Consider the following 66,124-nt stretch of genomic DNA (forward strand, 5'->3'; position numbering starts at 1 on the left):
AATTGTTATGATGGTTGTCATTAGAAATATTTTGCATCTCCATGTGCTACATTTTAAAAGTGGCTTGGAGAACCTAGAGTGGTACAAATTAGTTCTGCACAGACGTTTTCTGCATGAGTAGCGGATTAAAAATGTGAGCAAGCTGAACCAAAAGGCCAGTAAATTCTTTACAATTGCACAGATCATCCCACCTTAACTTTCACTATTCAGATGATATTTGTTTGGTCAAACATAAGGATGTCACAGCAGGAAACGTGGAGAACTCAAGACATTCATGGACGTCTTTATTCAAGATGGCCAGGTGTTGTCTCTGTTTACCTTCAGGGATGCGATAGAAATTAGACTTTTCTTTTAATCACGTCTGTCCTGTCCAAATGAAGCCTTAACAAAGTCAGCCTTCATTATCCAATTTTATCAATTTTTCAATCACATTAAAATGTTGTTTAGGTGGAGGGCAAAGTCATCTTTTCCATTATGTTTTCGGCACAATTTTGCTCAGAATGCATGAATCGAATTTAGCTAATTAGCCCATTATGAAAGACCTTGAAATTGCATTCATTCACTCACTTTCCCCACTTGAAGATCCCCCCCCCCAACCCTTATTATCCCTGTGTGCAGCACAAAAATCCCGATGACCTTCATCTTGCCTGCTTCAATCCACATTCAGATAAAGGGATCATACCTGGCACGTCAAACTAATGCCTTCACCCCTCAGCATCTCTCTGATTGGCCGCTGAATAAAACTGCAGCTGCTGTGAAATAGCTGTGACATAACTTGATCCCCGTAGTGACAGCGCACACCACCGCTTGCTCCCTGTAATATATCAGTGCCAGGAAACAGTGGACACGGAGACACGCTGATTGAATCAGGGCCCGCTAAGACCCTGGGGAGGGTTAGTCTACACAGAACCGGCAGCAAACACACAAGAATCCCACTAACTGTATCTGCTGTAACAATGTTTAAGGACTTCGAGGTCATTTGTTCAACTTCTTTCCTGAGAAAATATAAAGTCATTTTATTGTCTTACATTGCTGAATGCCTTCCGAACCAAACTGAGAAGTTGCACAAAGGGAACCACGGTGAAAGATTTTATTTGTTGGCAGCGTTTAACTTGCAGTTTAACTTTGTGCACATAATGTTCAGTGGTATGCGTAGCTTAAAGGAAGCACGTATGGGCTGGTTTGATCAACAAAAGAATTACTTCTCACCTCCGTGGTTTTAAAAGCATTTGATTTGCAAAAAGTGAGCGTGCAATTTATTGCCTGTTACCATAAACAATTCACTATTTACGACCACCACCTCACGCTCCAGTCTTTATGTTCTGATGACTCACAGACGGTTATACATTTCACCGTACTTAGACATATTATGATCCTCCAGGGATAAATGACCAATAACTTTGACAAAACATAGTAAAACTGTCTCTCAGAGAGTGATAATAGAAATCAGATTTTCAGATTTAAGTGGCTGTAACACGGAGTTCAGCAACTGTAATATTATGACAATTACATTATTGTCCAATAAAGGAGAGTGGTCGTGAGGTTGACAAGTACCTAGCTGTTTTGGAAGCAGTAAAACTGTTTAAGACTTAACTATGACAATAAAAGCGGAATATGATTATGCTCAGATGTGCTTGAACTGTGTAGGATGTGTGGATTTCCTGTTTCTGTTTTCACTGTTTAAGTATATAGGTCGTCACATGTTTTCAATGCTGTGGTGGTTGTTGATTGGTTACAGCAATCTGGACATTCATTTCAGCAAATAAGTGTTTGCCCCCAACAGCTTTCTTCTTTTTATGTTTTTTTTTTTGTTTTGTTTTGTTTGTTTTGTTGTTTTTTAATACTTATAGGTTTTATATAATCAAGCATTTTTTTTTTTTTATCTGACAAAGATACCCTGAGCAGATCCCCAAAAAAATGTTTTTGGATCATAAAATTAACCATGCTTTTCAGATCAACTTTACTGCCAAACCTGTAAATGACTTAAACAGAACCTGTTGGTCAGTATGAAGAAGTCTAAAAGAATTTTAAAAGCAACAGAAGAAGAAGAAAAAAAGAGTCAGTGACATCTGTCAGTCTGGCAAGAGGTATCGCCGTGTTTTTTTATGGCTTTGGGACTACACTGAACCACAGTAAGATTCATTATCCACAGGTACAGAAACAAAACATGGAACAGTGGTGAACCTTCCAAAATGAAGTGGCCTAGTCAAAATCTGATTGAGATGCTGTGCCATGACCTTAAACAGGCCATTTATGCTCAAATTGCTCCAGTGTGGCTTAATTAAAACAATTTTGCAAAGAGGAGTGGGCTAATATTTCTTCACAGTGATGTAAAAGACTCAATTGGCTTTTTACCTATTAATTAATTAAAACGTAATTTGAATAATTGCATTTTGTGTTTGCTTCATATGTTTTTACTGGTTTGAAATATTTAAGCAAAAAGAAATCTGTAAAAAGCAAAATACTTTTGTCACCACACCATACTTGCATGTCTGCACACAGACAGCTAAAGATTGAGTCTGACTTGCAAAAGAATATGCATTTATGTGTGTATGCGTATGTGTAATATCTGTTAAAGGAACAATAAGTAATAATGACAGTTGTTAAATTCAGAACAACACACACACACAACGCCGTTCAGGGAGACCCGCCATTTACTCAACGGTCCATTGTTGCACTGACTTTTTACTTACACAGGATAGAGCTATGATGTTGCATTCTGTTCTATTTCTCTTACTGGCTTCTATGTTAACAGGCTGTTGCTTTTTACCAAAATAAAATACCAAATGCTGCGCTCTGCTTTGGGAACTTTCATATGGTTGGCTAAGGAACCAGGGAGTAAACACGAGCTACGCTCTGAACCGAAGTAGTTCTGGACCGTACCTCTAGGTTTGAAAGGAGAGAAAAAAACGTAATAATAAACAACAAGGAAATGCTTAAAACTCAAACACAAAAGAAAACCAAAAGTCAAACACAAGGAGATCATAACACGTTCACTTGAGATTAAAATATGTGTGTTAAGATTTGGATGGTGTTTCTTAGAAAAGGAACTTTGTCAATGTTTTTGAAATATTCTGCTGTAAATATCTGGTAAATCAGCAGGTCACTTTTGCCCTAACATCTGTTAACCTGTCCTTATTATTGATGTGGCAAAGGTGAGGAAAGTGTGGATTAATCATAATCAATATCCTTATTGCAAATATATGAAATTAATGTTTTACTGATATTGTACAGCCCTAATACATACTAAAGAAAAGTGGACCAAGCATAGAGACTTGAGAGATACCAGCTGATAAACACAGGAAGTTAATTTACAGTTTGAAACTTTGACAGCTTGGGAACAAGACCAATATATGATTTCATGAAAATTACAACAAACTACAGAAAAAGTCAGGTCATTTGTCCAAAATCATGGTTATCTTTGTTCCTAGACTCACAGAAACCATTTGACAAAGTCACAACAATCTCACCGTTATCCACTGAATTTATGTTTGGCTAATCCCTGATGGTATTTCTGAAATGTTAACATGTATGTTTTTTGTATTTTGATAGGAAAATTAGCACCTAAAAATGTAACTGAATGGAAAGAAAAGAGGCTTCTCAATGCAGCCCTTTCATCCAGTCAAGCACATGAACTATGCAAAGGAGCAAACTAATGAGAAAAAAATGCTTTATTACTAAGAAATAGGCTGAATATTGAAATCATAAGTGCGGTGCAGGTAACCATGAGCATGGGAAGTCTTGTTATTCTGATTAAATGTGCTGTGATTTGTGGAGCTCCTCTTTGAGAAATATTATTGCATGACATGTTACCACATGCATTTTCTACATTTGATTTTGAGTGATGCTGTTATTGAAATAATTTTTTGCTGTAGTACTTCTGCTATAATTTATTGCAAAGCTGAACTGTACATGCCCGGCACATCTCTGTGAAAATACGATGGTTATTAAACATTTCACTGGTCTGCTAATTCATTAATTAAACTGTCTCCTCTTTAGATGAAATAGTAAAACAAACTGATTTAAAAGAGATCTTCCCATTGCACATCAGTCATGTTCACATGTGTTTTCTACGTGATCAACGACAAGTGACTTATTTTCCTTACAAGTGTTCAAACTCGCCCCTCGCTAAAAGAAAGTCGGCCCATCCCATCTCCTGCACCGCTGTGACCCCGATCCTCCCTGGAGTTGCACCGCCCAGTAGTGCTCTGCGTTGCCATAGTTACCTCCTCCTGGCTACTTTGTAAGGTCACCGGCTCTGGTGAGCTCTTCCCTCAGCGAAAAAGGCATAACTAATGTCCTGCGGGTCCAGGCTTGATGTAAATAGTCTCAGCTGACAGGCCACTGTACAAATACTCAATTACCTCTGCTTAAAGGAAATGATTTGTTGTAACAGCGAGCACTCAAGTTGTGCAACATCAGTGTTGCCAGGGAAATGGTGGCTGATTGCACAGGCTGGAATTAGGTATTGATCAGAGAAGGGGGGCCCAGGCGCCAGTAAGGGACTGGGAGGGATCCGGTGCAAAGATTTACAGAGGACGGGGGGCTGGGAGGGGGGCAAACCTGCACATTTCGCCCAGGCTCAAAGAGCTGAAAACCCCTCAGGAACCAATTTACACACAGCTACAGCGCAATATCTGAGGCAGTCAATAATGGAAATCTGATGCCCCCTCTGCCATCAATGTGACCGCGCCTCTCCCTCTCGTTAGAGCACCTTGAAAGTTCTAGGCCAATCCATAGACACAAAAGATTTCCAATTGTGTATAGGGGCATTCTGACTGGGGCATTCTCCGTTTAATTACACCTCTGAGTCTGCTTGTAGTTCCAAAAACTCTCCCCTTTTGTCATTGACTTAAAATAGAACACTTATTTAATTTAATTTAATTATTGCATCATCCAATTCAGGTTTGTTGTTTTACTAATTTATAAGCCAGTGGCTGGTTGTTATCTCTTTAAGAATGGTTCACAAGTATCACATTTGCTTATTAAAAATTAGTTTGTGAGTGTATGCACCTCACATTATTTTTTTTAAAGCTGTACAGTTTGTGTTGTCCTTTGTGTAAAGATCACTTAGAAATTGTTTTAGACTCTGTCAATCCTAGTTACATTGCAGTGCATTTTATATTTAAAAATGTTTTTGTCTAAATACGGTATATTTATAATTCCAACTGGAGTGAAAAAGATATTTTATCAAGGTGTGAACAACCATTTGGCAGCAATTTTCCCTTCTTAACATCAAGCAAAGAACAAACCTAACCTACAGCGGCTTGCATTCACACCCTTGAACTTTTTCATGTTTTGCCATGTTACAATCTCCAACCTAAATGTATTATATTATGATTTTACATCATGGACCAATTCAAAAGAGTGTAGAGTTGTGAAGCAAAAGGAATATCATACTCAGGGTTTTTTCCCCGACAAATAAAAAACACAAATAAAACAGGTCTGGACTTTGACTAGGCCATTCAAACACATGAATATGCTTAGATATAAACCAATTTATTTTTGCTCTGACTGTGTGGTTTCAATTGTTGTGCTGCAGGAAGGTAAACCTACTTCTGTCCCGGGTCTTTTGCAACCTCTAATGGGTTTTCTTTCAAAATTGCCCTGTATTTAGCTCAGTCCATCTTCCCTCTTATTGGCTTAGCTGTTTCTTGTACACAATGCATATTTTGCATATTTCTCAAATAAATGTATATAACATGAACTATGGAAGTGCCTTTTATTAACAATTTGCTTTATAATCCTTCCTTGCTCTTTTATGTGATGCTAGGAATGGTTGCTGCAATTAATCTAAAAGAATGTTATCGGTTCTACAGAAAACACCAAACCCTACGTTCAGCCAATATGCAAAAGTTTGTGTCTTAGCAGAAATGTGTCTGCTGGCCAAATAGCTGGACTAAATGCTAAATAAATGCTGATATAAATGATTAATGGGAAACAAATCAAATTCCTTCATGTTTAAGCTACATTAGGGAGAAAAATCCTCCTTTTCTAACAATAAAAACATCTCTTGCACGGTACAGCCTTGTAATGCAGCATCCAAAGCGAGGTAACACAGCTGGACATCTGAGAAAAGTTAAACCATCAAAGTTCATTGCAACCAACATCTAAAAGGAGACTTCTGTGCAACAAAAGTTAAGACCTCTCTGCTGTACATAAGCCAGACCCGGGGCATGTCATTCACTTCTCAAGTAACAGGAATCGACTATAGAAGACATTTGGCAACACTTGATAGATTCATATTAATGGAAGCCGCAAAGGAAACAGAGAGGGAGGCTTTAATAAAATCCAGCTATCACTGGGAATAAATTCCTGATCTTTGTTGTACTGGAAAAAACGATGTCAGACTCATTCAAAACTCTTGCATCAAATCTGAAACACTGATTGCTGCTGTTGTTTTAACAAACTGCACTTGTTGTCAAACGGGAGATGTGGGAAGTCGGTAGCTAAATCCAGGGGTAAAAAAATACAAAAAAATAAAATAAAATAAAAATATGACATTTTCATCAACAAATAAATAGAAGCTTTTTAAACTGTGGTTTACCCAAAAGGGATTTTATTTAATCTGACAAAAAAAACAAAAAAACTGAACCATCATAAAAGGGTTCAGTTTTTTCTGTTAGATGACAAAACCCATAAGTCAACAGTGATATATCTCCGACGTGATAGGGGATGGCACAGATTACAATTCATACCTCATGACTGTGTGTCCAGTCTTGGAGAATCTAATCTCTAAGGCAGCATGAAACCAAAAGTCTTTCATGTATTTGCATTAGTGACCATCGTCATCTAAGCGCCAAAGCAGCGATTAATTTTCTCCTGTTTACATTGTATTATTACACATTTGCTGTGGCTGCCAGTTTAATATGTTGCGCATCTTTTTTTTGGTCTCATCCCTTATTGTAGATTCAATGTCATCCCTTTGTTGTCTCAAAATGCAATCAATGAAGGTCCTCCCACCCCATCCACTGAAAGTCAAAGCCAACCTATCTGGGGCCACGCTGAGCTGTTCTGTCAAATCTGAGAATCAAGCCCATATTTCTTGGAGTCATGTTGTGCAAGTCCTCACTCCAGGTTGTGTGTGCTCCCGCACCTAATATACAAAGTATCTATTGAAATATGCATGAGAGCCATGATGGCTGCACTAAAAATACACTCAAGCTGGGAATACATTGACAGCTCTGTTATTGAGCTCTCCTTGAGCTTCTTCTGTCACGACAGCCACAGATCGCTCTCAAGGCTCATGTATTATCAAAAACATGCAACACCTCTTACGCGTTGTTCTTCTGACACAGTTCCCCGCTCACACCGACAACCACTCTTATTTTGCCTATCTCTGTCTCTCTCAAACTAAAGCACGTGTTGTTGTTGTTTTTTATCCAGCCTGCGTGTTCTTGAATTACAAAAAAACAGCTTTAAGTTGAAATAAATCCATTGCTTTACCTTGAAAACAATACACGGATGGGTTAAAACAGCTAAATAGAGCTATATCATTGACCCATTCCTGGGTCAAATACGAGCCGACCTGACTTGAGTTAACTTATCACACCAGGGTTGGGTTTCAGGTTTTAACCCGCATTCTGGATTTTTTTCAACCCAAGCACAAGTCAAAGTAACATATAATTTGTATCACAGTTCTACGTTTCAGATAATCACTGAACAAAGGACAAAGTGTAGAAATATAGCCGTTGTCCCTTTAAATCCCAAATGACCTTTGATTAACCAGGTTTTGTATTCCTCTTTAACTAGTTAAGCCCAGGCCAAGTTGTTGCTTTACATTGAGAAATTGTTTAAATAGACCATCTAAAAACCCTATCAGGTTGTCATGTTCATAGCTATTGCTATGACTCTGTTCCTGCTGCTGACATCACCCTCTGCTCTCTGGCAAGTTCCCCTGATTGCATGCACCTGTTTCTGTCTGGTTACTGTTTTTATATCGCCTGTGTGTGACACTATTTAAGCCTTGCTCCTTGTTATGGTGCCAGATTCTTGAAAACCTTTAAATGAGTCGACCACCCAGCGTCCCTAGCCTGCCTACCTGTGAGTGACCCTGTTCATGATTTTGGATTTCTGCCTGTTTGCTTCTCCCTTCTCGGACTCTCCAGTCTGTTTTCGGTATCTGGACAAGACCTTTGCCTGTCGCCTGACTCTGCTTCGCCCTTCTGTACTTCTGCCTGTCAGATTGTTTTGGATTACTGACCTCGGACTGGATTCTGGACTCCGCCTGTTGGATTGCCCCCACTGGTGCCTCTGCCTTTCTCTGTCAGCATGTGTATGACCTTGGACTGTCACAGGATTGCCACTCCACTGACTAACCGCTTCTGGGGTGAACTTCTGAATCTGCATCAAGCTCACACATTGGAGTCTCTGTCCATTACGGAGCCTATTAAGGTTAGTGGCTATCTGGATTCTCTACATTTCCTCCTGAGAAAATTATCAGCCACTAATCTGTCTCTCTCCTCTGCAGAGCTGCCAGTACCAGTTCCTGTACTTTCCTGCACCAGCTACGTATATTTAAATAAAATTGTTAAACGTGCTTTGGTGTTGTCTGAGTTCTTAACACACCTAAAATTGTCATTTGTTTTTGTTGTTTTTTGGACTTTTCAAATCAGCTGAGTCCACTCCTCAACCACCACCCAATCAGCTCAATCATCTTCCAGCCACCACTGTGCAGCTGATCAGATCCACCTGCTGCAGTTAATTAGAGTCAACTCTACTCACCTGTTCCCCCGGCTACATTTACCTGCCTCAGCCAAAGCTTCCTGGCCAGAACATCTCATCTTGCTTCATGTGCTCTGCTGCAGTTTCTGTGTGTCCAACTAGCTGGACTTTTCTGTTTTATTTGTGTGCAGCCCTCTCTGTTGTATGCTGCGAGTGTCTGCACTGCCTGTTCTGGTCAGCTTCTGCCTTCATCTCTGGTTTAAGTCTGTCATTGCCTGCTACACCTGTTGAAGTCTGGTTCTCCCAGTCACCCCACTTGCATCCTCTGGTCTCCTGCCCATTATTGCCTGCCTGCTTCTTCATCCACTATTCCTTATTACAATAAACTTTTTAGAACTAAACTGTCTGGCTGATACTGGGTTCTCCAGCTCTATTCTTTACAAAAATAGCCATAAAGTATGCCCCAATCTAAAAAAAATAAAAATAAAAAATCAAGAGCAGATGGTAAACATGGGTTGACCCCTATCGTTCTGCAGTAGTTTACAAAGCCACTTCTGGGACTCCAGTGAACCACAGTAAGGAAAAAAAAATTGTCAAAAATGAAGAAGGCAATTGTGGTGATCATTCTCAGGATTTACCAGCCTACCAAAACTACTCCAAGAACATATCAACTACATCCAGGAGGTCACAAAACCAGAAACAGCATCTAACGCACTGCAGACATCAGATGCTGCAGTCGTGTTAGTGTTAATGATTCAGCAATGAGAACGAGGCAGAGTGATCACCAATAGGGAATTTCCAAGGCTTAAGCCACAAGTGACCCAAAATAAATAAATAGAAACTTTGGGGGAAATCAGCCATTACGTCTGCTGTATTAAAAAAAACAGATTTTAAGAAAAAAGAATACCATACTAACGTTTAAACATAGTGGTGGTAGTGTAATTATCTTTGGATTATCTTCTTTTTCAGGACTGGGACGACTTGCTGTGATTCATGAAACCATAAATTCTCTACAAGAACTATATCCACAACTAAAATGTTTAGCTATCCAGTTGGGTCATTCACTCCAGGAAGCCCACTTCTGAATGGCTGAAAACAAAAATGAGGGGTTTTGGACTGGCCTAGTCAAACTCTAGACTTCATTCCACTTGAGATGCTGTGAAGTACCTAAAACAGACTGTTTGTGCTGGAAAATCCTACCTGTGAGGCTCGTTGGAGAATTCAGCTGGTTGTCACAATCGGAGCAGGTCTTATAAGCTGAATACGTCTTCAAGTCTGATCCCTGCACAGAAATATGAAAGAAATATGCTGAAAAAAATTACATTGATTAGCAGATAAGTTTTCTTTGGGCACTCCTACACATATGTGCACAGGCCTGGATGTACACATTGATATGGATGCATGTGAGCATTATGTTGGTGGGGGATGCAGAATTCTTGTCAGGGCAAGATCAAGCAAAAAAAAATTAGAAACTCCGCACTGGTGTTTTGAATGAACTTCTTGTAGACTTGTCTATAATCTTATATCTATGTATAACAAGGAAGACAGGCATGTCCATATGTTCTAGGTGGGTGATCAGAAATTTCCAAAGCACTTTTAACATTTTATCAGTCATATTATGTAGTGGGCATAAATTAAGGGCAAACTGAATGATTGCACAAATTGCTTTGTGGACTTTCTCGTGTATTTGTAGCCAGCGGTGATGCTAAGTAAAGGGCAGTTTAAGCAGCCTTCTTCATAGCACTCCCCTGAATTCTCCTTTAAAGTGTGCAAGACGTCACTTTTACTGCCTCAGAAGTTGTAGAGAGGAGGGCTTTATGCCACATTAGCTGTTGTTCTACCATAAAGGGCATTAAGAGGATAAACACGATCTGCATGAAAAGGTCACCTTGTGTTTCAGATAAACTCACTTATAAAACAGGACTCTTGGTTTTCAGATGCTCTTGTAATATTGGTTCTGTTAAGGGCTTCTTCAGCGGTGTCAAAGCGCTCTTGACTGCTCCATTTTAGTGGAAAAAAAAAAAGTTTTTCTCTTTCAGAGTTTGGACTACATTGGAAAACATTGGCAGCGGCTGCATACCTGTAATTGGTCAGAATCTAGAAAGGTGCTATGAAACAGATTCCTGTAACTTTAATAAGAGTCCATGGGTCCTGGTTGCTGCTCCCAAGGTGCTGCTCCGCGTTAGCCAACATTTATCACATAAACATCTAACACCACTCCTGCTAAAGCAGACAAATGCCTTCCTGCTCTGCAACCCCTTCCCCAGCCATCGGAATCAGGCCAACAAATCCAGCTTTAATAGTTATCTATGGACTCTCTCGCATGTAATGAACACCCACATTTATTTCTCTGCTTCCTCCCGATGAGGGTAAGTGGATCAATTAGTGAAGACTACAAGTTCAGCATCTTTACACATAGTATCAATTGTTAAGCTGAGCAACAGCAGGTCCCAGGATTATCTCAGATCTGTACCTCCCCTCACTCCCCAACCCTCCTCTGTTCTCCTCCAGATTTAAAGCTAGCCTCATTACAAATGATCCACTGATACACACAACCTTGGCACACACCTTCGCGCTAATGGCCCACAGATTGATTTTTAATTAGTATCACTTCTGGATGGAGGCCAATTCAGCTGGACTTTTATGAAAAACTGATCACTTTTTAACTTTAAGTGTTAAAAGGTGGAAATTGAATTTTTAAAGGTTAAACGAAGCTCAAAAGCAGGGAAGCAAATATCCCCGAAGCTTAAATTAATTTGAGTTATTGCATTTGAAGTGTTTTACTTGAATCAAAAACACATTTATCACCGCAAAGAGGATGTTAAAGAGTTTCTAAAGTTCTGCGCAGCGAAGGGTGGCTGTGCAATAGATAAAAAATGGGTCAGGTCAGATACTGTCTCAGGGTTGCTGAAAGTTTAGGGCCAACTAAATGTCAGTCCACATTAACCGCATTCTGAATCAGATGGGCTGAAAAGTGTGTACCCTTTGAATTCAGCTGGCTCTAGTTCATTTTTAAAGTGCGCCCAGCTTGCTTAAACTGGGTCAGTATTTATGATGGCAAAAAGAGAAATGAACAGCATCTGTAACGTTTTATATCCAGATGGGCTCAGTGGGGAAAGCTGTATGACTCGTACTGCACTTAAAATTCAGAAACAACCCGTTTACGTTGGATTCATCGAAGCTTCACGTTATGAATTTGGATCATTAAAATAATAAATGTAAACTCAGGGGGAATAAAAGGTTAAGTGCCCAGAAAGAAGGGTCTGATTTGGATCTAATTTGGTGCAAACGGACAGAAGCGATGGGTATGTTAGTTTTTGAATTTGCACAAAGCTGGCACCAGGTCGAACATGTGACGCCATCACAAGTGGAATAATATTCATCAGGTAGTTGCTGGACCACCCAACAGTCAGTCAAAAGACAGGGCATGCTTTGTAAATGCATTAGGCTGCCCATCGAGTGACGTCTATACAACGCACATGTATTGCAAACAAACAATTAAAAAAAACATGTGCATCTGTTATCTTGATATTGGACTCTTTACAACATTCTGTCTTATCCTAAACCATCCATCCATTGTCTATACTGTGCAGGGTTGCGGGAGGTTGGTGCCTATCTCCAGGAGTTATTCAGGGAAGAGGAAGGATACACCCTGGACAGGTCAGCAATCCATCACATGACTTTACTAAACCATACACCAACCATCCTGCAAACCTAGAGAAGGTGCTTTTATCAGATGAGACCGAAACATTTTGGCATGCATGCAAAACATTATGTGCAACAGAAAACTAACTGCACATCGCCCTGAAAACCCCATATTGGTGGCCGCATCATAGTGTGGGAGTGCTTTTCTTAAGAAGGACAGGGAAGCTGGTCAGAGTTGATAGGAAGATGGATACAGTTTAAAACTGGACACGGCTGGAAGAAAAACCATTGGTGGTTACGTCAGCATTAGACCGGGTCAAAGGTTCTGCTTCCAGTAGGACACCAACCCTGAACATTCAGCGCTACAATGAAATCGGTTAATTTAAATTGTACATTGTAAGAATGATAATACACTAATGGAACAGTTCAATTTTATGTTGCTTTTTCACATATATGTATTTATTCCAAATGTTTTTATGGTATTAAGTTCAATTAGAAAAAACACATGGTATTGGCCTCATCAGGCTCATTTTGGCCCGGTCAAAGCCAAAACCTAAATCCTTTTTTAATCAATGATAAGACTTGAAAATCAACGTTCACAGATGCACACAAGAACTGGTAGAAATTTTTGTCTTTAAATGTGTGACTTACATACAACACTTGCAACTGTAACTACAGGAGGATCTACGAATCCATGGGTCTGAATGCATATTCATGGTACACCTTTCACATTTTCACTTGTAAAACACTTTACAAGCAGGCGCTACTTTGGGTTCATCTAGCATCTAAAGGTACAAATAGTACATTTGAGGTTGTAGCATGAGTAAAGTGTGAGAAGATTTAAGGGGTGTGAATATTTTTCGGTGTTTGGGGCTGTAAATTATATAAAATAGGATGCTCACAACGAAAAAAAAGGTTTGGATCAGCATTGGATAAAACACTGGCGTGATTCCATCAAAGGCAGCAGGATCGCTGAAAGAGGAGCGAAAAATCTGTTTTCAGCTGTTTCCTCATGCTAACCCTGTCCACTAACATCAGCTGAGGTCAAGGCCTCCGAGCGCTGGTCTCACTGCTGTCCATGATCCAGCCGTTCAAAACATTCTTAGTTTGTGAACTAATTTCTATTCTTTAGTATAATGCTATCCAGTCATGTGAACATTTTGTGCACACATTAATAATAATGTGGACAAAGCTATAAGCTACTTAGTACTTTTTTCTTTCAAGCTAATAAATCTCTTAAAACTTTGTTTCTGCTTGTGTTGTTTTTATTAGTTGTTTTTTTTGTTTTGTTTTTTACATCTTGTATAAGGCTTTCAATGTTCATGGAGCTTTATATGTACCTAGCTTATATGTTTTATTGAATGTTGTTGTCAATGTTTTCACAGGGCAAATTTGTGCTACCTGTCCAGGGAAACTATATATATATATATATATATATATATATATATATATATATATATATATATATATATATACATACACAAGTGTGTGTGTGTGTGCGTGTGTGTGTGTGAAATCAAACTGTTCACTGAAGAAGCAACACTGATTTACAATCAGTTTCACCTGCTGTTGTGCAAATGGAAGAGACAACAGGTGAAAACTAGAGGCAATTAGCAAGACCCCCCAATAAAGGAGTGGTTGTGCAGGTGGTGACCACAGACCACTTCTCAGTTCTTGTGCTTTCTGGCTGATGTTTTGGTCACTTTGAACGCTGGCGGTGCTTTCACTCTAGTGGTAGCATGAGACGGCGTCTACAACCCACACAAGTGGCTCAGGTAGTGCAGCTCATCCAGGATGGCACATCAATGTGAGCCAAAAGGCTTGCTGTGTCTGTCAGAGTAGTGGCCATAGCATGGAGGCGCTGCCAGTACATGAGGAGACGTGAAGGAGACCAACCCTGCAGCAGGACCGCCACCTCCTCCTTTGTGCAAGGAGCGCTGCCAGTCCCCTGCAGAATGACCTCCAGCAGGCCACAAATGTGCTCGTGTCTGCTCAAAGGATCAGAAACAGACTGCATGAGGGTGGTATGAGGGCCCGATGTTCACAGGTGGGGGTTATGCTTGCAGCTCAACACCATGCAGGACGTTTGCCATTTGCCAGAAAACACCAAGATTGGCAAATTCACCACTGGCTCCTTGTGCTCTTCACAGATGAAAGCAGGTTCACAATGAGCACATGTGACAGACGTGACACAGTCTGTAGACGTGGAGGACGTTCTGCTGCTGCAACATCCTCCAGCATGAATTCTTTAGCAGTGGGTCAGTCATGGTGTGAGGTGGCATTTCTTTGGGGGGGCTGCACAACCTTCCATATTCTCACCAGAGGTAGTCTGACTGCCATTAGGTACAGAGATGAGATGCTCAGACCCATTGTGAGACCATATGCTGGTGTGATTGGCCCTGGGTTCCTCCTAATGGCTGGAGTGTGTCAGCGGTTCCTGCAAGATGAAGGCATTGATGCTATGGACCGGACCGCCCATTCCCCAGACCTGAATCCAGTTGAGCACATCTGGGACATCATGTCTCGCTCCATCCACCAACGCCACGTTGTACCACAGGCTGTCCAGGAGTTGTTGGCTGCGTTAGTCCAGGTCTGAGAGGATATCCTTCAGTGGACCATCCACCACCTCATCAGGAGCATGCCCAGGGGTTGTAGAGAGGTCATACAGACACATGGAGGCCACACACGCTACTGTACTTCATTTTGACTTGCTTTAAGGATATTACATCAAAGTTGGAGCTGACTGTAGTGTTTTTTTTTTTTTTCACTTTAATATTGAGTGTGGTTCCAAATCCAGACCTCCATGGATTAATAAAGTTGATTTCCATTGATAATATTTGTGTGATTTTTGTTGTCAGCAAATTCCACTATGTAAAGAACAAAGCGTTTAATAAGAATATTTAATTCATTCAGATCTAGGATGTTTCATTTTAGTGTCTCTATGGTTCACTAAACAGAGGGAATCAATTACTGAAGGGATTTCTTTCAAATATTTGTTGTCTGTATTTTGTCCTCCCCTAGCCCTACTCAGGCTTCCTAATGTTGATGAAGAGCTAGTTTTGCACAGGAAAATCATATGACTTAAGTTTTATTCATAACATCTTAAAAGGAGTCCCTCAGGGATATACTTTGGGCACAATTATATTTTCCCTTTTCATTGATTTAGAAAAAGGGGAAGACCGTTATTATCAGTTAATTTTCTGAACAATAGCTGCAGGTACAAAATAGCTTTTGTACCTGCTGGATTCTCTACAATTTTATATTTATATAGTTTGGTTTCTTGTTCCCCATGACGCCTAAGGAGACTGGTACAGGTTTATGTGCACAGCACCTCCAAACACTTACCAAAAGTTATTATTGAGAAAACTTCTCAGTTTAATGCCCTGTGCAATTTCTGTTCTTCAGAGGGACCTGTTTTTTGTTTACTCTGACATGTTTTATTTAATGTATTTGCATTTTAATGTCAAATTTTAGACTTTTGTTGCCAGGTCTACATACAGTAGAAATGTGGTTAATCTTCCAGGTTAAATAAAGGTTAAATAAATATATATATATATATAATTAATAATTGAGAGCACCACTCCTTATCTACAAATTCCATGTGATCTATGCAGTATTCTTGCATTTTCTTCCTTTGTTTGCCAACATGGGTTTAACCTGCTGGGGGGTAGTTTAAAATTGAATGTTCAGGGCAACCACACATTTGCTGTGCCTTATACACACACCAATGCATCCGACCTAACAATTCACTCAACAGTAATTTATGGGTGTGATCCATCATTATCATGTTTTATTATGGCCACCGCCCGAGATATAATTCACAAATAGGCACACGTTTGTAGAGATGAAAGCAGGGGAGTAGAATGTCCTTTACGTTCGTCCTCTGCAAGGAGCCTTCAGGAGTCTCTGAGGCCCGGCCTGCAATAGAGCCGGGCTTTGAATGAGCAGGGTAGCCTGGGATCTGGGGAGCAGGAGCCTGGCCTGTTAGCCTACTACATTTTGGGCCAGCAGGACTCCCATTAAGTGCCAGTGAGGGCAAGAAAAAGAAAGACAGATAGAGCACAACACAGCAGCGGCGTAGCTGTGTCGGTGCCATGTCACATGACCACCTTTTGTATTCGGTAGCCATAACTCACGGCTGGTACACAGGAATTGATCCCAGGCTGGACACTCCCAGGAGGAGCCTTGGCACTCAGCGGACTTTGATTTGTCAGATTAATTCAATAGGGATTCCAGGCCTTTGTCTCCGGCCAAACACTTAACATCCCTCGAATTTGTATCCAGCAAAGGTTGGGTCCCATGTTTATTTGGGTAATGAATTGCTGTAATTAATGCACCTATTGATTCCTCCTCAGTGTCTCCTACAAAGGCCAGTCCGATTTCTAATTTAACGGGAGTAGGAGCGTTAGCGAGAGGATAAGGGAAGGGGAGGAGGGCCCTGTATAGGCAAAACAATTGCACTATGTGCTCGTGGATTTGGAGTGTAATTGTTCAATGAATCACATTTGAATACTTTCAATTAGATACATTAAATTGTGGGTTTGATCTCAGTCAGCATGTCTTTGTTCCCCCTATCTTGTTGTAATAAAAATGTAAATCCTTGGAGGGCACCTGAGCGGTGAGGACATTTGCCAGATAGCGCCTCGGAGCTCTCGTGTCAGACTAATAACCACAATGCAATTTTCTCACACAAACAGGCAGCAGTACATTAGCATATAATCCCCTGGAATTATGACTGTACTAATGTGCATCATTGTGCCCTTTTGGATGACCGCACAAAAACTGGAATGTTTTGAGAGCATCAAGGACTCCCAACATTTTCCAGTTTGAAAAAGTAACACCCATTTATACTCATAAAAATATATTTTTTTTCTAGTTAACCCTTTAATGCAACACATAGCATTTATGAAATAGTTGGCATTATATTATTGAGGCTTGGTTTTAAGACCTCTGAATTTGTCAAGAAAGTTAGTGCTTACCTCAAAAGTGCTTCATGAGGCCCTGACTTGTCTTCTGCCCCCTGGTGGAGGAGATTCTGTTCCAGCTCTTTTTATTGGCGAAGGAAAGGGCAACATCTCTGGGACATTAGAAAACATTTATTCTGGAGTCCAGTTGGTACTTTTCCTTTTATTATAAGAAGGGCAGCCATATAGAAAATATTTTTGTTAATATATTGGCAATATATTTTAAGAAAGAAACAAAAAGCATTTTATTTTCGTTTTTTCCCAGGGAAGAGGTTGCATAATCATTTAACAACTTGGGACAACATGGGAAATACAATTACTGCTGTGACAGAAATAATGCATTTCTATGGAAAACTAAAACATCTTTAAATTTGTTTTCAGAAGTTACGTTTACGTATCAATACCCAACATGGCTGCCACACCTACAATATGTTGTGAAATTTTCAAGTATAAACTATTCATTAGCACTGTTGAACGTTTGTAGCGGTGGCATACGTTGGGTTGGCCAGTCTCCTTTATCGAAATTGTTTTCTCATTGTCTGAATGCACAAAATTAAGAGAAATTCATTGTTATTTGTTGTTGTTTTTTTGCCACAACTTTTTATTTATTTTCCGACCTGCAACTAGAGCAAGCTCAATTGTAGTGTGACGCTATTCTTAGCTCAAACTGAAAGCAATATATGACAAAGAAATTGGCTTTTAGATTGTAGAAAGGATAGCACAGATCTTTTATTTTGTGTTCTAGTCATTTCAATCATTTGCCAAATTGTTCCTTCATTTTCATTCCTTTGCATTATTATTGTGTCTCTTCCTATTTATCTACATGTGAAACCAGTTAGTACCAATAAATGTAACGTTGTTCGCTGGGGTTACACATTTTTGTGAATTATGAAGACAAACGTTCATAAAAAATTTAATCTTTTTATTTTAGCTTTTAAAACTTTGTATGTAACAGTATCCCCCATTCCTTTTGGTCGTGAATCCTGTCTGGGCTACTTCAAACCTATAAAACATGACAGATGCCCTGATCAAGACAAAATTCCATGCCACACTGACAAAAACATTGACCAAAGTATAGTTTACTGAGCGAAGCATAAAAGATACAGAAAAGACCTTTTAGAAAATGGAGTTACAAAATGAAAGCACATAAAATCAATAGAAAATAAAATTAGATGGAACGGAAAACTAAGTGACCTCCTGATGGTAGATATTCTATATCAGAATCACATACCTACATTTCGCAGCAATAAACTTTAATTTTACAAAAAAAATTAAATTCTGAGTTGTTCAAGCGAGTACAAAAAGTCATAAGTTGTATATGAAACTAATAAAATCACCAAGGTACAAAATGGAAAAAGGCCGAAATGACGGTGTGTTTTCCATGTAGAGTAAACATGTTCCTTAATAAAGTAAAAATGTTTGTGTAAAAATGCAAAAAAAAATGATAAATGCTGCTTCAATGTGCCATATGCTTCTTTCATGCAATATATAGCTACTATATCATCTTGAGAAAATGTTTAATACAAGCATGTCTAAAAAACACCTAATGCATCAATTATCAGAGAAAGGAATATTATGCAGCATATGTGGCTCTGTCTTTTCTTAGATCAGAGACCTTAACGTGGCTCGTTTAAAAGCTGTGCATGTGCTTCCCATTGCCGTGAGGCTGTGTGGCTGTGCCCTGCGTAAACACCTGGTCACTGCCACTGTGCAACATCTGACCAAAGAACAATGGACAGCCAGCTGGTCCATCTATTATTGTTTGTTGAGGTTTCACCTAACTGCCCCCCCCCCACCCCACCTAGTGAGTAATTACATAAAAACGAGCCTTTGACCTTTGATTGCACATCGGAAAAAACTTTAAGGGTAATATTGTCAACGTGTGTGTGTATTGATCAGAACCGTAATTACAGCTAAATACCTTGACAATCGAGTGGTGGGTGGCTTTCCTGTGTGCAAGAGGTCAGCTGTGGAGTAATAAATTAAAACATGGTACAAAAAGATAAGATTACTCTCGTCGTGAAGTAGATTCATTCTGGCCCGCCATTGTGCGGGGTATTTAAATTAGTTTGATATTTCAAGACACGACCGCTTCCGTGAAGACCAACAATGAAACAGATTTGCCTGTTCAACTCATTAATAATATGCTTTAACTAAATCATAGCCAGCAGTTGAGTCTATTGCTTGGTTTTCACCATTCCAACATCAGTGATAATGAGTAATGATTCATCCCAACACCCTAGATTTTCTCAGTGCCTATAGCATGCTTTATTAAAGACAAAATAGGTAGAAAACTAATTAAGCTGACCAAATAGAAATGACGGCATGCCCAAGTGCCAGAGCCAAGTAAGGGCTTGAAAAATGGCTCCTCTGCAATTTCAATTAATCAGTTGTATTTTGCTTAATTTTGTTTGACGTTGGCAGAGGAAACGTCCTCCGGGAGTATCTGTCCTTTGACCGCTAATGCTTTTGTAATTCCTCCATCAGTAGAATCCATGATTGAAACAATTCAAGTGTGTGCATGCCCGAGAGTGTGTCTGTGTGAATCTTTCTTTTCTTTGCATGGAGGTTTTATCCTGCAGACTGTGACGACTATGGAGGTTGATTGCAAAGCCCACACAACTGAGTGTGGAAGCTGATTAACCTTACCGTGACTCCAGAAACATGCGACTGCCGCCGTTTCCTCTCCTCTCCAACCTATAGCCCGGGAAAGAGATGTTGCACCTAACCTCTGCAGCAGTGATGAATTAACAATTGAACAATTCAATGCCTCAGTAATTACAAAACACTTTGGACAAGGCAACATTTTTCAGCTCTGCCACACAGGTTTCATCGGCATTGGTGGCTTTCACCGGGAATGCCGGGGCTCTTTGCTCTCCCTAACTTTGTTTGCTCTGACGCAGATTAGATCTGCCACCCCATTACAGATTCATTTTCCTAATTTTTCATGTCTGCGCCGCACCCCATCTGCACAGGGCTGATAATTGTGGGGACCAGCCCTGGTGATTAACATCAGCAGAATTAATTACGCCCGCCATTAAGGCTCCAGGTTGCACACAATGATCAAGAGAAATTAACTTTCTCCCAGGCCCCTAAATCATCTCACCTTCAAGTGGAGTGATGGCAAAGAGACAGGCCGAGAGTCCCGGACCCCGAACAGCACCTTCTTAACCAAACACGAGGTACGCATCCTGTCTCTAACCAAAGAGATTATAGCTGCAGCTGATGGGTATCAATTACGCCACCTTATGTGATGGGATGAGCGAGGGGTGTCCAGAGTCTGGTGACTAATGAGCCTGGGTTACAGCCACCCTGCAGCTGGAGACCAACGAGCGGACGGTTTCTTTGGCCCAGGAGTACCCACCAGATGCTAAAAGCCTTGGATTACTGACCAGATACACAGGTATTCTGCATCTGCACAAGACTTTGTTCATTTAGTATGGTTGCTCTACAGTCTTGCATGCAAAAAAAAAAAAAAAACTGCTGGATTTTTTTTTTATGTTACCCCAGTCCTAGGTTAATGATGGGTATTTTTTAAACCACTATTTGGGCAAAAATCTTGATCTAGGTTGTTGGGTTGGATAAGAGAAAAATGATCTCCTCAAACAGAGTTAGGATTAGAGACAAACCAGAAAAAGACCTCATCATTCTTCTCACATCAAAATTTTTAATTGCACAATGATCTGAACCCACCTCACACAACTTGTTCCACAAGATAAAATAAGAATTATAAGATCGTAAAAATGATTACACATACTGTATTTTTCAGACTTTAAATCGCTCTGGAATATAAATCGCATCAGTCAAAAAAATCGTCATAAAGAGCAAAAAACATGTAATTCACACCGGACTATAAGTCACATTTATTTATAAATTTATAATTTTTTTTAAATCCAAGACTAGAAACTGACATTTATAGCAACTTATTCAATTATACAATTGCATCCACAACAAGCTGAATAACATGGAATATACCTGAGGTTGAATTGGGTCAATTAGCATAAGAAGCCAGCAACTCCAACTAGCAAGGATCTTGCCAGCGCATTTTAGCACATTGGCCCATTACGCTGAAAGTTGCCAAAATTATGCTGAAATTAAGCAGTGACCGTAACAGTGCTACGTGCTAAGATAGCAACATAGAAAAGTCAGCAACTTTCTTGAACGTGCATCAGCAAAGTTGTAAACCTCTCTGGAAGCAGAAGTTAATGTTAGCTTCACAGACAGCCCAATGAGGGGGTTCTGTCACGGTCTGTGCCCTTCTAGCTACACCCCACAATGCTCCGCTGCATGAATGATAATGAAGCAGCAGAACAAAATACAAAAATGTGTTCAGACTTTGTTGTCAATAAGTTAATGTTTCAATAAATTTGTAAGGGGTACAGGGGCAGTGTATAGTTTTTCACAAACCTAGAGGGCTCTCTTGCAGCTATAGACGGTAAAGTTTACTCATTGGTTCATGTTGGTCAGTATAATCTACCATTTCAAAACGTTATGTACGTTGCACCTGAGTATAAATCGCAGGATCAGCTAAACGTTTTTAAAAAAGTGTGACTTATAGTCCTTAAATGCAGTAATTATTTTTATGTCAGTAAGTTGTGGTGATGACTGTTGTTTGCTCAAGATAACATTAGCTTTTATCTGCTAAGTAATGCAACCATGTCAGCATTAAAACTTTGGCCAAAGGATTGCTTATAAAGTCAGAATGGACAGGAAATATTTTATACTGTTTCATATACTGAGTATGAATATTAGAGGTATATCAAAATGCTGTACCTTCATGCCCTTTCATAATAAAGCAGCATGAATATCTGGAAAAAATTGGAGTCCCTTTTGTAGTAATCTTAAATTCCTGCATCAGTTTAAGCAATTCTTAAGCCCCAGATATGAAGGCAAAGGCTTAAAACTTGACACCACTTGATGTCAAGTAAACAAATTACGTGTTTAAATTTGCCCTCTTAGGTTGATGGAGTCGATTATTAAAGATTTCTATCAGGTAAGCTGACAACACTTGATTAGATAAGCAAGTTGTTTATGTGGCAGCATTTTGGGTACGTGACAGAAAAGAAGAAACATTGACAGACTAAAGGGCCGTTTCAGTTTTTCATCAGACTGGATTGCATTTGATTACTGGCTGTTTAAAATCTAAAATACACCAATTAAACCTGAACTGGGTTACTCTACACTGAATGAAACCTCTTTTAAGGGCTGTTTGCGAAACATCTGTTCTTTATGTAAAAAGGAGCCTTTTCTGTGTACTTTTTTTTCTTTTTTTTTTGGACGTCATTTAGACCAACATGTATTGAGACAAGCTAAAAGAAATAGTTGGTGATTTGTGAACTATTCACCCTAATTGTGAAAATGAAAAATTTGGGCTTCTTTGGTTCTCTAAAGATATTAAGATCTTGTTTCGAATGCTGGAGTGAATTAAAGCTAAACGTTATTAAAGTCTTGATGGTTGTTGCTGCTGTTCCCTCACAGAAGCAGACGAAGGACTTTTCTTTATGATATGTATATTTTCTTTTCATATGCACACAGGTTTTCTCAGGGTACTACGACTATTTCCCATCATCCAGGTAAATTGCACATCTGACACATTCACTGCTGGAGATTACAACCAAAGCCACCCCATTATCCTGCAAGGATAAAGTAGAGACAGAAAATGGGTGGACTGTTAAAAAGTATTGCTTTAACACAGGGGTGTCAAACTCATTTTGGTTTAGGGGCCACATACAGCTTAATCTGATCTCAAGAGGGCCACACAAGTAAACTCATTGCAAGATTAAATAGAACTAATAAAAGTGGATTTGTTGTTTTCTATATTAAATTAATTTCACTTTTACACAATATACTATGAATAACCTCAGCGTATTTAAGAAAAGTATGTGCAATTTCAACAATACTTTTACTCAGTTTAACATTTACTTGTGCATCATGCATAGGAACTGATCACAGTGATTGTACAATGTTGAAAAACATTTATTCACATTTTTTGGAACTTAAAAACGCTGTCCTGCATGACAAAATTCATCAAACAGATAAAAATTAAGAAATTATTTAAAATCAAATTTCCACATCTGAAGCTCAGTGCTACCATCTGTTGATTAAAACACAGCGCCCCTCGTGGACAATATAGAAACTGCAGATGTTCAATTAAACGAAGTACATAAGTAAGTAGTAATTGTTTTATCATTCGCTTCCTTTTATCTCCTCTTTCTTTCACCTTTTCGTTTTTCTTCTTGTTCTTCCTTTCCTCTCCTACTTTCCCATTGTGGTGTCCATATCATTTGAGATATTCCCAGCATGAATTATACTAAAACTATTCACATTCATAAATCAAGCGGAGCACTATGGCAAAAGCAGTACTGGAAGCGGCCCGCGGGCCGTATGTTTGACACCCCTGCTTTAACACAGTAATCCGGGTTTTTGTTTATTCCTTTCAAACATTTTTTATAGATGAGAGGGGAAAGCACATAGGCGAATCACCGTCCGTCGTATGGAAGTTGGCACATTTCACACATTGGTCCAGCTGTGCTGAAGTGCACCAAGACAGAGCTGATTATTGGACTTCAGCCATGGGTATTTTGATCAAAATCATCAATGCTTCTCAACAGAGGAGTTTTGAATTGTTTAATATAAAATGATATATTAATATTTTAATATATTTTCTATGTAAGTCTTATAAGTCTAACCAAAAGCTATAGGAGGAAAAAAGAACTGTTTTTCCTCACAAGAAACCCAATTAAATGGCATAACGTTTTTATTTAGCCGTGGGGTCATAGAGCTGCTGTACATGCTGTATGTGTGTCTCGGTAACAGAAAGCAATGTGTTGGTAAACTATGCTAATGGCGAAGACCTCATGTCCCCCGCAGCAGGGAGAACAGTGGTAATGTTAGGAGGAGATAAACAAATTGCATCCGTGTCATATTGGGTTGTCAAGGTTAATCAGCATGAGTAGGAGGACGGTATAAGAGGTGAAAACTCTGCAGCACTCTGCGCCATTAGTTCTTTAAAGTCGGAGAAGCAGACATAAAAGGGTGTGGGGGTGAGGGGGGGCTGGTGAGCATGAACTGGAACAAGAAAAGATAGAAAGGTGGCTCTGCTTTGACAGAACCACAGCTCTGTGCTCTATACCGAGTCCTGTCGTGATGGCAATCACGAAGAGCAGACACACGTTTGTTTAGGGAGGGTTCGGCTCTCTGCTCTCGTTTAGACTGATTTGATTTAGCTCCACATGATCTAATTAAGATCCAGCCCAAAGCTCTTCAGAGTTGCAGCAGTCATATTGTGAACGTCAGATTTTGAAAAATGGCCACGAGCGATTAAACCTGTTAATGTGTGTTTTGTTTTTGTTTTTTGTTTTTTATGAACAGGCATCACAATCATAGAATGATAGCTGTCAATAGACATGTGGCAGTAAAACTGACAATTGTCAGGCAGGAGGGTCATATAAATTCAAATGATAGGAAAGTGCAAAGGAGGGCTGTAAAAATAAAAACAGAAACGGTAGCAATAAAGACTCTGCCAAGTTAACTTGGACAAAAGTGCAAAAAGAAAAAAAAAAAATCTGCGTGTGCACAGCCCGAGGTTCATCCCATGGTGATTGTCACAGTGCCTCCTTTTCCCTCTAATTAGCTGTTGCAGCTTTACTCGAATTTGGTGTATAATCCCCTGGATGAGGTGCAGTCAGCATCTTTTCCTTTTCCTAAAAGCATGAGAGGTGCAGTATCATCAACTCTATCTTCTCTCCAACACCGCCTCTGGATGATTTAATAAGGTTAAAAGACTAGTCAGCAATTACCCCCTGCTCAGTGGAGGAAAACCCTGAACGCACAATTGCATTACAGCTGTAGATAAATGCCAGACACCGCATCCACAAAGAAAGTGGCTATCTCCGCTTTTAAATAGCTTTTTTTTTTAAGTTGCAGGGAACCTGATGGGCTATAGGACTTCTGTTAACAAGTTTTATTATTCTTCATTCCCTGAGTGTGTTGGTGTCTCCGCGTCCGAACCTGGTAATGGTCCGAGTGAGACAGTCCAGAGAGTGTCATGGAGTGACATTTATTGCCTCTGCTGTGTGGAAACAGGTAAGCAGAGCACACCATCTACAAAGTAGTCCCCTTTGACACTGGCACTCTACAAATCAGGGCTGAAGGGGGGGGGGGGGTTGCAGGCCGGAATGGGGGCACTGACACAGAGGTCTTTACCGTGACCCAGGAATGTAGCGGAGCTAAGGCAGAACAAGCAGACATCTGGGAGTTGTCCGGCACTGCGTATGATTTCGCTAACTACAACTACAGAGAGAAGAGATGTGTCCAGTCGTTGCCTGTCCCACAAAAACGTACACCACACTTACTTAAAAGTACTAAAAGTTTTCAACTGGGTTATCCTCTGAACCGCAAGAAAGGCCGCAGATCAGCGTGGTGGGGGGTATCGGCTCCATTGAAATTAGCCCTCCTTGTTGCTCCCATTAGATAATACTTCCTGTATTAGTGGGGCAGCAGTGATAGCAGTCAGATTTACAGCTCTCTGCGGCGGGCAGGCTCACTCCAACATGGGGCCGTGCTCATTAAACAGAGGATGTCATCACTCCACGCCACCGCTGCATGTTACATGTCACACACATCCTCCGAAAAGGCCAGCCTTGTGTCCATCTCCGTCCACAACATCCTCTAAATCTGTCACTGCCACCTGCACAAGGGACGTGTCGCCGCAGCAACCCTTCTCCGGCTTTGTAGCGTGGACATCGAGGGAGATTCGCAGGTGGAAGCCCAAAACAGCCAGCCTGCTTTACGTGCGGACGGATGTGTGGCGACGGGTGCCAGCCCATCCACATGGGGCGAGGTGTGGGCGTGACGCTTACTGCAGACCCAACTCTGTTCAGGGGCCAGATAAGGAGTACAAGACGAGATAAGGGAGCACGGCTGAATACAGCAAAGCTCTGCAGATACTCCGATGCTGCCGCCAGATCAAGCGGTTTACATACCCCCGCCTAAACGTTTATGCCACTGTTCAGCTATGAGAATGAGAGTTTTTTCGAGCTACTTGCTGGAGAGCTTTTTACAGCAGAACGTTGCTCAAATTTTGCACATTCCAAATGTTTTAGTCCCAAAGCCTTTGCTCCAATAAACCCAAGAAACTAAAGGATAACTTTAGTTAAAGGAGTAATAGTTAAGTAATAGTTAAGGATTCTTGCACAGTTAATATTTTACCTGCAGTAAATAACTTCTGGCATCTTCATTTGGTATAAACCCAGATTAGGGTATTCAAGTATGAAGCTAACTGCTAATCCAAAGTATGCTCAAGACTAAAGTGGGCTTCTACCAACTTAAAGCATCTTCAATCTCAAAAATATTCATGCCCTTTTATGCTACATCTACTTAACAAATCTTTAAACCATTTAGAGCGGACACTAGACAAGTTCTGAGATTACAGACTAGCTAGATCTGGAGGCTGAAGCTAACAGCTAGTCAGACAGGGACCAAGACCACAGGAGAGTTCTACTACCTTTCAAATCTAAAAACTGCCATAGTTTATGTGATATCTGCTCTATGGATCTTTAGACAGCCTAGATTAGATAGTAAATTTCAGAGAAGGTAGTAAAATCTACGCTAGAGGTTAAATCAGGAGGCAGTGCCCCACTGCAGATCTTCCTGAATGAAACATGAGCTGTACTGAGCATGTAACATGTAAAGCAAAGCATCTGTTTGCTGCAAAACTATCACGGCAAAAAGTCCTGAGCAAAGGTGTGACTGTGGCCCAGTTGTCCCGCAACCGGAAAGTTGTGGGTTGGATTCCAGCTTCCTCTTTTTCTGCGTGGGACTAGGTGAATGTGGCTCTAGCTTAAAGCGCTTTGAGCGTTAACAATGACTAGAAAAGCTCTGTATAAGTATAAATACGTAAAACAAAATCTTTTCAAAGACAAGCTTTATTTCCAGTGCTAATATGAATAATAAAGTCGCAGGGAGTAAAACAAATTCTGTCATATAGTCGATTTAATTGTTGAAACACAAGCTAGCTGTTAACCATGTTGTGTTAAATGCAGAAAAAAAAGAATAATGAATGATTATTTGGTTTCCAACAGGAAGATCGCCTCATTCTTCCATTTCCTGTGTAAATAACTAACAGCTTCTCTGTAAATAATGACCCAATGCAAATGTTTGCAAAGTTTGTAATACAGCATTAGAGTTGTTTTAACATGTCTGAATTCCCCTTTGGTTTTCATTCTTCTTAGACTTGTCATTAGCATCCGCCTTCAATGCCAACTAATCTGGTTTCATACTAAATTAAAATACCACTAAAGTTATCTACTGCTGGTAAAATATTACCTGCTGTTAGCCTTTTAACATAACCTCATTTGAAGATTTCTAATTTATACCTTTAAAGCTTTAAATATGGGGTGAGTGCTGTTAATATTTTTACAAAATAATCTAATGTACAGCTAGATAAAGAGAAAACTACATGATGTCTTGAGACTTTTCGCCAATACTGAAAGAAGTTAGCAGTGAGCTTAAAGATCAACATCAGGCTTAAGGCTCCCTCCAAAGTTGAATTTCAGCACTGCATGTGAATACTGAGCAACATTCCAAAGCACCTCTTTGTCTTGGCCAGAATCACAATCAGCGTTATGGGAGTTATTCAAGACAAAAAATGGGAAGTTACGTCTTGAATCGGGTCTGTCAAATGTAAAAAAAAAAAAAAAAAAAAAAAAAAAAAAAAAAGACCAGGGTATATAATGCCAGTTATTCCTTTACTTAAGTTAGAAATAGAAAAAGCGAGGCTTTCTCTTGATTGCTCTGCAAACCTTGTTTATTTTTATTTTCTTTTTGAGGACATAATGAAAACTGTTTGCTATAAAGTCCAACCGCTGACAGTAGTCATAATCCAACAAGTTAAAAGACTGTAGAGTATTTGCCTGGGTCGACTTGCAAAATGACCCATGCCAGCAGTGGCTATTATACTGCATTAGTCACCGACTCCTGGGACTTTACAGGCCTCATGCTTATTCTTCCTTAAACGGACTATCATCTAATTCCAAACATTGTGTAAACGTCTGCCTTTTTCTCCTGTATAGACTTGACTGAATGAGAACTGTAACATATTTAGGAATCTACGCACCGGTTTTATAGGTTTTTGAACGCTCATGTGTGTCTCATGAGGTACAAAGGTCATTATTCATCAGCTTGATAATGATGCAGATTGTACATACCGAGTCCAAGAGGTGGCATCAGACCTCATGTTTGCAGAAATGTTGCTGCTCCCTCTCATCATCAACAGCACAATCATTCTCGGAGACAGTAAAGCGCAGGGGGAAAGGAAAGGAGTCGACCCTTCAAGATGGATGTGTGTTATTGTTTGTGGGATGACAGTTTGTTTCAATCAGGTCCTCTGCGCTCTAATCCCAGGTAGGGCTCTTAAAGTGCTGAGTCAGTTACTGCCTTATCGATCCATCACGGTGGGTTAGTGGTGGGCAGGTGTACTCCGCAGCTCCCAGGAGACAGAGGAAACACCTGCCCTGTGCTGCTCGGGACTTCATCATCCCGCCGTTCCTTTGTCTCGTTCTGCCTGGAGCTCAACGTCGGGCCACGGAAAACTGTGAAAGCAGCACTTTTGTGGTCGTTTGTTGCTCCGTGCACAGGAATTAAGGGACGGCAAATATGGTTTTCCCCTGCTTCCCCCACCCCCTCACCCCTTCCTTATTTCTCACCCAGGAAGAAGGGGACACGCATTGAATGGACCGCACACAATTGCCTTTGGGCTGCCCAGATCACTACGAGCTCAGACAATTTAAAGCGAGCAGTCTTAGAGGGTGGCAGAGAGCAAACACGCTTCACCTTGCCCTAATAATACTCATACTAATAAACACGGCCATAGTAATCAGAATGAATACTTCTTTTTCTTACTTGTGTAAAGGTCAATGAATTTCCAAGTTCAGTGAGAGATTGCATTGTGCTTACTATTACATCTGAGACAAGTGTGCTGGAGAGGGGCGAGAGTCTATGTTTCTCCTGCTGCAGGCAGTCAATTAGTGCCAGAAGGAAACACAGCACTCCTCTGTTGCTCTCTGCTGAGGAGCTGTAAATAAAGACTTTTATTACTACACACTATCTGTGTCTCTTCTCTGGACATCAATAGGCCAATGCACTGGACTGTTTCCAAGCATAATAAACTCCTCTGGCTTTTTTTGTTATCTAAAATGATATAGGAAGGGAGTAAAAAGCAAAACAGATGATCTATTTATTGGATAAATTTTTTAGTTTTACTTTTTATAATTGTACCAGAACCAGAACCAATCTTGTTAGAAAATCTAATTTATTTAGAGAATGCCTATATATATTATTTGTTTCTGTCTGGTCTGCCACAGAATGTTAATGCTATGTAATTTGGTCACCCCTTTAATGTTTGCACTGGTGATTGTTTAATCAAAGGCATACATTTATTTACACAGATGCATTATGTCTAGATTTATGTTTTTAATTTTTACTCCATTTATGTACTGTACGTGTAACACTTGCAGGAGGTCTAAATAGAAACAAATAGGAATTTCGCTAAATAAAAGTAAGAAACAGAAACCTAAGAAATCTAAAAAACAAAAAAAATAAATAAAGTCCCAGTCCCAGGTCAAATATGTACTGAGCCATGCTTGATTTGACTCAACAGGATTAAATTACAGGTATGGCCCAGAATGTTGAACATTGGTGTCATGTTTTGTTGCACACTGGGACCCAGGTGCATGCTGGAGAAAGTTAAGAACTTCATGAAAAGGTCATTTTAGTTGTACCAAGTCCACCAAACCAGTATGCATGTAATACTAGGAGGTACATGGACAGGAATGGAAACAGGAGAGTCGGTCAATGACTGAAAACAAACCAGGAGAATAACTACTGGGAGGAGTGACACAAAGACATCTAACAGATGAGTTTGATCAAACGAATCCAAAGCAGCACTAGAGAATGGCTAGAAATGACACTAAAAAGGAAGAAAGGGGGAAATAGATGAACAAGGTGACTGTAGGAAAACACAAAGATGAGTCAACATTTGCTGGACAGAACTCACATAACCCAAATAAGTCTTAGACAAAACAGAGGCAAATCTCTTCACAGTGGCAGCTAAAGCTACCAATGAGGTGCAATGAAAACAATAACCCACAAGCAAGAAACATCTGGGTCCTATTTATTTAAGTCTTTAGCTTAATTTCACATTAAAAATTATTCTGAGCACTTTAATTGACAAATGAATGTAGCTAAGAAAATTCAGAATATAAACTGTAACAAGTATAATGTGCTTTGTTGTTGTTTTTTTGTAGAAGTGCACATGTTGTTCATGGCTGGCACTAGCTAGCGGTAGCGACTTAGCAGGTAAAGGGCTGACGTTACGTAAATAAACCTGTTGTCTGGTGTGAGTGTCATATTTTCATCCTCACATCCACATGTAAAACATTAAATGATACTAAAATAATTAACAGATACTTTAAACTAAAGAATTTGATTCAAATTTATTTAACATTTTCAGCAATTCAGAGTTCAGCTCTATCTATCACTGAATGATTATCAGTCATTTTGCGTAAATGTTGTAGGCTGTATTGACCTTCCACTAAGGGTCCAAGTTTCCTCCAAACAGCATGTTAGTCGTTTCTTTGCGACGTCCCTGCTTGGGAATTAGATTAAATAATATATTTCATGTGTCTATAAACAAGTATGTTTGCTCTATCTTTAATCCAATTTCTTAATACAACGATGGAACCAGATCCAGAGGTCCAGATCTCTAAGGATGGGAACAAAACACGATCCTTGACTGGATATATTTTAGATTTGTGAGGGTGATCAATGCATTGTTTTTAATTTAAATGAGTGTATTTAATCACTTCAGCTCTTATAGCAGCTGCAAATGCTGGTGTCTGAAAACCCCAAAACACTGTGCAACACTGACCAACTTTAGCTTCTGAAAAATTGAATCCTGATTCTATTTATATTTGGTGTGATTTACACTCCATTTCCTTCACACAAGTGAGCAGGAAACAGATGCTAGGAATTGTTCTGTCGCTGAATTCCTCAGAGAGAAATTCTCGTCAACACCGACGTGTGAGGCTGGCTTTGTACTTGCATGCAAAAAGGTAGTAGACAGTGACTAAATTGACTCCCTGGTTTCCCTGCTCCGAAGGTCCATTTCCTCACAGTTTTCCACTTGCGTACGTCCGTCCGTCCAAACCCAGGTTAGAGGCGACGCGGTTCCCCAGAGGAGCCATGCAGCCATTCTGTGCTTTCTCAGGACAAGGTCAACCTTAACGCCCTCAGGCACAAATAGCAGGGAGGGATTTGAAAAGAGCATTAGGTTCACAACATCACCTCAGCCACAATATAATAGCAGCAAACCCTGAAAATGTTCTTAGAGCTAATAGGCAATACTTTAAATGAATAAATCATTTAAAGACAGTATGCCTCAAAGGAGGATTGCCAATGCAACAGCTAATAGGCCACTAATAAAAATGCATTCCGATATAATCATATTAACGACAAAAACTAATACAGCGGCTTTAATTAGGATTTGGAATTGCACATAATCAAGTACCCAGACATTTGACACAGGGGGGAAAACACTAATTTCCTATCAAAGAATTTACTTTGACATTTACAAGGTGATATGATTTGCAGCTGGAGGGCCAAGAGTTTCATGGCCCATGGCGCCATCTAGAGGCATATTTGAAAAACAAAGTGGTTCCTGCACAACTTCAGCTTCAGTTTGAGAGTTCATAATCTTTGTGGTGCTATTTTTTTTTTTTTTTCCTTTTTATCATTTGGTTTAGCCACATTTTGAGGTGAAAGGTACCGTAAACAGCACATTGTAAAGGCCATAGCTGGGGAAAAAATGGGGTACAAATGCTAATCTTTATTTGTATTTGCAGCATTCCAGGGAAAGCTGTCCACTCCATTTAATGACCATGATGAAGGCCACAGGTCCAAACACGTTGGTCAGCAAATAAAGTTGTTTCCTAGTATTTCCAGTGTTGCTGGAGTCTTCTCTTCACCACATCTCTGACACTCTCAATGCACCATGGGAGTTGGTGAAGTCGTGCAGGAAATGTTTGTTCCTCTGCATTTAACGTCTTCTCTCAGGGAGCTGCAGGTTGCTGTGCAGCACTCAAGGAGCATTTTGGGGCTCAGAGTCTTGCTCAGGGACTCAGAGTGGCAGTCTGTGGGAACTCACAGGCATTCCAAGATACAAGCACCGTTCGCTAACTACTAGGCCACCACTCCCACCACTTATTGTGGGTGGAGACGTCCTTGCGTCTTAATGTGAATAACTAGGAATAACTTTAAACCAGCTACTACACATTGAGGATAAAGTTATATTCATTCACATTTTGAACTGCTGGACCTCAACCGGGTTATAGCCTGAGCTTCAAATTACAAAACAGAATAAAAGGAGCTGGAGACAAAACAAATAGAACAAGATGTTTATTGAAAATGACATTTAAATTGAAATAGGCTGCACAGACTGACAACCTCGCTATGATGTACCAGCACAAAATGTAAATACTTGTCATTTCCTCCCTAATTTCCTACCCTCCATGATTGTTATCCAGCTTGTAATGACAGTACCAGCCAGTAATTGCATGTTTCTTAGTGTTTTATTTATGTCAACACAAAAGGAATATGTTTTCAACACTGGGATTAAGGTTGTTTTGAAGTCAGGGTTGGGGAGACTTGCTTTCTTACTTGAAAGTCAAACCACAGGAGACATTCCAGTTCCTCTTTTCTTGTTTATGCTTTACATTTCATCAAAAATGTTTCAGATTATCAGGCAAATTTTAATGTCAGTATAGATAACCTGAGTAACTGCCAAACGCTAATTTTCAAATAATGATTTCATTTATTAGGAGATTCCAAAGCGACTTGACCTTGTGTGAAATATCTAATTGCCCCCTAAACCAAATGTGCCTCTCTTGGCAGGAAAGAATGTCGTAATTTTTTTTTTTTTTGGGATAACTTGATGAGGAGTTTTTTTAATTGCTGCGAAGAATTTTTACCCCATTTTCTTTTCAGAATTATTTTTAATTTGGGCATATTTGAGGGGTTTTGAGCAAGAACATTCCGTGTAATTTCCTCCCACAGCATCTAATTTAGTCTAGACTTTTCATTCAGTCCTCCAGAGTTGAGCTTTCTGATGTGCTTTGAATCACTGTTCTGCCAGAATGTGGTTGAGGTTAAGCTCATGATTTGATTAACCTGAACCATCCATCAGAAAGCAGCTTTCAATTACTGCAAGTTGTCCAAGTCCAGAAGTGGCAAACCAGACCCGGACCATTTTGGCCCAGTTTTGTCTTTTCAGTCCACAGAATATTTTCTAAAAACTTCTGGGAATCATCAAGATGTTTTCAGCAAATGTGATATGGTCCTTCAGTGTTCTTTTCTGTCAGCAGTGGTTTCAGCCTTGGAACCCCTTTCCTATCGCCGAGCCATGAACGATGACCTTAACTGAAACACGTCAGGCCTGCAGTGCTTTAGATGTTGATTTAGGCTGTTTTATGGCCTCTTAGATGAGTCACCAACGTGCTCTTGGAGTAATTTTGGTAGGTCGGACGTTCTTGGAAGGGTTCATGACTGTTCCATCTTTTGCCTGATATTCAAATTAATGTATAAAATGAATATGTAAATAAAGGTATATTTTACTACCGTTTATTAATGTTTGTCAGTATGCTGGTTCCTGGAAACCTTAGTATTTTCTCAGGTGGCTCTTGCAGGGTTGTGTCCAGAATGATGATTTGGTGCCACCTACTGTTGGATTGTTTTTCTCAGTCAACAAACTTAAAAGCAATCAGAAGAACATTCATGTCATCACTAAAGACCAGCACCACTGATTTCCACCTTTGCCTTCTGATAAGATTGAAGGGGAAAAGGTTATATTCACCTTACAGAGATTTTGCTGCCACTGGCTCCTCCCTCTAATGATTTACTGCACTTGAACCTTTTTTGCTGACATGGTTCTCTACAGCACCCTGAGCGGATTTATAGCAAACCATAATTTTGGGGGCATAAAATGGGAATAAAACCGGTGTTAATTATTTAATCGTGGTTCTGCTGTAAGTGCTGCCTTTCGGCCCAGACGAGGATGTCGTCCCTCTCTATCTCATGGCACATTATATCACTCATTTGTTGCTGGAGAAAATTACAGCCAAGCCTGAGACTGTAGGATTTTATGGTAAACTGGGGCAGAGAAGACTTTTATGAGCATAATTAACTAACTAATTTGGGTCATTTTACATTTTATTTAACGCAAATAAGCCGCTGTCGAACCTTAATCCCACCCCTGAACACTCGGGCCGCAGATTTGTGAGTACAATGTAAAATCATCCGCAGCTGTTTTCCTACAGCGTTTTCTGAAAGTCAAAAGCATGCCTCCGCAAGAACACCGAATCGAATTGTCCGTGGCCGGCTTAGATGTGTGGGACCGGTGATGTATCTGTGTGTCAAGGGGCAGTTAGGCATAAAGACTGAGGGGGTGTGATCAACAACCAAACAAACATGTTGTGCCGAGGCGAGGGCGAGGAGGTGTACGCCGAGCATCCATCAAACCCCATCTGTGAGAGGCTGATACTGCCCTGTTTACTGTCGCTGCACTCGACACGCTCAGCTCATCTCCTTGCAAATCCCACACGCAGCAATGAGAGGCTGCAGTGATGACTGCAGAGTGCCGGTTTATCGTGGCTCTGGGAAGCAGGTAACAACGCCTCATGGGCAACACATGCCACCAGCTTGGTGTGTTTGATTATCCCATGCCAGACCACATTCATGGAAGAACCACTGAACTTGTCCTTTACCTCCAGCTTTTACTGATATATCATTATCATCACTTAAAATGTTTCCTAAAGACCGCTAAAATATATCTTTGGACAAATTTAGCCAGGCAAAATGAATTATAGAACATTCCATCTCCACCTTAATGTCACTTATATTTATTACTGAGCATATTTGGTAGTTTAATCTGATAGAATTTAACTTACATAAGTTTACATAAGAAACTGATAAAATATTCCTCAATGGCTAAGGTTTCACAATTTACAACCTATTTATCAGACTATATCCGCAAGCAATCAAGGGCAGATTAGACAGTCAAAAGTTCATCTGTTCGTCTAACATGAAATGCTTTCCAAATGGCTTTAACAGTATTACCGTATAAATCAACTGTTATTTTATTTAATATATATTTAAGGTGGGGGAGGGGTTGCTATTAAATCAGGGAGTTTTCAGGACCCCGAAACACTCCACCTAAATACGCACTCATTCTGTCATACAGCGTTTTTAACAAATGAAGAGATTTAGCCACAAGTTAGCTTTAGCAAAAGTTCTGCCAAATGCTTTGTCTCGGAGAGAGACAGGGAGGACAACTGGAAGATAGGGCCAAATGTAGTGTAGCATCTACACTTGAAGTCGTCGGCAGCAGTATCACCAGCTGACAACCCCCCGTCCAAGGTTTAAAAGCTAAGCAGAACACCAGGCCAGATGTAGCTTCATGAAGGCGGAAAAAACAGAGACAGAACTTAAAGTTAAAAGATCAAATAACAGCAAATCATGCAAAACTGGAGAGTAGGAGTGAGGGAAAGTGGTCATTTTGTCGTCTATTTTGCCACTCAGGATAACTTAAGCACACTAACAATAAGCTTTATCAAAAAGGAAAGTTTTAAGCCCAGCCTTAAAGGTAAAGTGGGTGTCTGCCTTACAGGCAAAAACTGGGTGCTGATTCCACAGGAGAGGAGCCTGATAGCTAAAGGATCTGCCTCCCATTCTACTTTTAGAGCCTCTAGGAACCACCAGCAGACCTGCAGTCTGAGAGAGAAATGCTCTGTTAGGAACATACGGGGCAATCAGATCTCTGATGTATGATGGAGCTTCATTTCAAGGGTTTTATATGGGAGACTACTGCAACTGTGTACATGATTTATTACTCTTCAAAGTCTCCAGTACTTTTTCTATCAGCAAAGGTCAAACAGGGTCCTGTTTAAGCCATAGATAATGTTCACATGATAATGCAACATAATTCCTCGATATTAGACAAACAGAAATACTGTACGTCACAAAATATGCCTCAGTATCTCTGAGCAAATAAAGTAATTGCAGTGGCCTGAAAGAATCAAATCAGACATGCTCTTAAATTTGAACTATGGACGGATCATAAATAGTCATCATTAACAGTGTCAGGAAAACATTACCCCTTTTTATTGGGGCTGTATTTTCCTCACATACCGCTATAAAGTTAATGACGGACATTGTTTAAACCATAAAAGTGTCATTTATTCTGGAGATGCCGATCGGATTCAACGAGGCTAAGTAGCATCTGGCTCATACATCAAATTTTTCCCAATCGAGTATCTTTCTCCAACTTGTGCCAAAACAAAGATGGAAAAATACTGCGCAAAAACTGCAGCTAGAAGGAATGTAAATGTTTTCTGTCAATTTCGTAGGATTTGCAGCCTTAGGACATTCTTGCTAAATCCCAATCTGCACAGCAACATGAAATAAGAAACAGTAAAGTCCGGAAAATAACATACTTCTTACTCTCAGTGCACATTTTGAAGCAGTTTTAAAACAAAAAGGCAGGCTAGTGTTGTTAACGTTGGAGCCAGAAAAATGTTGAAGGAAACTAGGAGCTTGCTGTAATTTAAAGTCATGACAGCTTACTAAGAAATCTGAACATTCATTTCAGTTTGTACTACATGTTGCATTTTCCTAAATAACATTAACATTAAAATAACATTTCTTTCATGCTGTTGGGTTTATCAAATCATCTTAAACTATATTTAGTTCAGTGCCTCTCGCCCAATGACTGCTGGAGATAGGCACCGTGGCATTATAAGGTGCCGTTATAAAGGCTGAATTTATTGTAATACTTTTTTATTTACACATGTCCACAGCTATCACACTTTTTGATAGCTGCAGTTTGATAGCTGTTTGAATATGCATCACAGGTCTAAATGTTAATATTAAGGGGGGGGGGGGGGGAAGAAAAAAAAAGTCCAGTTATACATTTCAGGATATATACATCAATATTGTTTAAACCTTTTTCAACTCACAGTATAACAGTGAAGGAGACGTGTTGTGACAGACTTTCCTTTACTGAAGTAGAACAACACTGCTGAGATTCCTATTACAAGAACATAATAAAGGCAAAAAAAAAAACTCCCTAACATCCATTGATTGCTTTCTTATTATCTTTTTTTTCTATCAAATGAAAATTTATACCATTAGCAATAAATCTGAAATATATTTGGGTTTGTAAATGTGAAAAAATAAGTGGACATTTCATGTTTGGACATGGGGGTTTTCATTTTTAAGCAGCAGGTGGCGACAATTCCTCTTCTTTTAAACGTACCTCAAAACTGCAAAAGAGAACAAGACTAGCAATCGTTATGCTTTTGTTATGACTGAACTGGGGAGGGGGAGATATGTGTAACATCTATTACGACTTGTTTTATTCGTGAACCACAGACACGAGTGGCTATCGTCTGTAGCGTCAGACCCACCAGCGGCAAAGTGGGCAGGAGGTCACGTGATACGTAGCAACATCTCCGCCCTGCACATCCGCAAAATGGAGGTAAGATGCTGTTCACTGTTAAAGATACACACGTGTGTGCATAAACCCCATTAGTGGCCACGGTTTCTGATATTCTAAACGCAAACACAAGGTGTGGGAAAGGCGGCGTGGAGCTACCCGGCATGTCAACGTTTCTCAGTACCGCACTGTGCCCGGGAACGTTGTTGTTCGCTAGCGCTAATGCTAATGCTAAGCTAACGGCAGTCAGACTTACTGCAGCGAACAGCGCAGTCATACGCATATATTCAGGCGTCTCTCTGACACTTATATCTGACTATAAGGGGTCTTAGCACGTATGCGTGGGTTATAGGTCCGTGTTTAATACCCACGGCTCTCCTGAACCCGGCAGAGGGACGTTAGCTACTGCTCCAACCGTGCTATTATGTCACAGCAGCCATTTTGGCATGAAATACGACGTTAAAGCAGGTGTCACGCAAGTTAGTAAAGACTCTTTAAGGCAATAGTAGAGGGTCTTATTAAATGTAATTGATTCCTATGGGTTTTATTTGCTTTATTTAAAACTATAATGACTGCTGTGTTGCATATATTATGCCAGTGGTTTTCAGCCCTAGTTTTCAAGCACAATGTGCTCTGCATATTTTACTTTCACTGCTTTAACACACCTGATTCAGATAATTGCAGTTCAGCAAAAACCTGTTATTCAGCCCTCAATTAATAAAATCCATTATGGATCTCATTCGGTATTAGCGTTATTTAATAATTATAATTAGTAAAATTATAATAAGATAATTTATAACTGAATTTTTTTTTTTTTATAGTTTTGTCCTTTGTTATAGAAACAAATACTCTCTTAGAAGCTAGATGTTTAATTTTAAATTGTAATTATCAAAACCGTTCCATATAGAAAAAGGTATCTTGACAATTATTTAGTCCTTGTTGCCCAGACTTAATCCCAAAACACTGTTTGGCTGTTTTTAAAAATCAGAAGACAGATCAGGCATGCCTTTGTCTGGCCAGCAGTTTGAAATTCATGTTCAATTTCCATAGTATTGAGTAAAAAAGGGATTTTTGTGGGGATTGGATTGCCAGATTGCAAAATTACTGCATTAGCATTTATTTTTTTGTTGTTGTTAAAGTCAAAGCCTTGTTGCAGTCAGTATGGCTGTGTGGCGTTATGCAGGAACAGTAACAGTTTAACTTACATGTAAAGACACGCTGCTCAGTCTGCTGTATGTCTCTGTGGCAGCCACGTTTTTTTAAACACATAAGGCTTTGAATGGGTTAACAGCAACACAGATGAATGACAGGTTTACACACCTATTGATATTTTCAGTGGTGCATCAAGTTTTCGCTGCAGTTAAGGCGCCACAAAGTCCATGGTTTTACTCTTGTGATAAAAATGACCTTGCAGCGGGGGGGAGCACGGTCCTCTTTTGCTTCCAGACAAACCGAGCACTGCATGATCAGGATGTTGTGATCAACATTTTCCAGATCAGTGTCTCAAGAACAAAAACATTGTTAAATTGAAATTCCATCTGATAATTTGATCGTAAATAGACGGGTCTGAGGCATGTGAGCACCTGTAAAAGGCTGCAGCGGTATACTTAGTGAAGCAAAACAGATGTGTATAAATCTGGAATGCAAGAGGCTTGTTTTTTTTTTTTTCCCCCTCTCTGGTATACTTGAGCTGAAAGTTTATCTGTTTATGTTTCTATTAAAATGTGAATGTTTTTGTTTGGATCAAAGGCTTAGTTAAAGGAGTTTATTAGCAACAGTGTCGAGTATTAGATTTCTATGCTGTTGCATAATATTTTTTACTACTTAAAGTGGCATGTTGTGGTTTTCAACAACTGCCTCTCCTTGCACAACTTTCCGCTGCAACTCTGCTTGTATTTTACTTTTAAAGGACCGTGAGGCTAAAGAACCCGAACAGCTCCGAAAGCTGTTCATCGGAGGTCTGAGCTTCGAAACCACGGAGGAGAGTTTACGGGCTCACTTTGAGCAATGGGGATCCCTCACAGACTGTGTGGTTTGTAGTTTTCCATCATAATCTGTTGAAGACCTTCCCACATAATAATAAGACTATTAATTTACCTCCATACGTTCAAATCTGTCTGTGTTTGCGTTGCATTTAGGTGATGAGGGACCCTAACAGTAAACGATCCAGAGGTTTCGGCTTTGTAACTTACTCCTCTGTACCTGAAGTCGATGAGGCCATGAAAGCAAGGCCTCATAAAGTCGACGGGCGAGTGGTTGAGCCCAAGAGAGCCGTCTCCAGAGAGGTAAACGTATACATTTTAGACCAGAAATTGGATGTTCCGGCTGTGCTGTTGTGGCTTGTGCTGACCGGTATTCTCTTTTAGGACTCTAACAAACCAGGAGCACATCTGACAGTGAAGAAGATCTTCGTTGGTGGTATCAAAGAAGACACAGAGGAGCACCACATTCGGGACTACTTTGAGAAGTACGGTAAGATCGACTGCATCGACATCATGGAGGAGCGCTCCACAGGGAAGAAGAGAGGATTCTGCTTCGTCTCCTTTGACGACCATGACACCGTGGACAAAATAGTCGGTATGCACTTGTTTTAAACGCGAAAATGAAGTTTTAGTTAAACAGGAATCCGTCTTTGATTGCGTTTTTTTTCCCCAATCTTTCTCGCAGCCCAGAAATTCCACACAATAAACTCCCACAACTGTGAAGTGCGTAAAGCTCTATCAAAACAGGAAATGAATGCTATATCCAGTAACCGAGGTGAGCTCGCCGTGAGACATATCTTTGTCTCATGGCATTGAGAGAGGCTATTTTTGCCTGAGCCCGTAGGTGGCGGTTCAGCGGTGTAATACATGCTTCTAAAATGTCACTTTTCAGGAAGGAGCGGAGGATCAGGAAACTTCATGAGCAGAGGGGGAAACTTTGGAGGCGGCGGCAACTTTGGTCGAGGTTTGTCTACGTCAGAAGAGACTTTGAAATGTAGAAATTCAGCAGGCGTGTGTCTTGTTATAGACTTTTATTAGTGATTAGGGAAGGAAATTATTTTGTGTATACATATTGTTTGATGTACGAAGACCACAATTAACATGGTGACCTTTTTAAATGCACTGTTTGACAAGACTGTGCTCCTTTCTAGGCAGCTATGGAGGACGTGGAGGCTATGACGATGATTTTGACAGTGGTATGAAATACAACTATTTTCTGTTTAGAGTTAAAATTAGCACCACTAGTACTATTACTCATACAAAATGCCTCAAAGATAGTGTGGATTTTTTTTTTTTTTTCAAAGTGAAGTACTGTGATGTTATTATTAGTAATGCATGTATTAGACAGATGAGTTTTTAGAAAAGTGATTCAGTCCTCAGAGCGGTGGAAGGCTTCTAGCTAGTTCAAAAGAAACCTCAATTTTAGCTCATTTGATCCATTTGAAACGGCTCAAACTAAAAATGTCTTCCTCTGGCAGCTGCATCAGTCTGCCTGATGCTCGTAAGTTCAGTTTAAATACTTCAGAGGGAAGACTAAACAATTTGATTTTAGAATAGAAAACAGCTTAGAGTCACAAACAACTGTAGGTATAATGTCATTTCTTTTTCTTCAAAGGATTAACTCAACACTATTTTCTCTGGATTTCTGCTCTTATCAACCTTCGTACTTAAAGTTTAGAATATCGTAACATCTGCTAATATAGGGGTTATATCACTCGGTTTAGTTAGAGTTGTTTAAAATGGTTCAAATCAGATAAGTTAGTATGACTTTATCAATACCTGCGGGTAGATTGGTTTTGCAGAAGAGAGAGATCATCATCTGTTTAATATGCAAGTTTAAAAAAAAAAAAAAGTTACTTTTCTACAAGCTTCTCCAGTTCAATGAACAATTACTGATGATAACGTCACAGAAACCTCACTTCATGAAACCCGAACTAATCCTTTCACAGGTTCATGTTTTCTAGGATTAACGTTCTAAACACTAAGTTAATATCAGACTGGTCACTCTTTGTTGTCTAAGGTCCAGGAGGAAATTACGGCGGTGGACCTAGTTATGGAGGCGGCCGACCAGGTTATGGAGGCGGCGGTCCGAGCTACGGGAACCAGGGTGGAGGGTTTGGTGGCAGCGGTGATGGAGGTTATGGAGGTAATAGAGGTAAAAGAAAAAAAATAGTATCTTCTCCATAATAGATGTGCTATTTAAGGTTTAGATCTATCAGAAACGGAGGGTTTTCCTTTAAAATTGAGTTACCTTTTCAGGATATGGAGGCGGTAGCTACAACGACTTTGGGAGTTATGGTGGACAGCAGTCAAACTATGGGCCAATGAAGGGAAATAACTTTGGCAGAAACTCTGGTGGACCCTATGGTGGTGAGTTGTGCCCTCCCCCTGCCTGTGCATAATCCAGCTTTTTAAAGACATCTCTACAGCTAGAACAGCCTAATGTTATGGCCTTAATTCCAGGTGGCTACAGCTCCGGAGGCGGTGGCGGAGGCTACGGCTCACGGCGGTACTGAACACAGCATGTTTTCGGTAAGTTGTGTAACGTCTCACTCCAGCCTCGTAGCACCGTACAGAGTGAGCCCATGAAAGTGCAGATTAACTATTTGTTCTATCCTGTATCCATTCAACAGGCTTCAGTTCTTAGCAGGAGAGGCGAGGAGGTGAGCAAAGGAATTGTCAGGAAAGCTGCAGGTTACTTTGAGGCAGTCATCTGAAAGCATTAGAGGAACACAGAAGTCAGACTTAACTGCAGCTAAGTCGGAGAAGTTAAAGGAAGAAGGACTGTAAGAACAAGACATGAGTGCAGATGATGCCCTTCCCTAATTGTGGTAGATGTTTCCCTGCTGAGAAAGTTTTCCTTTTTCTGCGTCTAAAGTGTGTGTGTATTGTGCCTAATGGTATCAGGGGTTAAGAGCAACTTTTTTTTAAACCTTCACTCCTACATTTTTTTTTTACTTTCATTTTCTATGGCCTGGTTTTCTGCTGGCCAATTGTTTTACATCAGCCCTTAGATCAGCTAGAATTTCTTCTTTCTGACGTTATTATGATTAATTGATTGCAAGTGTCAAGTGTATTTTAACTTTTCCATGTAAAGCACAGTGTGTAAACCCTTCGTAGTACCAGTGTCAACAAGTATAAAGAGCCCGAATTAGAACCAAGGGAATCCCTCGCTCCATATGTTCCCAGCCAACCAGTTTTTAGATTGTTCACATATTTCCGTTAGTAGATTTGAAAAAGAAAAAAAAAAGACAAAATAAAATTGTGTAGTAAAGTAACACAAGGTTCAGTGCATTATTGGTTCAGCAAAGGTTTAAATGAGTCACAGACTATTGTTTTTCCATGTCATTGCAATGTTGGTGCAGCCTGTTCAACTTAACTGTGGAGGTTTTGTAAGCAGTGTTTTCTTTGCTGTTTTGTCACGTTACAACTTCAGACTTGCAGGTATTTTGTTCAGATGTTATATTATAGACCAACACAAAGTAGCACACAATTGCTAAGTGGAAGGAAAATAATTGTTTTTAGAAATTTTACACAGGAAAAAAAGAAAATGTGGCATGCATTTGTATTCAACCCTGTTTACTCTCAGACCCCTGAAATAAATCCAGTTCACCCAGTCGCCTTCAGAAGTCACAGTATTAGTAGAGTCCACCTGTGTCTTAATTTAATCTCAGCAAAAAACCAGCCCTTCTGTGAAGCCCTCAGAGGTTTGTAAGAGAACACTTGGGAAAAAAATCAGCATTATGAAGGTCAAGGAAAACGGCAGGCAGGTCAAGGAGGTTATAAAACAATGAGTGAAATGTTTAAGTCAACCTCTGAAAAAAAGAGAGAGAATGGCACATCTGCAAGCCAGCGAACACGGCAATCCACTTTAACTGTCAGGTTGGCTGAGGACAGGATGCTTTAAACCCATGGTTACTCTAGAGGAGCTGCAGTGATCCACAGCTCAGGTGGGAGAATCAGTCCGCAAGACATCTAAGGCTGCGTTCACTCTGCAGGTAAAGTGGCAAAAATCCAACTTTGACAGCCTGAACAGCACAAATAAAGATTTTATTTTGTTTTTCAACATAAACTGTGAAAATTTTGCACCTGAGTAGGCAAAGAGCTGCAAGATCAGATGTAAACAATGGACAAAGCATGTATGGCAAGCACGGTTGATGGAGCTTTTCATAATTTTGCTTACTCTTATCGCACAACATATATTCATGCTGGTGTGTAGCATCCATCTACTGCTGCTCTACATGCAGGTCGGTTCAGGGCGGCAGACTGTTCACACTGAAGTCTGATGGCAGTCGCATGATGATAATGCATTAAGACCTCTAGTGTGAATGTGTGCCTCAAGATGAGTGACCCTTCTGGAGGAATGACCAGAATACAGCTAATTTTAGAAAACAAGCCATTCAAAGGACAGTCAAAGCATGAAAGATGGTGCTCTGAGAAGATGAGACCAAAATGAAAAGTTTTTGACCTAAAGACAAACTCCATAGGGGTGGTGGAAGCCTAAAACAAGAGGCATGAGCCTCAACGTCCAAGCTATCGCAGTTAAACAATCTCATATTTTAGAGAAAACCTGTTGGAGGGCTACAAAAAGCTTGAGACTTTGGTTTTGGTTCATCTTCAAAGCAGGACATCGAACCCTAAATATACAGCCAGATAATAAAAACAGAATGCCTTACATCCAAGCACAGACACATCTTGGAATGGCCTAGTCAAAGTCAAGACATAGACACGCAAGAAACTGCCAAGACCTGGGAGAAAATGATGCTCACAGTTGCTCGCCTTCCAATCCGACTAAGCTTAATCTCTCTTGCAAATATTTCAGTGCCTAGAACCCTTTCAGCGCAGTCATAGATTCTGCAGTTTAAAAAGCTCAGGTCGGGGAGTGACTTATGAGCAACTTTGTGTTAGCCTGCCAACAATCCCATATATATTTACTCTGAAGTTTGTTGTTGTAACGACACAAAATGTGACAAAGCTTAAAAGGGGGTGTCTCTTTGGGTGACGGTGGTTGTGCATGTTTATATGCGGTGTGTTTCTACTTCCTGATGCATATAGGGTCAATGTAAAGAGAGGCTCTAGAGAACAGCTCATACACATGACAGTGTTGGTGGAGGTAGGACTATGAAAGCTTCAACCGCCTGCAGTTGGGGCCCCCAGCGTCGCTAGTGTGGAAGGATTTCAGATGACTGTCAGACAGAAGGCCTTCATGATCCCCAGCACAGTGGACCAGTCAGCAAATTGAGAGAGAGAGAAGGGAGAAGGCAGCACGGAGAGCAAGACCCACGGAAGAAGCTTGCAGTGTCGTTCCTGGTAGTGAGCATCTTTCTCGTTCCCAAGGCTAGCTAAGCTCCTCGGCAGACGGTGCTAGCGAAGAGAAAGACTTAGGTCCTGGACACACTGGAGATCCTGTTGAGTGAGATACAGCGGTTTAACCGGCCAATGCTAGATGTCAGACATTAACGAGAAAAGGGAGCGAGCATTTCACAAAAAAAAAAAAAAAAAAAGCTGACTTGAGAAGATGGAGCAGGTAAGAGTAACCACTTTGCTTGATTTACAGATGTGGGAATGGGCATTCTCTTCTTGCTGAAGAGCTGTAAAGACCTGATAACATGGAAGGTTCTGGATGGGTAAGATATTTTTTTTTTTTGACATATTATCCAAGGTTTTGCATTGTGATTTCTTAGTATTGCTTGTTCTGACTCAAGGTCTGATATGAAAATGTCTTAAAGATGGCAGAATAATACCCCATTTTTTTTCTTTTTTACAATTCTTGATTATTAATTATACTTTCGCTGGCAGTCGGCCCATTGCAGTGATGAAACGCATAATGCATGGGGGGAAGTAAAAAAAAAAAGGATATTTTTACAGTGAAATTTGTCTCAATTTTATTACAGTTTACCCCGTGCAAAAGAGAACATGTTGGAACAGATTGGCTTCCATTTGTGCAATTTTGCCAGCTTCTGCTTAGGTCCGATTGACATTAATTACACCATAAGTATACTTAGTCCTTATCATTCTGAGCAAGTTTAAACATTTAGGAGGTAAGCAACCAAAGCACTCAGGTAACGTATGGTTTTGTTACATAAAAGCTAGTTTAGGAGTCTAAAGGTGTACACAGGAGAGCAGTGAACATCATTAACCTTATTTTTCATCATCTATTTTTGAGATATTGCCCGACCCTATGTGGCTTACATAAGATGTCAAGCTTTTCTGTTATATAGCTATGCAGGGATTTTCATGAAAAGGTTACCTCTAGGTATTTTCAAAAGACATGTCTGTTAAGTAATGTTTAACCTCTTGGTAACTGGTTGAAAACTAAACACGTTACACATATTTTAAGTTTCTCAATCTGTCGTGCTAATGACTCCAATTTGGTGTTCAGTTTTGCTTAACGCGGCAAAAAGGGCGGCGACAGTCTGGTTTGCATCTTCTGTAAGTTCCCAACAAATAAATTAGCCCTGAAACACCTGAATGCCGAACAGGTCGAGACTGATCGCTCTGTTCTGAAACGCCATGCTCCACCTGCAGTGGCGAGACCGTGTTTTTGTAGCGGTATCTGGAACAGCCTGTTTCCTGTTCCCAGCCGTGTTCCTCAGCTTACCACGACGGTGTTGAACTGCTCTGATTTACATGTAAACTGTGATATGTTGCTGTTTTTCAATAAAAAAATTCATTTTTTTCTACTGGTGGTTCTTATTTCTGAATGAAATCCCAGTGTGTTGTGGATTAGAAGCTCCTTTTATTGTATGAGTACCGTATGTTGTTATTTTTCCTTCTGCATACTTTGTGCTATTTCATTCATTTACAAGATTCAGCTCAGTCAGCAGGTGTATGCCATCACTTCTGATGCTTGTTAACTTCAAAACTCTTTAAAAAATATTAAGCTTTTTTTTTTTTAATACCACAGAAATTAGGACAAATTTTCAAATCATTCAAATAGCTTGAAGTCATTTCAGGCAAACTACTTTCCTCAACTTTGATCTAGAAAAACTGTTCAAGCATTCAATAGGTCCCACAAGACTGAGATGTCACTAAATGGAAAGATTAATCAAACAATCTACAATTAATCTGGCTGGATGCAGACAATTTATTCTTAGTTTCTTTTTTTGGGCTGTTTTTTTAAAAAGTATTGCTAAAGTCAGATGGGTTTTTACTGTAGTGTAAATGTTTCTTGCATGATATTTGGCAGATATTCAGACATGTAAGTCTGCAGCTGTCTTAATGAAAATCCTATTACAAAGGGCACCTGATTATGTACAACACACCTGGCTGCCAGCACAAGGAGGCCTCTCATCGTCACTCTCACCACAAACGGCTCTCCTTTAGCTCCTCTGGCAAAAAGTGTCCTTAAAAAGCTTTTCCGGTAATAGTGTTTTTGTTCTATTTAAAGCTGATTCATCGCCCTGTTCACCATTAAAGTAGGACATTTCCAGCAAATATGTCCTTCCTGCTTCTCCACCAGTAATATCAATAAATCAACAATTTATATGTGTAGGATAATTTGTTTTGGTTTGTGTAGTATGATGTTCATATGACAGTTGGCAGATAACTTCAGCTACATGCTGTTGACACCAGATATTTACTTATCAGCTTTTCCCTTTCAGGAGTCAGTCGCCACGGTGAAACGTTTGTCTCTATCCATATCTTCTAATTCTTCTGTCATGCCAACTACCTTCATGTTCTCTTTCACTTCATCTATGAATCCTCTTTGGTCTTCCTCTAGATCTCCTGCCTGGCTGTTCCAGTCTCAGCATCCTTTTACCAAATGTTCTCGCTATCCTTCTGTACATGTCTAAGCCATCTCAGTCTAGCCTCTCTAGCTTCATCTCTAGAACATCTAGCATGAGCTGTCCCTCTGAGGAACTCATTCCTGATCCCATCCATCCTCATCACTCTCAAAGTGAACCTCGTCATCTTCCTCTCTGCCACCTCCAGCTCTGCCTCCCGTCTCTTCCTCAGGTCCGTCGTCTCTAAAACGACATCACTGGTCTCACCACCGTCTTGTATACCTTTTCATTCTCGATGATATTCTTTAATCACACAACACACCTGTATTTGTCACCTGTTTTTCATACTCTTATGCTTTGGACTGCTGACCCTCACTACCTAGCGTCCCCCACCTTCTGTATCTCTGCTCCATGTGACCTCATGGATCCACTTGGGTCCCTCTCATTAACCCACGTGTATTCTGTCTTGCTCCAGCTAACCATTCCTCTCCGTTCCAGGGCAAACCTCCAGCGCTCTTGGTTTTCCTCCACCTGTTCCCTGCTCTCATCGGAGATCACAAAGTCGTCTGCAAACATTATAGTCCATTGAAATTCCTGTCTAAACTCATCTGTCAACAGCAAACAGGCCTAAATGGGACACCTTTCGCTCATTATTTTTCTGAAAACATTTCAACACCTATTCAGGAGTCTCTTTCAAAAGGGCTCCTTAACAGGACTCTTTTTGGCAAAGATTCACCGTCCAACCTAGCATGCAAGTCCCTGTATGCCCTTTGTTTGGCCTTAGCTATCTCTACCTTCACTTTGTACTGCATCTCTCCGTTCTCCTAGTGATCAGTGTCCAGCTTTCTTTTTAGCTGATGCCTTTCTCCAAGCACAATGCTGTACTTCCTCATTCCACCACCAAGCCTCTTAATTTGATATTTAGTTGCACTGTATGATAAGAAAATAACTTTTTACTGTCTTACTATTTGACGTTGAATGAGACTACAAGAAAAAAAAAAAGTTTTATTAGGATAACTCAAATCATTTATATGCCCTGTGAAAACAGTGACAACATTACCAATAAAACATATACGCTACGTACATATAAAGCTCCATGAACATTGAAAACCTTATACATGATGTAAAAACTTTTTTTCTTAACATTAAGAACCATAATACATTTCCTCAGTATAAAGTATCATTTTTAATTTAGACTTAGATCGAATGTTTATCCTTCCACGAGCTTCGCACAGTAGCTTCCTGAAATTCTGTCCCTTTCCTGCCGATCTAACCAAGTCAGATTTGCTCCTGCACACCTTTTACATTCCCCTCAATGAGATCCGTTTCGTGATGGTCACTCCTAAACACTTATTTTGTTTTCCCTCTAGTACCTCCATATTTCAAGGTCGGGATGGTGTCCGCAGGCTTGCCTGATTGAAAAATGGCCGTCATGGCCGAGCGCTTCCATTTTTGTTTCATGCGACAACAGGGCGTGTCTGTCCCCCTGAGTGCATTTGCAAACTGTAATCTGGTTTTAGAGTTATGGCTTTCTCCGCTTTGAGTGGCCTTTCAGCCCATGGTTGTGCAGGACTCTGCTTTTTCTTCCAAGGTTGATTCACACATTTACCCCCAAAACACATCCGTGTCTAGGACACAGAGCCTGTCGTCTTTCTGAATGGTATGACAGCTGGACATTACCAGTGTGTTTACACGTACAAACAGATGAACATTGCACCTTCAGGTATCTGGAAATTACACCCAAGGATGAACCGGAGTTTTTGAGGTCCTCAATTTCCTTCATATCGTTGCTTATTTCACTTGATTGTCCACGATGTGACACAAGGAAGCATGAATACATTCACAGGTGTATCTCTAACTTAGAAGCTTATAGAGCTATGACATCATCATCATCTGGGTTTACCCAGTTTGCTTAAAGGCATAGTAGGCTTCTCAGTTTTAAGAAAGGAATTTAAAAAAACCCTGTCACCCTAACTGACTGAAACAGGTTGTTTTTTGGTCAGAGAGAAGCAATGAAATCCCATCGACCTTTCTGGATCTCTTCCTAACCTGGCCCTTTGAGCATGCAAAACTGCGGTTTGAATCAGATTTAAACTTAATCCGCTGGTGTTATTAAGGTGCCCCTGTCGCCAGATAAAATTTACTGTGTTCACAAACTGGGCTTGCCGATCAAAGGTTCTGTTATATCTGAGCACGGAAGTGCAGTCAGAGGTTAAACTGATTGCGAAAACTTTCACCTTTTTATTTTTCCTGCTTATTGCTCTGTTGTAAAGCTGTCACGCAGGACTCACGCTGATTATGCTCTGATGTTACTAGCAATTGTGCTCGTTCTTGCGCAACATAATGACTGTGGTGGGTATGATCTCTAGGCAGGAGCAACTGCATTGAGTCCGGTTACTGTACAAACAAAGGCTTGCTCTGATAGAAGCAAGCAGATTAGGAGCAGTCGCTCTTTTGTTTTCATGCAGAATTCATCTTACTTGCAGGTTTTTGTAAGATCTTTTCAGTAAAGCCTCCAGGTTAAGAACTGACTTTTACCATGTGGTGTGTTATGGAACAATTTGTTAGGCCGTTGAAGCATCTGCCGTCCATCTGCTACAGCTTGAGGCCATGAAGCGAAGTGAAGCGCAAAGTTAAATCATCAAAAAAAAACGAGATGTACACTTTTATATTTAGTTTATTTAAAAGCATAGAAGACAGGATTAAAAAAATGGGCATCAAAACAGAGGGAAGTTTAAAAAAAATTATTCAATCAATCATGAGCCATACAGAAATATATTTTATATATCTTTATATATATATATATACACACACACACACACGCTCACATACATATATACACAGGTACAGTAACATTCTTAATCTCAAAAGCAGGTTATGCTTATATTTACAAACTATTGGTGAAAGAATCTGTGAGGATATAAGAGTATAAAAGTAAAATATAAAAAAAAACATAACATTCACGAGGAGTAAGCAGAATTTACAGCAGTGCTGTCGAGCTACTAAAGTTTAAAGCTGAGTGAATTCAAAGTTATTGCATAGTATCCAATTATGATGCAGTACCAGGTTACAAAGGAGACAAGTGGCTTTCTTCGCTCTTGAAAGTCTTTTTAATGCGCGGGACGAGGAAGACGCTGCCGTCCGTCGACTGCTGCAGGGAGTAGTCCGAGGAAGAGTACGAATTTCCCTTCTCGTCTCTCAGCATGCTGAAGACCTCCAGGTACAAGGTGTTGAGCTGCCGCTTCATTTCCTTCAGACTCTTTGTGTTCTTGCTCTTTTCGCTCAGCAGCCGATCTCGCTCATCCTTCAGCGAGTCGAGTTCCCCCTCCAGGCCCACGATGTTCTCCATCTTGCGCTTGCGGCAGTTCTGCGCGGCCACCTTGTTCTTGCCGCGGCGGCGGATGTCGCGGACCAGGGCCAGCTGGGCTTCATTCAGTTGGTGCTTGGACATCAGCTCGTTGAAGTCGTCGACGGGCAGGTTGATGATCATGTCGACGGTGAAGGGTATGTCGAGGGCCTTGGCCCTCTGCTCGTCTCGGGTGAGACGCCCGTTGGAGCGCCTCTTGGGTTTGTCTTTGGTGAAAGGAGCGTCGTCTTGGCCGCTCTCCTCTGCCAGGCCCGCCGCGCCGTGTTCAGGTTTCTTTTCCTGCTGCTGGGGCTGCCCCGTCAGTTCCGACTGCGGCTCTGACGCCGTGAGGTGATCAAGTTCGAAATTCAACGAGAACATGTCAGAGTAGTGGGACTCTGCACTGCCAGGGTTCTGGTCCATCTCTTCCATCTCCGAGTCACTGTAACCAAGGGACCCGCCTCCGTGCACGGATCTGCCCGGCGACCTCGCGTTCGGGCTTCCGCTGGTGGAGACTCCCGAATCCGAGTCATGATGTTCCGCTGTCAGACTCCGTTTGCTGCCGTGGATCGAATCCCCGGGGGAGAGGCTGTAAAGGTCCATGTGCGTAAAGGCGACTTTGTTGGGAGAGTCGCACATTCTTTCATTTTCTCCTTGGCTGTGCTGACTGCTGCACTCGTCCTGCTCAGCTGGAGGATAAAACACCCCGTCGAAACCTTCTCCGCTGAAGCTTGCATCTAGCTGGGGGGCGTCTGCCTTTAGCTGTCTGAAAGCATCCGACGGAGGCATGCCGGGAACGGCGCCATCGAACGTGTTCATTAACTCTGCGGGGCCGACATTTAGACTGTTTGTTTCGACGTTGTTGATGCTGGTCAGCTGGCTAAAAATAGGAGCTTGGACTGGGGGATAGCTGGGATAGCTTGGAGTCTGTGCTTCAGCGCTGGCTGGGTCAGGGTATTTTGTGGTCTGCAGCGTGTCTTCCATTTGCATGTTCAGGCATTGCTGGAAGGAAAAACAAACGAATAATGAAAACAGGTTTAAAACAGAAGTTAAAGTTCAGATATTGCTGTTTTAGGTGTGCATAGAGTGGGATTATGGTTATTCTGATAACGATGGTGCCTTGCAGAAGTATTCACAGCCCTAGAAATGTTGTCAAGCTGTAGTGACCAACTTTAATTTATTCTAGTGGAATTTTATGTCACAGACCAACATAAAGTAGTGTATAGTAGTAAAGTGCAATAAAAATGTATGGTTTTCTTTTCTTTTTTCTTTAACCAATTTTTTTTTTTTTTTTTGAAAAGCGACTGTGTTAAGACTACTTTAAGCTAACCAGCTAACTGGCATGACAAAAATCAGTATTGCGCTCCATAAATCTATCTAATCCAAGTGGAAATCCATTGTTGGGGAAACAAGCCAGAACAAGTCCCACATATAGTTTGCGCTGGTTAGAGCTGATTGTAAAATGGAGCTAAACACAGAAACTACTGGCTACAATGCAGTGGTTCAGATCAATGCATACTGAGTTAGAATGGCCTAGTCAAATCCCAGAACTAAATGCAATTAAGAATGTGTAGTCATACAAATTGAAAACTGATGCATACAGACACTTTATAATTTATCTGACGGAGATTTACTTGCTAAGAAAACATGCCAAGACTTGAAGCTGTAACAGTCAAAGGTGGTTTGCCAAAGTACTGATCCAGGGGGATGAATATATATATGCATCCTAGGCTTTATATATTTTTATTAGTAAAAGATTTCTGTAACCATGTGGCATTTCTCCTATACTTTGTACTTATAGGTTACGTTGTATTAATCCAGCACACAGCATCCAAATAAAGTACACTGATGTTTAGATTTAGATTGTGAGACAAACCCCAGAATGTTAACAGCTCTGCAAGGCTGATTTTCCAGATTTTTTTTGTTTTTGTTCTTGCAAGAGTATTTACAGTATTTGGTATCTTATCTAAAGCCCATTTTGGGTTTGTGAGACCTGAACCAGTTTCTCCACTTCCCCGACGTCTTACAGGAAATAACTGGTGAAGCTAGTTTCTAGAACATGCCATCCAAATGCTAGTAACCATTCAGATGATAAAACATAGCGTCACGTTTGGCGGTTTAAAGAAGTAAAAAAAAAAAAAAAAAAAAAAGATATTTCAGATAATCCCACTTTTGTCACAACAGTCTTATCAGTAGTCAACAGATCTGTGCTACTATACTCTCACGTTCAGTAAATTCCAAATACAGCTCGCTTGTCAGATTAAAAGCACCTTTTGAAAATAAGCGGGTATTAAATGTTTCTGTGTAAAAAATGATTCTCTATTGGTCTAATGTAATATTCTAATCTTGAATGTTATATTTTTATTAGCGGTCACCAGAAAAATCCTCCTAATTACCGGAAATAAAGGCTTGAAAACAAACGTCTGTGTGTTGGTATTCTATATAATGTGTTTCCCTTAGTGAAACGAATTAGCCTTTCTGTAATGTTCTAATTTTTATGACTTCACTATATGGTGAAGATACCAGTTCAGTCTCCTGAGTGGCATGTTGCAGCAGCAACAGCCAGTCTGCTGCTCCACCCACTTGCTAATGGAAACATGAGGTGCAGCTACTGAGAAAAAAAAAAAATACCGTACGCAAATCTTCACCTTTTCACCAGTAAGCAACGGCTTTGTGCGTGCCGCTCCCTCTCTGGTTCTACCGCCTTTAGACAAACGCTATAAAAGCTGCATTACAATGTAAGCATACCCATCATTACTGTGAAAAAGTCCCAACATTTAACCCTGAACACATGAGCTGTAAACACGTGAGTTATTAAACTCTGACTTCCATACTGTACACACAAAAAAACAAACAAAAAAACAACTTTTGTCCCTTTAATGCCAGGCTCCTGCCATCATGTATTCTTTTGGTTTTCACTCCAACACGCAGGCCTGAGGAGTTATAAAGCCATGTATCATACCTGCAGCTCAGGGAGGGACAAAAGCTCCATCCAGGCCTCTTCCAGATCTGGAGACATCCTCTGCGGCGGAGCCGGCTGACCTGAGGAGAGGGCGGCAGGCGACAGAGCCGGCTGCTCGGGGGACATCATCATCATGGTGCTGCTGGCGGGTACTGAAACAGCAGGCGTCTCCAGGCACACCGAGGGAGTCTGTGAGACAGAAAAAACATGTTGAAGTCCTGCTTTAGGCTGTTAGTTTTGGAGTCGTGTGCGAGTCTCGGTTCTTACCTGAGTTTGCTCTACGGGAAATGTCTCAGCCAGCAGCTGCAAACACTCATCAAACGACATGCCGTCACCTGTCTCCTGCGTGAAGCCGGCATTCTGCAACAGAAGTCAGACGTCAGGCTGTTACATCCATCGTGGGACAGCAGCTACTTAAGAGATGGTTTTTAATTTAGGACAGTTCAGGCCTTCTTGGAGAAGCCGTTGGAGCGCAAATACATCCATGCAAAACTAACAGACCGACCTATGTTGTGGTAATTATGCTAGAAGAAGAGGTTACCTAGCTACAGCGCAGGCACAGCCTATCAAATGAGGCGGGAGTGTCCCACCCCCAACGAGTAATGATGGTCCTCGCTTGTACCTGAGTAACCTCCAGGGGTGTGACAGCCGGCTGCAGAGCGGCGCTGGGTGGCGGGCGGGGTATGTACTCTCCCGTTTCCTCGTCCAGCTGCAGCTCCGCCAGCAGGGCCTTCTCCTGCTCCCGCATCAAGTGAAGCCTCTTCTCCTCCTCCAGCTGCAGCTGCTTCTGCAGCGCATGCTCCTTCTGGCGGTGGTGGATGTCGAACACCTCGCGCCTGGCGCCGAGATCAATGTCCTGATTCCACAGAATGTCTATCAGGTCCATGTCCTGGGAAAAAAAAAACAAACACAGGACCAGCTCAGAGTGCTGCGAGCCTGCTCTGCAGTCCTACAGCGATGCTACAGCCTGGAAATGAACGAGACCGAGTCCCCGCTGTGATATACTGTACGTGGCTGCTGCTCCCGCCACACCCTGTCGCCGCATATCGGCTCACCGACAACAGCGCTGGCATGGATGTCAAGGGGAAGAAGCAGGATGAATAATAAATGTACTTCTCTGTTTCCATTGTTCACCAGACACCCACAAAATCTTCATCTGATCCTCTTATACCCATCTAATTACACAGAGGTGTGAATCCTTGTGTTCCACTGAAAAGCTAATGGTAATTTAAAGTTTTGCTTTGTGCTATCACTTGGATAAAAAAAAACAAAAAAAAAACGTTTCTTAGCTCAGGCATCAGCAAATACCACAAGTAAAAAGTAATTTAAAACAAAGCGTGTAACATGCTCTCATTGCTTGCATCTAAAACAGAAAAGCAACAATATTCCTACTGCTGCAAACATAATATATGTAGCCTGGGTTATTAATAATAATGTTGGTAAATGTAACATTTAATGTTTGGATTTTTTGCATTAATTTAGTAGTGCAAAAGGCACAGTAGTTTTACTGTGCCTTTTGCTCAGAATATTAAACTTTTTTGATATTCTTTTATTAGTGGAGTAAAACAAGTCTAACCCTTATCAGTCAACCAGAGATCAGAATCGGCCAACAGTCCCTTGATCAGCTCCGATAAGTCAAAAGTGTTTATTTTTTTTCTTAATTATTAAATGCTTCAAAACTGAGAAGTCAAGTAATTTTTTTCTCTATAACCACATAAACCAACAATCTGTGCACCTTTCTCAGTTTAAGTGAATATAAATATGTTTTGATACTTAATTGAGGTCGATTGGAGCTATATTTTCTCTATTTTTGTTACATTTCACAGAACATAGAAAAAGAGAGAACATGAGTCGGTCAAAACTGGAATCGGCAGGTCGGACCAACGAGAAAAACTAGACAACTAGCCGCCGTTAATTGGTTGATAACTTTTGGGCTGAGACAGAGCCTGCAGTCGGCTCCTTATCAGATATGCCACGGGTGTTAACCCAATGAGAGTAATGGGTGGAGCTCCTTTAGTTTTCACACCATGTCTCTGGTCTTTTCTCAATCCGAATTACTGCCAAACAGGTTAATTTGTTCTTCTTGTAAGTGGGAGGAAAAAGTTTTTGTTTTTTTTCAGCGAGCAGCAACAGGTGGAGGAGGAGCAGCTCTGCATTACTCTTACTGTATTTACTCTATACAGCTTAAAATAAACAACGATCACTCCTGCGCTTTCGCTTCATCTCAAGAAAAGGACTTTAAACCCAGAGAACCATGTAATAAAACATTTTAGAGATATTCATTCATGATGTCTTGATACTGTTAGCCTGCTAATGCTTATCTGCAGCCCTTATAAAAGAATAAACTACACTAAAGTTGAATTTAAGGCTAGAACATAGGATAGTAAAGCATAGAGGAAAAGCAATATAAACTAAATATTTCTATGATATAAAGAATCCCAGTTTAATTTTCTAGTTTTTTTTTACTGTCTTGAATTAGATAAGCATCTACCCCTATCCGAGTTAACAGTATCAAGATATATAGAGGTTTCATAAGGCTACGGCTTCAAAACCACTCACCTACAGATCAAAGTCCTTTCCATGAGACGCCAGAGAAAGTGCAAATGTGACTGGAGCCAACTCCAGCTCTTTTAGACTGCACTTCCCATCCCCCACCTATTGCTGTGCACTGTCAGTCAGCTGGCTGAAAGAAAGCTACTACACTTCTCAGCGGTTTGGAAATATGTACAGTACTGCTTTAACACTACCTTTAACACGTGGTATAAGTAGCATTAGTACCACTTTAATACGTAGCGATGATATTTTGCAACAGTGGATATCATTCCTGCCTTTTCTGTTTAAAATTAAAGCAATCTAATCATGTTATACATTTAAAAAAATGAAGTTTTTGTATTTCCGTGAAACCCCCTTCCTCCTGGCCCGTGCCTTATTTATACAGACAAATCTTGTCTCCGGTCAGTACATTAGCATCAGCCCCCACATGAGGCCCGCCACAGCAACAACCAGGAGAACATTTTCAAACTGTTTCCTGTAGATTTCTCCCTCGCAGGGCTGAATGTTATTTGGCCTTTTTTTTTTTTTTTTTTCCTTTCTTTTTTTTTTTTTTTTTTTTTAAACAACGCTGAGAAGGATAAATTATTCTGCATCTCTTCTTGGCTTTTTCACCAGACTTTATTTACAGAAGGAAACAGTTTCGCCAGACGTCAGGATGTTGCATAAACACAAGATAGGGGCGTGCCCTGAGCCCACTCAGCATGTGACCGATTTGTTCCTCAGTTTTGCTTACAAAAAAAAAAAAACAACAACTTATGAGTTGGACTACTTATTATTATTATGTTATATGAGCAGGAAAAAGGAAACTGAACAAGAACAAAGGAGAACAATGCCCTGTAAAGAGGATGTTATTTTTTTCCCACTTTTGACAAATGCTTTCTTACTGTATTAATACAAACCAACAAAAAACGAGCCATCTGTATATTTTTGGACACTGTTGACACACTCTTTCTGACTCCGGGCCTTGCAAAATAGGAACCCTCTAACCCCCTTTGCCTCAGTGTTGCATCAGAACCACGACCGCTGAAAGGATTACACATTACCAAGGCTGCCCTCTTTATATCAGGCTCCCAGACTGAAAGGTGAGCGCACAACCAGAAATTATGGCCTCTACAGGAATAAGGAAGTTCGCTAAAATGTGTCTGCGGGACATCTGATGGCACACTTGTGGTCGTTGATGTTTTTCCAAACTTAAAAAAAAAAAAAAAAAAAAAAACAGCACGCTCTGTACGGTTAGTCACACCTTTCAGGCACGTCTAACAGGTCATACAAGTCCCTGAAAAACACCATGACCTAAAAAGCTTGCTTACAAAGTGGAAACGCTCGGCACTTTCACTCAAAGTGAGCTACTTAGAGGAGTCCACCGTGTCATACGTTTCCTACCATGTGCTCTTTATATTCGGTACATGGAGCCATTTACAGTATTTGGTGGTAAAGACTTAAAGCGCTCAGGTTTTTTTTCTTTTTAAGTCAGGTATTCGTGACGTAGATTTCACGAGAGTCACGCTGGCACCAGCACACAGAAACTGCTCAAATTTCCCAATGTCCTTCATAGACAATAAGCATCCAACTGTGCCAACAGTTTGAAACGGGAGGGTGTGTGTGTGTGTGTATGGGGGGGGGGGGGGGGGGGGGTGCAAATTACCACAACATGTCACGCACTGTGGATTCGTTTTCAGTGGCACATCTACGTTCATTTATCTAAACACGGAGGGCTGAACAGGAGAGCCAACTCCTGTGCTTCATTACACCGTATTTCATCAGCGCTTACTGGACAATCCACCCTTTGACCCAGAGTGACGAAACTTAGCGAGCAGGGGGCGGCTCCAGAAAGCATTTAAAGGAGTGGCTAATGGTCAGATGATCCTGAGGTCTGAGAGCACAAATATAATTTCAAGGGTTTTATCATAGAAGTGTAGGTGTGGAGGTTGGGCCTTGAAAAGCCATCTAAATATCCCTCCGACCTTAGTCATTCCAAAAAAAAAACACATACCACATACTCCAACCTTAGTGTGTGGGCCTGCAGACGGCTTTTGCTCAGGACTAGAATAGATAATGTAATGACTACTTTCAGAATGAAAAGACCATTTTACCCAGTATTACAAAAAGTGTTTCTGAACAGGAAACTGTAGCTTTACGCATTTGTAATGAGCTGAAAATGGGATTCTAGTTGGGGTTGTCCACAGGTACGACAGATAGAATAGCCTCAGACAAAAAAAATGGTTTTGTCTGAGGCTATAAAATGGTTTTCTGTGGGAGATGCAGGCCCGTAAAAACTCAAACCAATCCATACTCCTAGGTCTGAAAGGCCTGGATTTGACAGTTTTTTGGTCCTGCTTTCATTCCCCTCTGTCCCTCAAGTTCCAGGGGAATTGCCTTATCTATTGGTTGTCCTACAATCATTCTGTCGCGCTCACATAACGCCAGTGTCCGTGCTCGTTCCTTCATAGTTTCCACTTGCTGGCTGCGCATGCACACTCCTAGTGTTTATGTATCCGGTTAGGTTAGCAGCTAGCTTAGCGGTTTGCCGCTCATTGTAGCTCCACTGCTCTCACCGCACACTTTGAACATGGCCGAGAGTCGCATGAAGCGAACCGTATTCATGTTTATGAGAAGAAGAGGAAGGCCTCAGTAGAAAGAAATAAGACCAGAGTAGGATTTGGGAGATTTTTAAGACGTGATCCCCCTGAAGAGCGGAAGAGCAAGGTAAGCCGGTCTGCCGCATGCGCAGTTATTCAAAAAGGGATTTTGGGAAAACTTCCATTAAAATTCCCCGACCCTAGCTTTAATGGACGCATATGTAAATATTGGTTTGGAAAGTAAATAAATAAATCTAACAAATCGTTGAAACTAGTCTTTTCCTCTCTTACGTTTCACATCAATAACAAAATACCGTCCATATGTCAAGCCAACAAGATTTTGGCAAAAGTCTGGATGGGCCCTAAGCGGGCCTGGACTCCCTTCTCTTCGTGTATGGGACTCATTTGGGTTGAGTAAATTCTACCCACTTAAGCGAAAGCCCTGTGGGGCAGTCTGTGTAGAGCTTAACTTGGTTTCAAACGGGTATTAGGAAAACAATCTCAAGATGTGCAACACATCTAAGACACGTATGGGTCCCGCGGCTCAGCATTCAACATAAAATAATCCTGCATCAAACCTAGAAAAGTTTACTAACATGGTATTTATTTTTCAACCAGATCTATCATACAACCCATTTCCTAACCATATGGCTCCCATATAAGTAGGTTTTTCCTTAATGGGACCTTGAGGCAATAAGGAAGGCCAGCACATTTATAAGGGTGGCTACTCCTCACTACCTCTTTACTGTCATCACGTGGCCCAAAGAAAAAGGCTTGTGTTGATTTCATCAATCTAAGTAAGGCCAATTCAAAAGAAATAATAATTAAAAAAAAATAATAAGAAACGTTTCCACTAAAGAGATACATGTACATTTCTCTCTTTTTATAAGTTTGAAGCTAAGTGAAAAGAAAGAAATAAAAAAAATCGGAACTTCAAAAAGATCACAAGCCTTAAAAAGAAGAAAAAAAACGTAGCTGTGGTTAGAAGAAGCTTGTGTGAATCAGATATGGGATCACATGCTTTTGAAGGGGAGGAAGGAGGGGGGGGGTGAGGAGGAGTGAACAATTATGAGCGAACACTCGAGTGTCCAGGTTGTCTATTTACAAAACTTCACCTCAACGAAGGTGATAGATATAAAAACAGCTGCTTTAACACCTGGAACCCCTAATAAGTCAGATTATTAACAGAAAAAAAAAATGCTCATCTTATTTTCCTGTGGGGGAATAAACGTCACAAGTGAATGACTTGCAGAACTGAAAGTGCGGCTTGTTTTTAATGTTATTTGGTTGGGCACATCAGTTTGTTATTTATACTCTATTATACCTAAAACACAAGTGAGCTCCCCTTGTCTTTTATTTCTTGTAAGACAAATGTAACTTCCAAGAAGCAAATGTTTAGTGTAATTATATAAGAAAGAAACTTGGGTGGAAAGGCTTATCTCTTCTAGAAATCAGGTTTTCTTTTAGAAAAAATTTTAAGCCTACCTGCTGGGTTGAATGCATCACCTCCATTTCCATCATTATGGAGAGCTGTCCTGTGTGTTAAAAGGAAGAAAAAATAAAAGGCTTATGTGTGATAAATAAGCGCGTTACTCCCCCAAAGGCCAGGTTCAAAAATGGCGAGTGGTACAGAGCCTGTCCTGTCCGCCGGGGCCGCCGCAGCTGACTTTCGGGAAACCTTGCTTCCTCCAGAGCTTGTGAGCGTTACGGAACCGAAGGCCCTGCCCACCGAGCTGCGGCGCCGGGATCGTCCCACTCACGACGACCTATGAGGCTGGAGATGAGGACTCTGTGGGCATGCGCAGGAGAACGAGTGATAATTACAATTTTAACACACTCGCTGCCAGACAGGGATATTACAGAATATAGTTGCGTGTACTCTAACGTAATAATAGACTTGTGAAAACAAACTAAATATTATTTTTTTTGTGATATGTATCTGAATATGTTTCTTTCTGCAGCTTTCAGAGGAAGCTTGGCGGCTTTTTAATTTAATTTAATTTATTTATTTATTTTTTTACAACTCTTTCATCATACAAGTATTGTATAACATAGTAGCTCCCCCTGCTGGTGAGCTGGTTGGTGTGGAAGTGGACGCCTGGGGGGGCCCAAATGTCCTCTGAAAGTCATTAAGTCGCCGGGACTTTCTGTTGCAAATCAAAAGAGTCTGGCGAGTATCCAGCCCCTATTACCTTGATACCCCTAAAGACATCTAGTGCAAAAAAAAAAAATTGCCCCCAGAGGTTTAATGAGTAAATAGAGTAAACCTGTATGTGCCGGTCGTTTATTCTCGGTATAAATGCAACTGTTGTGTAGGCCTTTAAGATGTGTTAAAGATTATTTAAAAATAAACAGCATGATGAAGACAAAGGAATGTAATATGGCACAACTGGAAATCAACCAACGCATGGCCATCCACCTTAAGTGAAAGGTCAGATTCAGTTTTGGAATAGTTGTAAATATCAACCTTCAACCTTTATGGTAACTAACCTCATTGGCTGGTTGTTTAACACATGCCTGAAATGCTTCAAGGTAAATACTGTGCCTTGGCATAAGCACTGACATGCCTTAAAAGCATTAAACCACAAATGTCAGCGTTTTTTGATGTCATATTTCTGTTTATTTTATGTAATAAGGGAGAGTGTGTATTAATTAACATAAACTTCTCTGTAACTTTATCCCTGACGTGTCCGATGTGTGTCTGAAGGCCTTCACAACACTGAGCCAAAATTACACAGTGGTGTGTTGTAAGAATTAACAAACACACATATTATATATACGATATATATACGATATATATATATATATATATATATATATATATATATATATATATATATATATATATATATATATATATATATATATATATATATATATACTTAATATTCTGAGCTGAATGAAAAGGAATGGCGGCACTGGGAAGTTAAGTTGGGAAATATATGCTGATGTTATTGCATTAATAAAATGTGTGAAAAACAAAAATCTAAACGACACAAATTTAAACAGACTTGACCTACAAAAATAACAATAATTAAACGCATTACCTTCAAATTACAAAAACAAAGAAAGATGGAAATCAATCGTTACAGCAGAGTTGGTCTTTCTTTGGAAACTTCAGTAAATCTAAAATTACGCCAGTCACAGTTCACTTTTCACTCTACTGGGGGTTAAAAAAACACACATTGACTTCTCGTACAATTAAGCTGCTTGTCCCAGAGAAGTTGTACTTAAAGGGTACCTTACAATTACAACTTGAAGCTCGCCGAGTGACTGAACCACTAACTTTAAGTGGATCAAGTAGGTCACTGAGCACCTGAGGAGCCTGATCATGTAAGCGTTTAAAAGCACCAGAAAAAAAAGACAATGTTGCAACATCATGGGCTACTTGTCCAATATCCTAAACGACAGATTATATACCATTGTCCACCGTCTGATTGCTGCAGGCTGCATGTTATACACAGTGGTTTAAATGAGAAAGAAATTCACTAAATCCATTATGGTGTTTGCACCATGAAATGTTGATCACAATATTCTCCTACAAAGACTTGAGCATACTGTAGGGATTAAGGGAAAAGCATTAGGCTTGTTTAAATCTTATCTGTCGGACAGATTCCAGTTTGTTCATGTTAATAATAAATCTTCCTCAAACTCAAGGGTCACCTGTGGAGTACCACAGGGTTCAGTCCTTGGACCAATTCTATTTACTATATATATGCTTCCGATAGGCAAAATTATCAGACAGCATGGGATTAATTTCCACTGTTATGCTGATGACACTCAGCTATATTTATCCATAAATCCTGACGAATCCAATCAGTTACTTCGACTGCAGGCATGTCTTGATGACATCAAAAGCTGGATGACTTTAAATTTCCTGCATTTAAATTCTGACAAGACAGAAGTTGTAATCTTTGGGCCAGAGTCTTCAAAAAATAAAGTTCTTAATCAATCACTTAATCTGGATGGCATTAACTTGGCCTCTGGTAATAAAGTTAAAAATCTTGGTGTTGTTTTCGACCAAGACATGTCATTTAAATCCCATATTAAACAGGTTTCCAGAGTTTCCTTTTTTCACCTCCGGAATATCGCCAAAATTAGAAACATTCTGTCCAGGAGTGATGCTGAAAAACTAGTCCATGCATTTGTTACTTCAAGGCTGGACTATTGTAATTCTTTACTATCAGGAAGTCCACAAAATGCAGTTCAAAGTCTTCAGCTGATTCAAAATGCTGCGGCAAGAGTTCTGATGAAAATCAACAAGAGGGATCATATTTCTCCAATTTTAGCCTCCCTTCATTGGCTTCCTGTTAAATCAAGAATAGAATTTAAAATTCTCCTTCTAACGTATAAAGCCCTTAATAATCAAGCTCCATCATATATCAGAGCTCTGATTACCCCGTATGTTCCTAAAAGAGCACTTCGCTCTCAGACTGCAGGTCTGCTGGTGGTTCCTAGAGTCTCTAAAAGTAGAATGGGAGGCAGATCCTTTAGCTATCAGGCTCCTCTCCTGTGGAACCAACTCCCAGTTTTGGTCCGTGAGGCAGACACCCTGTCTACTTTTAAGACTAATGTTAAAACTTTCCTTTTTGACAAAGCTTATAGTTAGAGTGGCTCATACCCTGAGCTATCTCTATAGTTGTGCTGTGATAGGCCTAGGCTGCTGGAAGACATCAGGGTCTAATTTTCTCACTCTACTGATTTCTACTGTTCTTCAGTCTACTGTTCTCCAGTTTTGCATTGTATTACATTGAAATGATTGTCGTCATTTCAGCTTTTAACTTTTTGCTCTCTCTCTTTTTCTTCATAGTAGGTACACCTGGTCTGGCGTTCTGTTAACTGTGACATCATCCAGAGAAGACGGCTCACCCGCTACTACCATCTAATGTAGAACAGATTACTGGATCAATGTGTGCTTCTGTGCTTTTTTGTCTCTCTTGTTGTGTCTCTGCTCTGTCTTCTGTAAACCCCAGTCGGTCGAGGCAGATGACCGTTCATACTGAGCCCGGTTCTGCCGGAGGTTTTTCCTTCCCGTTAATGGGGAGTTTTTCTTCCCACTGTCGCTTCATGCTTGCTCAGTATGAGGGATTGCAGCAAAGCCATGTACAATGCAGACGACTCTCCCTGTGGCTCTACGGTTCCCCAGGAGTGAATGCTGCTTGTCGGGACTTTGATGCAATCAACTGGTTCCCTTATATAGGACATTTTTGACCAATCTGTCTAATCTGACCCAATCTGTATAATATGATTGAACTTGATTTTGTAAAGTGCCTTGAGATGACATGTTTCATGATTTGGCGCTATATAAATAAAATTGAATTGAATTGAATTGAAATGGTAGGTAGTCTCTGATCACTCCATTTGTGAATTGAAAGAAACAAGTTTGCTTCTGCAACTCTGCTTAAAATCTTGACATGCTTGTCAAATTTTAAACGAAACTACAACATAAAACAAATATACTTTACTTCTGACATGTTTGATGACTTGCCCATTGATCACTTGATTTTAATTATTGCTATCAATCAATCAGACTATTGGGCCAGACCTGAGAACTGGATTGAGATCTTGGTTATTGTGACAAGAGAGCAAACCTTTCTTTTAATTTCATTTGTTATAAATTAGGGGGTTCTTCAGTAAAGTTGCTGAACATTACTTTTCTGTTAGCTGCATTTAAACTCTGTTCGTGTTATAACTGCATCCATCTGTTTTTTTGTTGTTGTTTTTTTACATTTACTGTCTTAATTTGCATATGGTGTCATTTACTCTGGTTTCCAGCTGAAATACACAGTGTTTATGGAGAATAATCATAGCTGTGTCTCTTTGACTGAAGTTTTTCCTTCTTTCTTTTTTCTTTCATACATGCCATGCCTTTAACTTTTTCAGACTTTGTCACGAAACAACCCAAGCCTTGATGTATTCCCTTTTGACTTTGTGTGAGTAACAAACCAGGACATACTGTAAATCTAAAGGTAAAGGATTTTTTTTATTTAAAAAGTGTTGCATGTTCATTTAATAAGCACACTAATAAAGTCCAGTGATATCAAATGCCTTTAGATGTCATCTCTTAATTTCTATTTATTTATGAAAAGAGGGACAGCATAAACAAATCAAATTTAAATGTACTCAAGTTAGCAATAGACTAGTTTCCTCAAGCAGTAAATTGAGTTGCTTTTACTACAGCTGTGTGTGCTGTCGTCCATCAACTAGCTCAGAGCTTATCTGATTTCACAGTGTTTCTCGCCTTAGAAATAGCAGCTTAAAGAGCAACTACTGCTATTAACCTTTTACTTGTCTTTAACATAGAAAGTACCCTCAGATCAGTGCTTCAGAGTTTCTTTGTTGCATGTAAATGCTTCATGTTTTCAAACTTCCTAATGAGCCTGGTTCTACTGGAGGTTTCTTCATGTAAAAGGGTCACTTGTGGAGAACCACAGGGTTCAGTCCTTGGGCCAGTTCTATTTACTATATATATATATATATATATATATATATATATATATATATATATATATATATATATATATATATACTTCCGATTCATCAGGATTTGTAGATAAATATAGCCGTGCTTCATCAGCATAACAGTGGAAATTAATCTCATGCTGTCTGATAATTTTACCAATCAATTACTTTGACTACAGGCATGTCTTGAAGACATCAAAGCCTAGATGACTTTAAATGTTCTACTTTTAAATTCTGACAAGACAGAAGTTGTCATCTTTGGACTAGAGTCCTTAGAAAAATAATTTAAAATTCTCCTTCTCACATATCAGGACCTTAATAATCAAGCTCCATCATACAGTATATCAGAGCTCTGATTGCCTCGTATGTTCCTAACAGAGCACTTCGCTCTCAGACTGCAGGTCTGCTGGTGGTTCCTAGAGTGGAACCAACTTCCAGTTTTGGTCTGTGAGGCAGACACCCTGTCTACTCTTAAGAATGGGCTTAAAACTTTCCTATTTAGACAAAGCTTATAGTTAGAGTGGCTCATGTTACCCTGAGCTACCTCTATAGTTATGCTGCTATAGGCTTAGGCTGCTGGAGGACATCAATATCTATTTCTGTCATTCTTCTCCTATTGTTCTCCAATTTCGGATTACTTCAGTTTACTTCATTATTTCAGCTTTTAACTGTCTGTCTCTTCTCTTCATAGCAGG

General features: G+C 40.3%; 2 protein-coding genes and 1 long non-coding RNA gene across 5 annotated transcripts; 2 read left to right on the forward strand and 1 right to left on the reverse strand.

Annotated features, from left to right (window-relative positions):
- Positions 1-8,036: 8,036 nt before the first annotated feature.
- LOC110369047 lies at positions 8,037-8,539 on the forward strand. The gene is made up of 2 exons (XR_002428648.2): positions 8,037-8,394; positions 8,471-8,539. It is a non-coding gene; the product is annotated as an uncharacterized LOC110369047 (long non-coding RNA).
- Positions 8,540-37,684: 29,145 nt separating this feature from the next.
- On the forward strand, positions 37,685-46,349 carry hnrnpa3 (heterogeneous nuclear ribonucleoprotein A3). Of its 3 annotated transcripts, none has more exons than XM_021320861.2 (11): positions 37,685-37,860; positions 39,728-39,850; positions 39,957-40,103; positions 40,185-40,395; positions 40,486-40,575; positions 40,693-40,764; positions 40,952-40,996; positions 41,821-41,946; positions 42,060-42,170; positions 42,264-42,332; positions 42,434-43,438. In XM_021320861.2, the coding sequence occupies exons 1-10, from the start codon at positions 37,855-37,857 to the stop codon at positions 42,314-42,316; spliced, it is 984 nt and encodes a 327-aa protein (XP_021176536.2). In that variant the 5' UTR covers positions 37,685-37,854; the 3' UTR covers positions 42,317-42,332; positions 42,434-43,438. The 3 variants fall into 3 exon arrangements, with proteins under 3 accessions (XP_021176536.2, XP_035995222.1, XP_012726568.2); XM_036139329.1 differs by lacking the exon at positions 42,434-43,438 and adding an exon at positions 45,358-46,349 and having other exon boundaries at positions 37,688-37,860; positions 41,821-41,955; XM_012871114.3 differs by having other exon boundaries at positions 37,690-37,860; positions 41,821-41,955; positions 42,434-43,421.
- A 3,923-nt stretch (positions 46,350-50,272) lies between these two features.
- On the reverse strand, positions 50,273-60,710 carry nfe2l2a (nuclear factor, erythroid 2-like 2a). The gene is made up of 5 exons (XM_012871134.3): positions 60,453-60,710; positions 54,458-54,724; positions 54,103-54,195; positions 53,836-54,024; positions 50,273-51,875 (listed from the first exon to the last, which is right to left on the reverse strand). Exons 1-5 carry the CDS (start codon positions 60,486-60,488, stop codon positions 50,595-50,597), a joined length of 1,866 nt encoding a protein of 621 aa, XP_012726588.2. The 5' UTR covers positions 60,489-60,710; the 3' UTR covers positions 50,273-50,594.
- Between the last annotated feature and the right edge of the window lie 5,414 nt (positions 60,711-66,124).

This window comes from Fundulus heteroclitus, chromosome 7 (assembly GCF_011125445.2).
Source record: "Fundulus heteroclitus isolate FHET01 chromosome 7, MU-UCD_Fhet_4.1, whole genome shotgun sequence".
In the NCBI taxonomy this organism is placed as follows: domain Eukaryota; kingdom Metazoa; phylum Chordata; class Actinopteri; order Cyprinodontiformes; family Fundulidae; genus Fundulus; species Fundulus heteroclitus.

What these genes read in the sequence shown, in the direction of transcription:
- hnrnpa3 (XM_036139329.1), top strand. An exon ending in CACCGTGGACAAAATAGTCG is followed by an intron (nt 40,396 to 40,485) that starts GTATGCACTTGT and finishes TCTTTCTCGCAG; the next exon opens with CCCAGAAATTCCACACAATA. An exon ending in TGACGATGATTTTGACAGTG is followed by an intron (nt 40,997 to 41,820) that starts GTATGAAATACA and finishes TTGTTGTCTAAG; the next exon opens with GTCCAGGAGGAAATTACGGC.
- nfe2l2a (XM_012871134.3), bottom strand. Translation starts at nt 60,488, where the DNA reads ATGATGGAAATGGAGGTGATGCATTCAACCCAGCAG. An exon ending in TGATGCATTCAACCCAGCAG is followed by an intron (nt 54,725 to 60,452) that starts GTAGGCTTAAAA and finishes TTTTTTTCCCAG; the next exon opens with GACATGGACCTGATAGACAT. An exon ending in TTCCCGTAGAGCAAACTCAG is followed by an intron (nt 54,025 to 54,102) that starts GTAAGAACCGAG and finishes TCTGTCTCACAG; the next exon opens with ACTCCCTCGGTGTGCCTGGA.